This window comes from Haemaphysalis longicornis, unplaced genomic scaffold, assembly GCF_048455015.1.
Source record: "Haemaphysalis longicornis isolate Haplotype H1 unplaced genomic scaffold, Haemaphysalis longicornis Haplotype H1 scaffold_12, whole genome shotgun sequence".
In the NCBI taxonomy this organism is placed as follows: Eukaryota; Metazoa; Arthropoda; class Arachnida; order Ixodida; family Ixodidae; genus Haemaphysalis; species Haemaphysalis longicornis.
In genome coordinates this window covers 116,152,819-116,223,797 of record NW_027526225.1, presented here as the reverse complement: position 1 = coordinate 116,223,797, position 70,979 = coordinate 116,152,819, and the positions used below count along the sequence as shown (strand labels likewise).

The 70,979-nt window shown below is 46.6% G+C and overlaps 3 protein-coding genes and 1 long non-coding RNA gene across 5 annotated transcripts in view; 1 reads left to right on the top strand and 3 right to left on the bottom strand.

The window, feature by feature from the left end:
* Positions 1 to 3,870, bottom strand: part of LOC144163339 (uncharacterized) — a 7,922-nt gene extending 4,052 nt beyond the window's left edge. The window contains exon 1 of the mRNA XM_077694275.1: positions 3,777 to 3,870. The gene's annotated coding sequence lies outside the window, so the exon portion shown is untranslated. The remainder of the gene's footprint in view (positions 1 to 3,776) is intronic.
* Positions 3,871 to 23,487: 19,617 nt separating this feature from the next.
* On the top strand, positions 23,488 to 45,356 carry LOC144163334 (2-hydroxyacyl-CoA lyase 2-like). Of its 2 annotated transcripts, XM_077694268.1 has the most exons (17): positions 23,488 to 23,777; positions 23,924 to 23,977; positions 24,134 to 24,238; positions 24,878 to 24,988; positions 27,310 to 27,388; positions 29,222 to 29,313; positions 30,328 to 30,466; positions 35,241 to 35,352; positions 35,789 to 35,889; positions 37,189 to 37,298; positions 38,514 to 38,637; positions 39,216 to 39,310; positions 39,805 to 39,959; positions 40,997 to 41,134; positions 43,248 to 43,422; positions 43,970 to 44,068; positions 44,622 to 45,356. In XM_077694268.1, the coding sequence occupies exons 1-17, from the start codon at positions 23,643 to 23,645 to the stop codon at positions 44,805 to 44,807; spliced, it is 2,010 nt and encodes a 669-aa protein (XP_077550394.1). In that variant the 5' UTR covers positions 23,488 to 23,642; the 3' UTR covers positions 44,808 to 45,356. The 2 variants fall into 2 exon arrangements, with proteins under 2 accessions (XP_077550394.1, XP_077550395.1); XM_077694269.1 differs by lacking the exon at positions 24,878 to 24,988 and having other exon boundaries at positions 23,492 to 23,777.
* A 286-nt stretch (positions 45,357 to 45,642) lies between these two features.
* Positions 45,643 to 55,772, bottom strand: Mettl2 (methyltransferase-like protein). Its single transcript, XM_077694270.1, has 8 exons — positions 55,457 to 55,772; positions 54,293 to 54,384; positions 54,010 to 54,206; positions 52,629 to 52,678; positions 51,862 to 51,922; positions 51,416 to 51,552; positions 50,221 to 50,393; positions 45,643 to 46,020 (listed from the first exon to the last, which is right to left on the bottom strand). The coding sequence occupies exons 1-8, from the start codon at positions 55,534 to 55,536 to the stop codon at positions 45,869 to 45,871; spliced, it is 942 nt and encodes a 313-aa protein (XP_077550396.1). The 5' UTR covers positions 55,537 to 55,772; the 3' UTR covers positions 45,643 to 45,868.
* Positions 55,773 to 59,653: 3,881 nt separating this feature from the next.
* LOC144163333 (uncharacterized) lies at positions 59,654 to 64,428 on the bottom strand. Its single transcript, XR_013320888.1, has 2 exons — positions 64,129 to 64,428; positions 59,654 to 61,251 (listed from the first exon to the last, which is right to left on the bottom strand). It is a non-coding gene; the product is annotated as an uncharacterized LOC144163333 (long non-coding RNA).
* Between the last annotated feature and the right edge of the window lie 6,551 nt (positions 64,429 to 70,979).

Sequence of the window (70,979 nt, the reverse complement as noted above, 5' to 3'; positions counted from 1 at the left end):
ACGACCGCGTTCTCAGCAGCACAACGCCTTAGCCACTGAGCCACCATGGCGGGTAACACTCTTCAACGTCTCATGCTGTAGTTTGCACCTAAGCCATTTCACATCATTGTTCTATAAACAGAGCACGTTTCTGGCGTGCTGTTCGATGCTGTGCAAAGGTCAACGTTTGCATGAGCGCAAGTTATGGCATCGCCTCCTGTATTTTTACAAAGCCAAACGCATCAGCCCGTACCGGCGAACCAAGCCCTCTCCTTCTACTCCGGCCACTCTCCCCCAATCGCTAGCCTTCCCAGCGCTTTAGTCATGTGACCGGTTCACCTTGGGCGACGCGCGTGGTGGTAAGCGGAAACGTTGGCAAAACGTGCTCCGCCGCGCGTTTGAGTTTTCTAACGCTAGCGAGAGCGTCGTTACTCCGACAACCTCAAACATCGGTTGTCTTGGCAACCAGGCACTAGCCTCTCTCGAATTTAGTTACAGTCGGGTGATCCCGGTTCAGCTCGTAGCCCCACCTTGAGACATATGGACACTGCAGGCGCACCACTCACTCCCTTTGGAAAGTGGGCGATTCGTTTGGCATTGTAAAATGCAGGAGGCGATGGTTTTGGGGATATGACCGCGTGAACAGTCAGAAGCGGACCTCGCATGTTTTAGAATAGGATAAAAAAAGAACAACGGAATGAAAGATGTGATGGAGATGCGAAAACTATGAAAGCAAAAAAAAAAGGAGATCAGCAAAAGTAAAAGAAAAAAAGAAACGAAACTAGTCCAGGCTGACACCTGGGTATTAATTCCTTGAGGGCCCTGTGGCCATGTCACTGATCCAAGGAAGCCTGCCTGCGTGGTTGGATGTCTATCTGCACAAAAAACCACGTGCTGGAGTTTTTTTACGGACTTATTTGTCACCTTACGCAGAATCTTTACGAATTCCCGTACTGTATTGGGTAAGTATGCTAACTGCGCAGCTTCGCAAAAAAAAAATTAAGCTTTTCCATTTTTTGGAACAAAAATTACGGTATACCGGCAACCCGTTTCCAGACTACCAGGTGAGCGCAAAGATAATCGTCGTTGGCGCTAATTTCCACTAAAATAAATCCTGTCCGGAAGCTATGACGACAACGAAGATACGATTACCAGCTGGCGGCAGGCAACTCGTCAGTTGTTGTTTTCGCTGCAGCACGAGCGCGGTCTTTGTGGCTCCAATTTCTGCATTCCTTATTACGCCCCACTCGATTCCCACACTTATGTGCAGTAAACCATGTGCTGATAAGATTACGCCTGCAATCAACCCGGTCATGGTTTCACTCGAAATCTTAGTGCGCCGCTTGGGCTAGTTGACGTCAATACCATTTTCTCTACAGCTGCGGGCTGAACAGACTCACTTATCAACGCAGGATATGTCACTCACCTCCTGAAGGACGGATGTGCGGCAAATGACACGGCGTCTAGCACTTCCCCGCTATGTCGACAAAAAGGAAGTCGATACAGGATAGCGGAAGTACGTTATCACGCCTTGTTGCACGTGGTCTTCGAAACCATGGCTACTGCGCAATATAACCACGTTATAGCGTGCAGTGAAGCCGCCAGCGTTTGTTATAATTGCTGCTTGTGTCACGGCTGTATGTAGGTCTTTTGAGGGAAAAAAACACGAAATCTGCGAAGTAACGAATGAACGGAAACTATATTTGCGTCCATTGTATTAGTACCTGTGAATTGACGGAATAAAGTACGTGTTCGCGGCATGTACACAAGCGCGGAAGTTCTACTAGTAATTCAAAGGTCAAAAACTCATTTCAGTTAGGCTCGAAAGGACCCAGGCTGCAGGATTAAAATGGAACGGTTAGTGATGTAGCCTATTAATACCTGAAATGAGCAGCTACTTGGTACATCGTTTTGTAGCAGAACCGAAACGTGTACTTGAATGACAATCGTAGTCACGCAAAATCATTCAGAGAAGTGAGTTAGGTTGATGAAGTGAATTTCGCCAAAATAACGCATCAGCTTGGTTGGCATCCAAACATGGGCGGAACCATGAAAAGAAATAAAAGAACAAAAAAATGTTTACTCAGTGACGTTGCGTTGACAGGTTCTATAAGACGTGAGGTCAAATTAAGCAAATAAAGCCAGACATGTTTGAAGGCCATAGAACTTCTTTTTTTAAATTTCTCAAAGACGAATGTTGTACAAGTTGATAGCAAAAATTTAGTGTTCACGAACTTGACGTTCTTGCTCATGCCATTCACGGGGTACGATTTGGTTCAACATGAAACGTAAGGCAAATTACTTTCTGTCAACTTCTCAGACATTCAAATGATATGCATGCTTTTTCGTGCAAAACATTTCTTGCTTACTCAACCCGTTTTCAGGGACTATCTGGCTGTCTGGCCCCTCATCCCAAGAGAGACCTGCCTGTAAAGCGCGCACTGCAGCACCACGGGTATTGTTGCAGGGAAACAAACATAACTGTTAATGCGAAGCATACTCGCACTAGTTTCCCTCAAACTGGTCGAGCTATACGTATTGCAGCATTTGTTTCCTGTAACGACACGGGGATCCTTACCTGCGTTTGCATGTGTGGCAATACAGATAATTATCGCCATCGAGAAAGCTTGGCATTTAGGAAATTCGTTTAGGATGGCCAATAATGTTGTTTTGTTGTGTAGAACCTTCTCACTTCGCATTTATCTTAGTTTTCAAAAATTTGAAGCTGCGTTCTCAAATCTCTAATTGAGGGTTTAGTAGCTACATTTTGATATTGTAAGTGCTACATTTTATTTAAGCTTTCCTTAATTCTTTATTGCTTGCTGGTAATATTGCATGTATTATAGTAATCACCGATGATTGATTCTACGGAGATTTCACTACAAATAATCAAAACGTTTCCATCTGGAAAACTATAAGAAAAAACATGATAATTATCACTGCCGTTATCATTGGCTTTCGGCATTAGAATCGCGTTGTGGGGCTTTGCCGTTATGCACCAAAGTACTGCGGCAAAACCTTCACACCGAGCAAACAGTGAGGCTCAGCGGCGTTGTAGCAAACTACTGCGTGAAAGCGCTTTGAGCGAGCAATGAAAAGGGTTCTGAGATCTGCTGGGCTGAGATAAATGCAGTTCAATACGCTGGTGGATCTGGCGCCGCAAAACTGTTCTTCTCTCAATGGCAAGCGTGCAGGTACGTAGACACAAGTAGGATTTCATGTGATTAAGTGAGTTTGGTCCCACGTTCAATTCGTTTTTAGTTCAGGTTTATCACTTCAATATTCACATGTTCCGATTGTTGACTGGCCTTTTAGCTTAATTGCTATGGAGCTAAAACGTAATTTCTTCTGACATAAAACCTCTCCATCTTAATTAATAGCCCTATAAGACGACGGGATGTTCTATCTCTTATTTTGCTCGAATGGCACCAAGCTTGTCAACATTATTAGCGCCACTGGTCCGCAAGAAAAAAAAAGTGAGAGAAAAAGGCCGCAATATGACACCCGCCCTTCAACCGGTACGTGATTTCCTTGTGCGAATTACACACTAAACTGGGATTTCTCGTGGCGAATACAAAAGTGGAAACCGGAAAAGCTTACAGTGGTTTCATTCTATTGCAAAACTTACTTCCACCCTATGCTCGACATTCGAGCGCGAATGATCCAGCGTGCAGCTAGAAAATGTTTTTTTTTTTTTACATGAAACGAGAAGCCGGTAAACACCCGCCAACACAATAAAAATATAAAACAAACAAACATCCCTGGCGGCTTAGCAAGGAGACAAAATCGTGTCCTACTTGTCTGCTTGTCCCTCGGAGAGCTTGTCCGGGTGCCGCGTAGACCGGGATGTTGTGTTTGTGCTCCCCGCCGATTTGAACGCCGAGCCCGTGGTGGCGGCACGTGGCGCTGCGAGCGGTCTCCGATCGATCGTCCAATGGCGTTGCGGGTGGCGCCTCGTTCCCGATGTTACTGGCTGTCGCTTAGCCAACTGGAAACCCGCCTTCTCGCGTCGCCCGGCCAACCACGAGCCCCGATTCAACCTTTCGCAAAAACTGGATCGATACCTCCGCAGCGATTAGCCCGCCCTCGTGTTTGAAATAAAAACAACGGCGCAGACAGACAGCCGGCGGCAACAGAAACAGCAACTACCGTGAACCGACGCTCGTTTCGTGCCCTCGTGCAGTGCTTATTTAACGCGTCCCACTTATTCTTTGGAATACAATAGCATCTCTTGGGCTATCTGAACTTTTGGTCTGTCCGTCTGTCTGCCCCTCGATTTAGCCATCCGGCCAAAAATTAACACAATTTTTGAAGGAGAAGTTGATACAGTAAAGGCTCGTTAATTCGAACTCGGTTAATTCGAACTTCCGCTTAGTTCGAACTCACGCCCTTCTCCCGGCACATCACTGTATATTTTAATGGGGGAAAACTTCCGATAATTCGAACGCGTCGATATCTATAACGGTTAATTCGAACTATGATACCCCGGTTTGCATCCCTTCTCGCAGAAGAAGACGGCCCAGAGTGATTAAAATGCGTTGCGAATCCAAACCAAAGCAAATTTACTAGAGATGCAAAACAGCAAAGCAGAAAAAAAATTGGCCGCGTATCTGCTCCTTTCGTTGCAAATGTCGTCAAAAGACGATAGTCTTTATCGACTTTTATAAAGTAAATGGCTCCCTTCGCTTTCCCGCTCACCTCTCATGTTGTTCCTCTTGCGTCGCGCTCCTCCCAAGGTAAAGACGCCAAAGGTTTGCTTAAATCATTTTAAATTTCCCGCGTTCCACTGCACCAAACCGGGTGTCTCGATGCGAACGCTGCCGTACGGCAAAGACGCGCGTTAATTGAGGCGCCCTACTTCAACGTTTATAGAACCGCGTTTCCCTACTCCACTTGCGTTGCAAACAGAACGTGGAACCTACCTAGTGGAACCTTGCGTAACTGTTGCCGGTTGATTTCTTAAAATGGCGTCAGAGGCTATAGTGGCGCGGGGGACAGCAGGCGACGGCGGAGTGAATTCTTTTTCTGCAGTTGATGAAGTATTTGATTTCGCAAAAGTCAAGCATGTTTGATTTTTTTATAAAGGAACACTGCAAATATCACTTCTGTTTTGATTTGTTGTCTCATATTTGCGTAATGTCTTGTTCTTCTTCAACAATGTTGACAAGTATGAACATTACACCGGACATAGACGGGTAGATTTAGCTGTGGCTATATAAGACTATTGCGCAGGCATTGTTTTGCTTTGGCCGGGTGGCTGAATCGAGTCACAGACTGACAGACGGACAGACAGACATACAGACAGACCAAAATTTCTGGGTTTAAGTAGCCGAAGAAAGACTATCGTCTTTAAAAAGACTATCGTCTTTAAAACAGCGTGGCGCGTGCACTACGCTCCTTCAACAGCTTATTCGGCGTCTAAAGAGGGCGCAGCGCCACCGGCTCCACTGCTCCGGCGCATGCCATTAATATTTACGGAACATTATTTACAAAATCACCTGCCACAAACGTGTAGTAGCGCCTAATTCGCAATAACGAGTCCAGAGGTCGCTTCTTCGTGTTCTGCCCACGCACGCAGTGTGGCGCGATTTCCATTCATTCTAGCACCCACCCGCTAATTCGAACTCCGCGTAATTCAAACATTTTTATGGTCCCCTACGAGTTCGAATTAGCGAGCTTTTACTGCATAACCAAAAACCTTTCCGAACCACTCAATCTGGAAGCATATACTTCATACTTGACAACGTTGTTGAGCGAGAAAGAAACACTAGGCATGTTGTAGGCAAAACATCAACGCACAACTGGTATTCTAGTGTTGTTTTAATTAAAAATGAAGATGCGCTTGATACTTGCGATAGCAAAAAAAAAAAAAAGGAGTACGCATTCAAAACAATATTTTGACCGGAACAAATACAAAAAGACCTCGCGCGAGCCCGGACCTTGTGGCGGTGGTGTTCCAAGTCCAACAGTAACGAAAGGTTTTAGTTGATGGAACGCGGGAAAATTGAATTGACTTCAGCATACCTCTTCCGTGTTTATCGAAAGGGAGGGCACGTGGTGGGCGGAGGATAGAAGAGGGGCAGAGGAGGCAGAAGACTAACGTCCTTCATCGACATTTGCAGCAAAGTAAGGAGTTGCGCGGCCAATTCTTTAGAGCGAAGCTGTCTTGCGTCAACTATGAAAAAGGTTGTAAAAGACCTCCAACTGTGGAGGTATTTTATGCCCGTTTACGCAGGTGGGCTGAGCAATTCTTACAAGTGGAGGATTGTTTTGTAACTCACGATGTTTAAAACGATATGAATTGACATAATGTATAACCAGCGGCGCTGTTTAAGCTTGAGCTAGGTTCGGTGGCGTTAGCAAAAAAAAAAAGCCAAGGAAAAGAACTCCGATGGTTATAAATGGTGCACCACCGCAGATAGATTAATGTAACGCTGAAGCCGGCTTTCAAGCCTGTTCGAGTGTGAGCACAAGGGGTGCATGCGTATGCCCACCATAGAGTTTCATGCTAATATATACTAGAGGTACATCTGTCGCTGCAGTCGCGGGCCGCCGTGGGCGGCGCCATTGCCGCTAGCGACGTTCCTCGCCTACTTGGCTAAGCTAGCGATATGGCTTCTTTCTTGTCTCGAATCCATAATGAACAGTAAGGGGTAACATTTTTGGGTAAGTCTCGTGCCCCGCGCGGGGTACGAGATCTAGCCCCCTCGCGGTGGCTCCTGCCCCGCAGAAGTGACGTCAAACTAAACTAGTCACGTGACTTCCTGTGACGTCACTATTTTTTTTTTTTTTGCACATTTGAACACGGAGGAAGAAAAAGTTCGGAGACGACATGACGTCACGCAGCTAGCTTTCGCAAGCCCAGCTCCGTTGAAGCCGCTCCCTCCGCCGTTTCCCTTTCTCAAGCCGCCGCAGTCGGCCCAGCACGTGACCTCTATGGTCGGGTGGGCCGGCGGCGGCGGCGGTCTCCGACTCCGGCGCATCTCTCGTGTTTCGTTGGCGGTAGCTTTTCCCCGTCCTTCCTGCATTTGTCTGCTCGGCGATCTCATGCCCGCGTGCGGGCAGGAGTGCCGCGTACGTGCGGAAGACAAAAGCCGTGGAAAAAACACCAACATATAGCAGGTTTCGTGACAACGGGCCGCAGAGCAGTTTCGAGCAGACGAAATTGAAGACTGCGCGGCGGCCCATACAGCGGTGGCGCGGTAGGGTCACGTGGTGCAGTGACGCCTGGGCCGACTTCGATTTTACTTTTTATGTATAGGCTTCACGTTTCTCTGGCGGCGCCGTCTCCTAACTTTTTCTTCCTCCATGCATTTGAAGACGTTTTTGACGGCGTGTGTGCGCCATGTGGGATTCCGGCCTTGGCTCCAACCGCAAGCCTGCGCAACGTTACGTCCTTATCCTCCTTGTTCTGTGTTATCGCCTTGCACAGCGGCTGCCTCGCGGCGCTTTTTTCTTGTTCGGAGGGTTGTTTGAAATGATTTATTGAGTATTTTTCGTGAACTTGCTGCTGCTAGTCTTGGTAAGCCTAACGCATCCTATTTTGGCAAGCTGCTTCGCCCTGCTTTTTTCCGTGCTCCTTTTGTTGCCGTTAAATATGTTGCTAGCTTCATATTGTCTTGGAGTTCGCGTGCCATCGGCTTTATGCTCCTGCATTCGTTGTCTACTTGTTCCGATCGCTACTTGCATTCCAAGCCTTGTATTTTGATTCTGGCGTAAAACGTGCGGATCAGTTTTCCAGCGCTTTGCGCCGTGGCTAACGAGGTAGCTGACTTTGATGACGTGATAGCGCGAGCGACGCAGTGTCAGCGGCGTCAGTGTGCACGAATCAAGTATCGTCAGGTAACGCAGGGCATCGTCGAACGCAATCCGTCCTGGCATGTAGCCTGTTCTGCAATTTTTCTCGCGGGGTACTGCGAGAAACCTTACTACCCCGCGGAAACGATCCGTGCACGCTGCATGCAGGGAGCGCAGCTCCACTTTCGTGGGTGGCCTGGTGAATGGGAGAGCCCAGCAGCCGCCCGTCCATGGGCAGCATAGGTACTCAGCTATCGCTGAAACCAACCGCCCACTGGCTGGCTTCTTGTGCAAGGTGGCTCAAGCTCCAAATGTGCAAGTTCGGGAGAAGTCAAGCCGATAAGATAGCCGTTTGTGCCAAGCTTGACACTTGTGTTAAATAGTGCTTTCAAGTTTGGTGTGCTCAGGGTAAACAAGTGACTTGTTGTTCATCTATGTTTTTCGAATTTGTTCCTTCGAATAATACTATTGTGCTTTCATGATATGCAAGACTTCAAATGAGCTGCGAATTCTAAGCAATCTCTAGGCAGCTATTATTGAATGCACAGGAAACAATGTTTTGTCTACGTTGAAATTTTCTACATAGGGTTACCAGCTGATCGTCTGGCCGCGTCTCATAACTTCGTTCACAATTACCGCATGGATTTTATTTCCCTAACCTTTGCCCCAGTGCCTTCTGCCTTCTTCAACCCGGTTAGCCAACAAAACGTCATCCTGCATCTGTTCTGATTATGTATTTTGGTACGCTAGTTTTTTGTTTACTCGTGTTTGGCTTGGAAGTCAACATAACCAACAATGTTCTATACTTTCATGCCCACTCAGTTGGATGGCCAGTAAAAGGTGAGAGCTTCTCTCGAAGGCTTACAGTGGATTCACGAATTCTGATTGACTGTGACATCAATGTACCCATCCGGAGCACCCTGTGGAATTCAACTTGACGTAAATACTTGTGTTCACAGCTTTTAATTGTCTGCTCTGTGTTTTGGGGAGGGGGTGAACAGTAAAAGTTTCTAATTGCAAGGAGATATTTCATGTTCTTTTGCTTTTTGACTCCGTGTTGTGTAAAAAACTGTTTCGGCTAATTGCTTAAGTGACTATGCTTAGTCGTAAGGGCCATAATACAGTGTCCCATATTTTGTTTGCAACGATGCATACCCAGCAGAGCCCAACTGCTAGAAAGCACATTCTCTGGTGGTGGTAATTAGCTTGAAAAAAAAAGGGGGGGCACTGAAACTATTTTTTAAGCTAACAAGCCTAAAAAACAATTTATGGAACACATCTACGAGGGAATGGCTATTGTACAGCTTGAGATTACCCTCTCCCGAGAGTACTTAATACCTTGTGCAGGAACTGGAGCCAAGGACACCTATGTGGACGTGAATGTCTTTATTGTTGTTTGTGAATATTGCAGTACAGCTGAAAGCTGTAAGTATCCTGGAAGGCTTCAACAATAAAATGACTCCAATGAACGTACTTCTGCTTTGGTGTCAACGGGCAGCATGTGAGCATTGATAAGTGCTTCGCTGTTGACATTTTTGTTACACAAAAACAGGCTTGATCAGGCACTGTAGCAAGTCCATGAAAAAAAACGGGAAAGAAACTGGACAAAAAAGCTGCGAACACATGGACACTGTTCATCACAGCACCTTTCCTTGTACTTCAGTACTGTTATTGTCGCTGTATTTTTCCCCAAAATATAAATCAACTCTCCCAGATTCACACCTTTAGACAGAAAGCAAACGTGGTGTTTGTCAATGACAAGTGATTCTACCAAACTTCCGTGGCTGTGAAAAAAGTCAGTAGCTCTACTTTCTCTGCACGGTCTGTGGTGTGAAGTTCCTTTTCCAAATAAAACGCAAGGGTTTCTTGGCCCAATACACAGAAAAAGTGCCAAATAAGCAAGTGATGACTTCTAGCACTACGCTACAGTCCTGCAGGAAAGCCAAACAACCAAGTGATCTTTTTGCTTGAGTGCAAAGCTCTGCAGAGAAGCCAAGAAAGATTCCTTTTTTGTTGACACCAGTCTAGCTGGCCAGTATCTGGCTGGCAAGTGGGCATTTGTTTAGTGACCACTGCTTAGGGGCACAGTAGGCAGGCTGTTGCAGAGGCTACGAAGAAAAAATACAAGGTTCGTTCATGAAAAAGACTTCTTTGCCCAAAAAACAAATGACATCAATTTTATTGTAAACTTCAAACAAATAAGATAGTACAGAAAATGTGTAGAGCAGTGGAAGTTCTATACACATTTTCCAGCTATTTCTCTATGACATCACAGAATCTTGTTTGTGCAATTGACAGCCACCAACCGAACCCACCGTAAAAAAAGCATAACTGGGCAATTGCAGTGGGGCCTCCATTCCGTTTGATCGTATCACTTGAGTGGTAACGTACAGTTAACACAGATAACTGCATTTACAGTGCACGTCCATATGATGTCACTCGTGCCCATATTACACCAATGCAGTTTGAAATTGGGATGTTTTTCACCATTTCTTTTGGTTAAACTCCCACCATTACAGCCTTGACCTTTGCCTATCAATTACATTTGCAGTGTGTTCGCTGCATATACCCATGGACACAAACAATCCGCTGAGGCTTTCACGTTCCAGGCACATCTTAAGATTCTCTTTGACGTAGACTATTGAGCCTGCATAGAACCCATGGGTTTTCATATGATGGAGACATGATGGTTGGCCAAGTGTATACCCTTCCTGTTACCGTCTATACAGCTTCTCTGACCCTATCGGCTGGGTGTCCTGAATTAAGTCCTTTGCATGAGGGGACTCGGTAAAATATGGCAATTAAGTCCTTTGCATGAGGGGACTCGGTAAAATATGGCCAACATAGCATATACTGACACATATACAGAGACGTGGAGGTTATGCCAATGCAGCAGCTATGGCATGAAGCGCCTAGCTAGTGTACCTTTTGGAGGACCCAGTTCCTAATTTGTCGTAGCATCATGTGTGTGCCAATGTGAGGAGCTGAATGCATGATGGAAACTACCAAGCCACAATCTGGGCCACGGGATACGAGACTGCCAATGTTCTCACTCTTTCACATACTTTGTATCGCAGATGTATTTCTGCCACATTTTACTGTAGTGAAATGGCTCACCACTACAGCTGCAATAATTTCTTCTGAAAAATCTTTTCAAGCGCTGAATACCATGCATTTATGATGCAAGAAGCCCATGATCACCAGACTTTTCCGCGCACAAAACTTATTTCGGGTAAACAATTCTAAGCCACAATTCAGTCCACTCGAAAATACATACAAAAAACGCGACAAACTGCAGATTTTCGGGTCTTCTTTGCTAATCTCCTTAAAGGGGAAACTACTGTGCTGGGTTGTACGCGGTACATGTGTGGGAACACCAATGATTACCTTTTCTAGCTATCCGTGGTTTGCACTTCTAATGCGCACATGCGACCAGTAAAATATCAGTGGCCGCGTCCAGCCTACGTCCTGAGCACTGTAAGTTCCGCGCTGCTGTCATTTTGAAAACACACCGCGATTTCAGGCCACCCATTTAAGCATTCTGAACTTGCCGTGGTGCAAACTGTTGATAGCAGATGCCGCCGCGCGGACATGCCGCAGCAGGCTCACATAATCACGCTCGGACGGTGTCTTTTCTTGCGTGGGACGTGGGTTGTTCGAACGGGGCCACTCGGCTGCGCGATGTCGTAGATCTAACGCAGGTACCATCGGCATACAGCAGGCGGTCACAGGTCAGCATTACTCGAGAGGATTTCGCTACCGTGTGGAAAGGCTGGCTTGGTGCCCGCATACGGCAACGTTCTCGCACATTCTGATAGTGCTTCTAACTCTATCAACTCTGCTTCATCTACGTTTGTCGACCCAAGAAATTCAGGCATTCAGGGCTTTCGGCACTTTCGGATACGCCATACCGGTGCCATACCGCCAGCAGCGGCAGCATCGGCGGCTTCCGCAAGAACGAACAAAAGAATTCTTTTATAAAACTTCTAGCAAATGAGTGGCTTCCTAATTTTTTATTAAAATGTAAAAAAATGTGCTTTTTGTATTCTACTACGCAAACTAATAACAATTGCTGTTAATATGACGTCACTATGACGTATATATGACGTCACGCGGGGCAGAAGCCGTTGCGAGGGGGCTAAATCTCGTGCCCCGCGCGGGGTTCCAGACGCTGCCAACATTTTTTTCTTGTTCATCGTACACGAAGCTTCTAAATCTTTACTGACAAATTAATCTTTTTGTAGGTTCAATTTTATAATAACAAAACCAATTTCATGAACCATCTACAGTAATATTGTTGCTTTTTTGCAGCCAGAGCCAACTATTTAGCCTGCTCATGAGCCATGCCAAGGACAAGTGAACGTGCCTGCCCGGTACATGAGAACGCTCACTGAAGCGCGGCTCCCCTAGGCGGTGGCGCCAGATTTGCCTCTAATATATATTAGTATGAAACTCTATGATGCGCACCTCTTAATATACCATTTTAAAGGTACTAGTCTTTTTTGGGATACTGAAACGCAAAAATATGGCGGATATTGCACTAGTGGTGCAAGGCTGGAGAAACAGCTGGGGGTCGACCCAGCTTGTTTCCTCTTTGGATCCGCTATCAATGTGGGGGACACACTGGAACAGCCTTGCAAAATCCGGCTAAACTTGGCCCCCCCCCCCCCCCCCCCCCTCCCCAGCACTTAGCCTAGCCTAGAAGAAATTCGCAAAACCGAACAAAGCTTACCAAAGCATAACAAAACTAGCCAAGCTTAACAACACCGGAAGAAGCTAGGCCGGTCGCTGTAGTCCGCTGTTTTCTTTTCTTTTCGCAACTGAACAGCTATTTTACACCCTTGCAACGCCGAACAGAAAACCAAGGGTGTTGCAATCGGTCAACACCCTTTTTGCCGCACAAAAAGCGTGTAAATTTACAAATAAGTGTGTTGCAACCTAAGAAAGAGCTCATAATGCCTTTCCAGCACCCTTATTTCACTTATACTGCGGCTTTTTTAGGCAACAAGGGCGTAAAAAGTTAAGCGTGTATATATAGCCATATGATTTTAAACGTTCAAATTGGCGTTTCACGTGCCAAAACTAAACTTGGGCCATGAGGCTCACCGTAACGTAAATGGAAATGAGCGATCATTGCAGACGATTTCTTTTTTAAAGACGATAGTCTTTCTTGGGCTACTTAAAAGAGCCATGAAGAGAAAACAAAAGTTCGTTTTATTCGAAAGAATTCTAGCTGTGAACGATTAAAGGTTAGATACGCATGTTTGCGGACAAGGGCTGGTGCGCATCGTAAATTTCGTCGCAGATAACCGAGCGATTTAGAAGCCTTTGCGCAGATGGCGGAAATGTGGGTACTCCAAGAGAGATTAGGTGTTAGATGAACACCAAGATATTTATAGAAAGCGGCTTGCGAAACTGCACTGTGGTTGATGGAATAAAGAAAATCTGAATTATCGCGTTTCCGACTAAAATACATTACTTTGCATTTACTCAAATTAAGTGACATTTGCCATGTATTACACCAATTGTAGATTATGTTTAAGTCATTTTGTAAGGAAAGGTGGTCGTTAAGGCTAGTAATCATACGATATATAATACAATCGTCAGCAAAGAGTCGTATCCGTGATGAGATGTTGAGGGGCAGGTCAATCTTTTTCTGGAGTATAGTTAGTCCGTTGTAGTTTCTACAGGTCGTGGTACCCCATACTAGCGTGCAGTAAGTTAACTTAGAACAGCGTGTAATACAGAACTTTCTTTAGCCATAAAGGAATACGTCGCGACAATTTGTATAAGCAACCAATCGATTTGCTAAGTTGTACAGCTAGTTTATCGACACGAGTGTTCCAACTCAAGTTTTCCTGGAACCACACACCTAAGAATTTTTCCGTTTTTACACGCTCAAGCTTAGCTCCAAGAAAGACAATACCAATATTTTTATCCAGTGGTTCGTTAATAGGTGCAAAGATTATGTATTTGGTTTTTTGCGCGTTCAGCTGTAACTTATTTATGTGAAGCCATACGGATAATTGTTTGAGATAAGCATTCAATATGTTTTGGAGTTGGGTAAGCGAAGATGCTGTAAAAAATATATTGGTGTCATCGGCATGCATGATAAATTTGGGGGAGTCAGGAATATTGTCACGAAGACAAGGACGAAGCAGTTGTCTTGAATGAGAAACACGTTTATTGGAGCGAACTTGTGCTCCCCTAACAACTGAAAAGAATACAGAGGCGGCGAAGCAGCGGTCAACAAAGTGACTTGCACAGGCGAGTGTCGTCGAATCGAATGCCCCGGCGTCCGCACTGCAGGCTTTTTATCTTTTGGCGCGCGTGGTTCTCGAAACGTCGATTCGCATCGAGAACATAGTAGATCCAAGAAGATTATTCTGGGCTGTTCACGTTAGATCGGAATGCTCTCCCTATCACAACAGATAACACAAGCGGCACAGAAAGAAAGAATGGAACACGCGCTTCCCTTGGCGCAGAGATAACACAGACCGGCGCAGCCGGGCGGTAAAAGCAAAACACAAATAAACAAACCCAATGTATGGTTCGCGGCAATATGGCACAGATCATTTACGTATATGATGAACAGCAATGGCCCAGGTATGGATCCCTGGGGTACACCATTTTTTATGCCTAACATGACGACGCTTAGGGGTAGGCTCCTTTCCTCGTCGTCGGTTCATGCAGTCACGCTACTGAAACACCGGGACACTCGTTTTGCAACGCGTCGGGCTAGAACGTGACGCGTACTAAAATAACACACCGGGGCACCCCTTTTCCGACGCCTCGGGCTAGAGCTTTTATCTCCGTGGGCAAAAACGCGTACTAAAAGAACACACCGGGACACTCGTTTTCCAACGCCTCGCGCTAGAACGCTGCGTGCTTCAAAGACACGAGACTTTACAGCAAAGCTGTAAACCTTTACCCCCCAACGTTTTCATCTCCGTGGGCAAAAACGCGAAGGCGCCAAAAATACGCTTATATACACTGCATGCTTCGCCACTCCGCAGGTTTCACGTTAGGAAAGATGGCCCGGGATTTTTCACCACCATCCCCGCTCTTCTCTTTTCTCAATACATTCTCTACCACCACTAGAGACCCCCGAGTTTGTTGTTGTTGTTGTTTTTGCTTTAAGTCGTAGGCTTACCTCGCAGTTTATAGCTGGTGCAACAAACCGCTCGTGAAGGTAATTAAAATCGGTTAACTATAGTTAACCGATTTTAATTACCTCGTGGACTTGCGGGCTAGCTCCGTGCCAAAGTTATATAACTCGACATTCCGTACATTGTTCCATCGAGGCTAACAGTTAGCAACGGCTGTTCGTTGTTCTTGATAGTCACGGCTTCAGCGCGTTATTTTTTCTTTTATTTTTGGTAGCGATCTCGCAATGAAGGCTACTCGCCTTACACACTTTCCGCATAGTGGTCAAGCTTCATGCATCATTATGAGTTTTGAGCGACTTCAAGAGAGCGCTCCATACTCACCAGAACAATTAACACATAGCCTTTCCGCGGAATTACGAAGCAATATCTTCACACATTTTCTCGGGGCTCGATGTTCTGATGGACTAAGCAAAAATAAACTTGGCCCAAATTGTCCGTCGCGAACGCATGTAAATGCCCCTTTGAGACCGTAAACAGCTGTCACATGCACCGCATGCATGCCAGCTTCAGTGCAGGGCTCAATATTCAACCACCTTGCCTACCTGAGAAAAAAATTAAAGCCGTTCCACTCATCATGAAAGCTGTCGGAAGTGCAGGGCAGTGATTCGCCATAATAGGTGGTGGCGCCGATATCTGCTCACTGCTACCACCCATCACGCTCTTCGCCGCCCGGCCTCACTACTCTCTTGATGAATATGCAATTCAAGTTTCCCGACTTCGCAGTGCTCGCGCGCCCCTTGCCTGAAACTGCGCCAGCGGGAGTTCTGTTCTTTTAAATGCGAATGCATTTATTAGCCGGGGGTTGTCTTGCTCCGTTGGCGGGCGTGCGCCTGCATTCCTCCAGCGCGAGCGCACGTGAGCGCGCGCCTCGTAGTTCTGCCTTCGTCGTCGTCAGTGATTTCCCTACACCCCCCCTAGGGGGTGTGTAGACCCCCCCTAGTTTTTCTGGACACCCCCCCTTGAATCCCCAAATTTCACTCTTATCAGTCCTTGTATGGACCTTTTTCAGTATCGATCTGCGCATGCGCGGGCTGCCCGTCTGCTATTCTTGGCAGTAGCCTCGGGCAAAATAAACAAAAGTGCGCCCCCGAGCTTGCTGTTAGCGTTGCACGTATTTATTTCCTTTTTTTCGACAGCTCGTGGCAAGTTCGTATGTGCACACAAAAAAGGCCCTCAACAGGGTTTTGTCATCAGAAAGAAGTGGTCTTCTTTCCAACCATGTGAATGAGCTGATGAGCATAACTATCGAAGGTCCGGAGGTACCCGATGCTCGAGATGCTATTGACGTTGACCGACATGTTTTTAATAATTTCATCGCAAACGCGGTGCAGCGCTACAACAAGAAGCCTAGACGGTTGTAAATAAGGTGCGTCGTTATGAAGTTCTAGTCTTCAAAAATGCGTACTTCTCCAATTTTTATTTTGGAATTTATTGCTTGGTTCTTTCATTCGCAATAAAAACGCTTTGTGTTTCTGTAAATGTATCAATAAAATTTCACGCTTTCGATATTCGAAGATTTTTTTCAGCGTCTTTATTTGGCCTAGTACCATGTGCCCGGTCTTCAATTGCTTTTGTTTTTATGGACCCTGGATGATTAGCGCTGCTTTCACGCTTCGTCAAGTAAGACGTGTGCAAGTTTAATTATAAGAACTGCAGATAAATAACTGGTACAGAGCAAGAACAAGCCCGTCAGGAGGTACGAGCAAAACATATATCGACAAGCACTCACCCAAAATTACTTCGACTGAGGCCGCCTTTGACTTGAACTAAGTGCAGTAAACACACATATAATTTACTTTCTTCATTGATTCGATGCCGTTCTTTGTTTACAACCGTAATCTTTGCAGAAGCTCTTTCAGCATGTACATTTAAAATGGGCAATTCGGCGAGGCGAAGCGCTACGAAAGCTAATCCTGGCGTTTTAATAAATCGGGAGCGTACAATCGGTGCCTGATTTATAAGTGCTGCATAATTCGTGTACTACCTAAACATTGTTTCAAGAACTGAAATTTCGTCACTGGCCCTGGTAACGAGTTCGAAAATGTCCTTATACGTTGAAAAATGGCGAAAAATAAAAAAAAAACTGAATACGGACCTTTCATGGTAAAAAGTAAATTTCTCTAAATTTGTTTTTTTCTTGATTGAATAGAAAGCACCGCCTCTCAAGTGTATATATATATATATATATATATATATATATATATATATATATATATATATATATATATATATATATATATATATAAGGGAAAAAATGCCCGCCGGGTGGGATCCGAACCCACGACCTCCAGAATACCGGTCTGGTGCGATAACCACCACTTTTCTTTTCGACTCAAAAAATTCTTCATCTCTTTCTATGACCCACCACAACCTCCCCTTTGCTTTCCGAGGTTTTCTTGACTGCCAACCCTTATTTTCAGTCTTATTTCACGGAGCCCCTCATTTCCCATTTTCTGATTCGCTACATGCTTAGCGAGGGCCTCTGTTCTGGCAGTCTTGGTGCCAAAGGGAGCTTAAGAGGGTTCACCGCTGGTCGACCACTCTCGACATGTCGTAGACACTCGAGTCACGGCCCGGGGGTTAAAAAGAAGGTCCCCTTCACCCCGAGTAGTCCGAGTGGCGCTGGCTACCACCCCCAAGTGCAGGAAACAAAAATAGCCGAGAAAGTGCTGGGGAAACAGCCCCGCCGGTAGCGTAGTGGTTATCGCACCAGACCGGTATTCTGGAGGTCGTGGGTTCGGATCGGCGGGCATTTTTTCACCACTTTCTTTTCGACTCAAAAAATTCTTCATCTCTTTCTATGACCCACCACAACCTCCCCTTTGCTTTCCGAGGTTTTCTTGACTGCCAACCCTTATTTTCAGTCTTATTTCACGGAGCCCCTCATTTCCCATTTTCTGATTCGCTATATATATATATATATATATATATATATATATATATATATATATATATATATATATATATATATATATATATATATATATATATATATATATATATATATATATATATATATATATATATATATATATATATATATATATATATATATATATATATATGTATATATATATATATCTATATATATATATATATATATATATATATATATATATATATATAGAAAATGAAAAACGTACGTCACGGGGATGAGCGTTTGGTTAACAGACGTCTATTATTTAACTAGTGGGATAAAAAAAACAGCTTTTCTAGTTTATGACCCCCCCCCCCCCCCCAGAGCCATTGAGTTTCCCTTGATTCGATGCCTGGGGAAACCCCTGGTCGTCGTCGTCGTCGTAAATGCGAATGCATTTCTTAGTCGGGGGTTCACACAATGCAACGTGAGCATTACGCCTCTCCCTGACGGTGACGTCACTGCAGTTGCTTCCACGTCATCATCATCGGTTGGAGAAGAAGAAGAAGACAAGTCTGCGAAGCGAAGAGCGCGTAATGCCGAACGCGTTACGCGCTCGGGAACATCAAGAAGGAGTCTAGTCGTTTGAACGCGCTTCGGGTTCTTTGGAACGAGTTTGGAAGAGGAGGTGATGAGAACGGTGACGCCATGCAGACCAGGCACTCTATGCATTGTCTCTCTGCCGGCTTCGACACGTGCCCCACTACCATTCACGGGAGTTGCATTGATCTGGTCTTTACGCGAAACTGTGACGCGCGTATGCTTCTCAAAGACCCTTTGACCGTGCACTTTAGCGATCACAAGGCAGTGATTGTGGCCGTCAGGTACAACGATAACACAAACAGGTGCTGATGAATAAATGATTACGTTCACACTCTCGTCATTAATTACGCCATTACTCGCAACACACTCATCGGTGCACCCAATGCATTCGCATTTCTGCACGATTCCCTTCGGGGAGGTGCGGGGGATTTTTTTTTGTGCTTGCTTTAGTTTCGTCTGCTGAAGCTATCTTGCGTCATTTCGAACGAGTAATTTTTTTCTTGCGTGGCTGGAGCCTTTCTGCGTCATTTCGAACCCGGCATTTTCGGGGCAGCTTTTTTCGCTTACTATCGTAAAAACCAACCCGACGATCGTTCCTAACGTTATATACGCAGTTTTTGCCTGAAATGTACCTGCAGTTTTCTTTGCGCTAAACAACCAAGAGATGTATGACAAGCGCCGGCGGTTCGCGAGGTTCGAACGGTTGTGACTATTTAAGCCACGTGGTTTTCGAAGCCTCAGCGTAACCCCGTGACGACAGTACACCAGGCTCTACTTGGGTCCGTTATCTCGCTGCGCCGCCTGATTCCGGCCGTCGCTTGACATCGACCGTTAGCGAGCTACGACGACAAGGTGAGCCCATAAAGTGTTCTGTAGTTAAAAAACTGTTAGCAAAGACGCGATGATAAACATGCATGGTTAAACCAAAATGGCGCCATCTCGATGGTCGTTCAGCATGATGGCCAGCGCTGTTCATTCGTCGACTTCACTGAGCAGCAAACAGTGCCAGGACCTTCAGTCCTTCACTCGCGCTTTCTTGTTTGAGGTAGGCAGTGCGGACTAGGCATTGTGCTTGGCATCTCTCGTGCTACTCCCCGAAGTATGCACCACAACGTGAAACAGCGAACATAACACTTGTACGAGGAAACTGTTTAGAACTGGGCCACTTTCTTGTAGCGTGACAGTCTGAGCCACGCTTAGGCGGTGCTAGGGACGAAAGCTCTCGACTTTTTAAACCAAAGCTTTCTACCTCTACCAGCCACCTGTTCTTTCCTCCCAACGCGACGGAGGCGACGGCGGAACGATGGGAAAGGGGGGGGGGAGGGGGGGCGGTGAGAGTTTCACTCACGAAGCACACGGTAGATGGCGCGGTGAATTTACCCAGCGTTCCCTTTTGCGCACTGCTTGCCGCGAATGGGACTCCGTTTTCTAAATTTATGAATACCAATTCGGTTGTGTTTAAAGACGTACTATTACAAAAGCGGAAGGAGCAACCGGCCCTGACAAATAGCTATTATAAAAGTTTCCTCAGCTTTTTCGAATTCTACAACAATCACTAAGCTCACATGTCGAATTGTTTCCGTGTCTATGCTTGTGTCGCGCGGTGTTGTAGCCCCGATCTAGCCCATCAGGATGGTTAGGTTCCGCTGCCTCACCCTTCAAAAGACGCTCCTCTCCCTTTTCTTTCTGCCGACGCACGGCCGGGCTACGGCGGCGGCGTCCACCGCTCTGGCCCTGTCGTGACCGACGCTGCTGCGTTCGGGACGCCGCCCCCGCGAATTCCAAGTAACGGCTGGCAGAATCTCTCGTTTCACTCTTTGTAGAGCCACGTGTGTGTGTGAATTCAAGTGACGTTGCACGGGTAGTTGTTGTGGGTGTCGTTTAAAGCTTTGCTATCCAACCAGCCTCACAGCGTGGATTGGAGCCAATTTTTTTCAATTGAATCAGGATTGGCCGAGGTTCTATAACCTTGAGGCCCCCTACTGATACTGCACACTTTTTTCTACAGTGCTCATTTATTTCGTTTTATTCTCTCTGTTATTCATTGTTGCTGCGTGCTTCTTCCCCTTTTCTTTCCTTTTTTCGCCTCACTATGTTCTCCCCCACCTGAAGTAGTTATCCCCGTCATCTGTGTGGCTAACCTCTTCAGTATTCATTAAAGCTTCTCTCTCTCTGTATGTGCCAGGGCCAAGCGTACCAGTTTGCTGGGGCAAACCAATTTATGTATGAACAGGACTGAAATCCCGCCGACCTACCTAGACCCAACGGAAACCACGTCAACCGTGTCGTCTGTTACTATCAACCACCAAAGCAGACGGCCGCGTAATTTCTGCGGTACCGCCATGCGGCCAAGCTTTTGAATGTGGGGGCTCTGTACTGCCATGGAAGCGCGCGTTTGAAAAGCGCATTTCCGTACGCGCTTGCAAGGGTCCGACTGTGACTTTATCGCCTTGCGGGCTACTGCAACCGTTCGCAGTTTTGATTACGCAAAATACTATATCAAGCTACCCAGTAGGCCATACGTATCCTTGTGATGTTTTTTATCCAAACCTTTGGCAACTGAACACCTGCACGTACACCACTGTAGTTCATTCCACAAGTTGCTTGCAGCGCAGTGGACGCTGTAGATTCTTATCAACAATCCACCCACATCAGACAACTCACTGTGACCTTCTACGGTGGTAGGTAGAAGAAAAGCGAAAACAGGCGTTGGAGCCTTTGGATGGTCCTCTCCGCGTCCACCCGCAGACAGCTTGGCAGGTGGAACCGAAAGGCCCGATTCACTGTGCTGCTCGCAGCTGCTCTAAACCAAGGCCTTACTACTTGCCGTAACGACAAATTTATATAAGCAAGTGCAACCAACTAGACTACGGGGAAATTTCTTCTGCACTGGACATAAATTCTGGGGCTTCTGTTGCCTAGAGGCCTGTACAAAAGGACCACCAGGAAGCCAAAGACGCATCCAGTGAGCACCATGCATATAAAATGGCAGGAACCCGAAAGGTCATCTGCAAGCGAGTACAGCAAACGTAAGATTTCTAATGCACTTACGCAAACTTGAACAACTCTAAAATCTCAAGCAGCCATTTTCCTCGAAGGTGCACGTGTATTTTGAGCCTCCTGCCTTGCTTGTGACGAGGGTAGAACTCTAGATTTTGAGCCGCTTTGTGTCACCCTTGATTTCGTGACAGAGTCAGGATTTGTGTCTATGATAATATTTTTATGGTATAATCTAGAACAGTGAATATTGTGCTCCGTACAAAACTAGTGAAGCAATTAAACAAATTCCAAACTGTCCCGACATGAGCCATATCTTTAGGTAAACACGGAAGATAATCGCAGCTTTACAGCACGTCGCATTTCTGTGCTAGGTTTTTCTTTCGCAAGCAACGCGCAAGCATTTGTAGATAGAAAAAATTGCTCATTATGTCTCGGTAAAACTTCATATTTCGCCACTTGAGCTATTTCGGATGCGCCTAAGAAATTTAACTTACTGTACGCCAAACAGGGATCTTTTTTGTATTGAAACCCAACTCTCCCGAAAGTGACGGACGTAAAGAGCGTTGCTGCAGTCATTAAATAAAAAAATCCTTGGCCATAATAATTAAGCCCACTTACGTGCTTTGGTTGCGAAATCATTAACATAATGTCATTAATGTGAATGGGTAAATTGACCGCGAGCTTCTGACGACAGCTACAATCCTCTTGAGTGGGCAAGTAAGAATGTTGATGCCGCAGCCAAATGAGAATTGGTGAACTGTTCGGGAGCTTCTGTTGGCAGCTCTCAACAGAAGCGTACACTACACACATTCTCAATGGGGACGTCAAATCACTGCATCGTATCGCTACATTGTGTGTGCGTCTTCCTTCCTTACCGAGTGCCACGAAACCCTTAACGCCACTCCGCTAAAGGGGGTTCAGTTCAGTGGAGAAGGTAGATATGATACGTGCTACTGTTCCACGGCGTTAGAATTCCGCTTCGCACGTGAATTCCAACGACGTGTTTTCACCAATCACTTCGAAGTAGGCCCCCGCAAGCGAAAATGGCAGTGTTTCATTCAATTTCGAAATGCATAGCCAGTTGTAATAATACCAATGTTAGACAAATTAGACACAATATTCAGACCACCTTCGTGCAAAATTTAAGCTCAAACCTTAATTTCAAGGGGTCTCACGTTATGTTGCAATAATTCGATCAGTTTGACCTACGATTTAAAAGTAGTACCTGCTAAAAAGTGAACACGCACTGTTATATCGCGTCATATGCCTTTCCGATGCGATCGTAGCAAGGCTAATGAGAAGCTCCCGTAGCGCCATCAGCCTGTAGCGCCATCATTGGGGCATGCGCCCAATCATGAAAGAGTGCCATGTGATAATTTCCAATCTACACACGAGGGAATGCGCGCACGCTGGTCGCAGCGAAAAAAGAAGCATGGAAGAAGGTGCTCGGCGCGTGAGATCGGCCTTCGTCTGTACGAAGCTTGTACCTACGCTGGCCTCGCGTCTGGTCCTGAAAATAAACATCTTTCAGGCTTCTATCAGCCTACTACCTTCCGCTGCGACTCAGGAGTTTATCTAGAATGTCGATTTTGGGGGGTCTTGAAATCCTCTTAAAAGGGGTGGGGGGTAATAGATCTCTGGGCGGGGTGCTCTTGGTTGTGGACTCTCTTTTGGGTGGGTGTCGATATCCTTCTGGGGTGGGGTGGGGGAATAAATCCATGCGCTGCGTGCAAGCAGCGACGGTACAAAAGTAAGATTTCACGCAATTCAAAAAAGGCGCCGGCGCGCACGCGCGCTACCATCGCAAACGATCCTGTCTACGCTCCCTGTAGCGGTGTTCATACGTGCGATACGTAGTGCTTGTGAAAACAAGTGGGCGCTAACAAATTTTTAACTCAAGTGCGGTTTGTTTACAGTAGGATTTAGAAACTGTACGCACCTTTCCTAAATAAAGTGCGTTAATGGCGCCGTCCTGATTGGCTGTAGTCACTCCAGGCGTGGATAGTATGATACCTCTAGTACGCCTGTAGCTTCGCTCGCGCTGATTGGATATCCGTGTGCACGTGCGTTGCTGACCGTTTGCCCACTCGCAGCCCGTGTCTGTGCAGGCCGTCTTTCCAAAAGTTTGGGTTTGGGTGGTTGAGCGGCGACTGTGACAGACGAAACCACGCGTCCTGAGTCAGCTGCTACGGTTTTCAATCACCGTTGCTCATGAGCGCGCACCTGGGTTTGACAGAATGACGCCGATGGGCGGGACTTTGGCGTCCTCGGCACTTGCAGACCTGTGGATACCTGCCGCCGTCATGGTCTTGGGTGGTTTGATCGCTGGCATTAGCAGGAAGTTGTCGCTGATCGCGAACTTGCGTTTCAAGGTGAGCTCTCTATTTTCCTAGTGGCGAAGTACGTGATGGCTTGCGTGGACAGTGCGTGTGCGAGAACAAAGAAATAGGGCGATCAAGGTTGGGCGAAGCGATCGCTACGTTGTACAAATGGCTGTTGTTTTGATACTTCTTTATAGGTTGACAAATCATCTCTGCGGAATGGTGGCGACCTGGTTGCCGATGTGCTCAAGGTATTAACGCTTCTTTGTTACTTCCTTGCTTGTATTTTTTTTGTGTGGCGCTTTATTTTATACGTCGTGAATTACCGTGGCGTTCGGGGCTTGTTCACGTACGCATTCCTTGCGATCGACCTATCGCAAAATGCTCGTTGTTTCATATGTTCGCAGGCGCACGACGTCAAGTTCCTGTTTTGCCTGAGCGGCGGTCACATTTCCCCTATCCTAGTGGCCGCAGAACGCGAGGGCATTCGCGTGGTGGACACGAGACATGAGGTTTGGAATTCGGCTGCAAATATGTATCCTACGCCTCGAGATCCTAGTCACGCACCGGACAAGATGTGTTTGCGATATTTGTACAGCGCACCAAACGCCAGAATAACCACTAGGACAATAACGCCTACATTTCATGTGTTTTATCAAGTCAGGCTTATGTGATGCATGCCACAGAATGGTTTATTCAAGCAACCGTATTCTGTTGGTTGTCGTAGTTGTTGGGTTCAAGCTGGGCCGAGGGGCGCCTAGCTGGAGCATCCTCATGCCCTTAGTCCAAGCTTTTAGCCTTGGAGCTTGCAACTGTTAATTGCCTAGCCTTACTCTGGCCTGGTTGCTGTGTGAAGTAGTTCTGCAAGCACAACACACTGAATCAGAACGGTGTCCACAGCACATTGTCTGCCATCGTGCATTTGGTTGGAAAAACTTGGTAGGGGTCGACTTACACACGTATCATACAGGTTATTGAAGTCCACTAAGTTGATCGGCACTGAACTTTTCTGTAGTTGCTTGCAGCTAGAAAGTTGTTTAATTATTTACTTGATATTTATTAAAAAAGCTTGTGCTTTTTGTTATAGCACGCATATTCGGTTTCACGTGTTGCATTGCCGCCCCCATCTTTTTCTTGCAAGCGGCTTCCAGGCACGCAAAAGAGACGTACCTGTAAACAGAGCCCGAGGAAAAGAGCATGTGTCCACTTGGCCAAAAAAAAGCATCATTATGTGGTTTACATTCAGGACGGCTTTGTACAGTGTGGGTATTGTACTGCATGAATGTTTTTAATCCTGAATCAATGTGTGTAACTTTTCGTGTTATGGTGAAACTATTAGCCACCCGTACAAATTCATCATTCTGCTGTTTATGGCCAATTGTGACAGCTCGAAGATTAATACAGCTGTAAGAATAGGAGTGCACAGCATGTATAGTACCTGTGCTACACGGCCGTTATGAAGGCCTCCTGAAGGCCTTCGAACACGTCTATTGAGTGTTGCGTTATCAATCTATGGCACACTTGTGAGTGCAGTTAACTGTCAACTGAAAGTTACTGTGTAGCACAGGTATTAGACACTCTGACATTAATTGAAATGCTTGCCAGTGCACTCGTGATGACATGTGCAAGGGACTACAGTCGAGCTGTAACAGAAAAAGAAAAAGTGCCCAGTTATAGCTGCTGAAGCGCGCTTCTTTCGAAGAAAAAAAATGTGGGCAAATCCAGTTTTTAGTCAATTCACCACTTGCGTTCGCAGCGAAGTGTTTGGAGCTTGTCGATGCTAACTAACTAGGCTTCACGTTGTAAGCCATCCAGGAAGTGTCCTAGTAAAGTCTTCATAGTAAAAGCATTCCTAAATTCCTTACAACCTCTTGAGCCACACTCTCAGGTTGTATTTACCATATTTTCTGGTGCATGAGTAAGAAACACCCCATTACATAAATAGATTGCGCATCCATTCTTTTGAAAAACTGTGCAGCTAACTCGCACCTGCGTACAAGCTCTCCCTCTTCCCCACAGCAGCCGTTTTGTCAAAAATTTTGTTACACAGGTTGCACTGACTGCAGTGCAACCTGTGTACAAAAGCTTTTCGAAAATCGCAGCTTTTTTCGAAAAAAAGCTGCGATTAATACGCAAGTACAGTAGCAGTACCTCTTCCTCCATGCTACATTCAGCTTAATGAGGTACGACTGTACGCTGGTTGCAGCAAGTCATACAGTAATGCCTACTCAGGTGTCTGGCTATGCATTTACTTAAATTTGAAAAGGCCACACTGGCATTATGCAGCAACAGCTTGCCTAGTTGTCATGCTTCATTGCACTTCATTCTATGCTCGCACTTCAGGGATGCTTTTTTTACATCACTCCCCAGCAGTTTTTGACAATAGTTGCGCACTGCTTCAATAGTGGAAAGCAGCTCTGCATCGGGCTAGTTGAAGTGTCGCCATCTGAACAGTGAATTCAAAACCTCGTTACTGCAGTGGCTTTAAAGGAGCCATGAGGACAAAGCACAAGTTCGGTTCATTCGAAAGATCGCCTCGATAGAATCATACTGACACCACTGTTAACGCACACTTCGCTCAAATAACCTACATAACTAAGAAAAAACGGAATGGCCATGCGACCCACTAGCTCATTTATCGCAACAGAACCTATGATGTCACATGAGCTCAGCTGTGCGATTGGCTGAGGACGGAAAAAGTAAACGCAAATTAGGCACAGCTTATAGGCTTTCCGAACGAACTATTTGCGCTAAAGTGTAATGCATATTCATTTTACAGCAGTAAGAATGGTGCGGTAAACAATGAAAGTTACAAAAACGCACGTAAGCATAGAAGTACCGATGCACACTGCTGTTGGTACTGGGCGCACTATGCTTGTTTTAGCTGCACAGCACTCCGCCGCTTTGAAGTTGTTTTACAGGACACTGGCCGATTGGCGTAAGCGGCGTTGTCTTACGTGACCCTGTTTGTCGAGGATACCCCAGGTTTCACGAGACGATCACTTTTTACAGTAACAAAAAAAAGCCAGGTGCAAATACGCTCAAAAACAAAGCAAAGGCGGACAACGGTTCGTGGATGACTATAGCAGCGCCATCTGGGAGGGCTGACAGACAGCAAGGCCGCAAACCCGAATGACGCAGTGGAAGTTCGCTTAAATACACAATCTTCTGACACCATTTCTGACTACGAAAACCTACGGTTTGGCGGGAGAATCAAAATTTTAACCTAAATTGATCAATTTCTCAGTGAATACGGCATCATTTGCTGGCGGACAAGTGCTGGTGGCGCTATAAAACGGGAAATCTTTCGAATAAAACAAACTTGTATGCTGTCTTCATGGCTCCTTTAACAGACCAAGCTGATCAGTGGCGTTGGCACTCATGTCTTTCGTGCACTTTGCGTAGCCGCTCAAAAGATGGCGGGTCTAACATGCATTACACGAAAGGATCTAACGGGTCTAACATGCATAACACAAATTTGTGTACAAGATAGACTAAAAAAGCCATCCCAAAGTGAACTTCATGTATGTTGTTTTGCATTTCTCTTCCCTGTTCGTAATCTGTATTGTTTCATTTGTCATAGGTTAATGCAGTGTTTGCGGCGGACGCCGTGGCAAGGCTGTCTGGGAAGATTGGAGTGGCAGCAGTCACTGCTGGACCAGGTATTCAACTTTGTTCGATCATGCGTTGATGTTTGTTAGATCTTGGTCTGAGTACTTAGTGGGTGGTGGACTAAAAGTCGACCAGCTCGTGTTTGATGCCTTTGTGCCTGTAATGAACACATTTTATTGCAAAAGCGAATAATGCGCTGTATGATCACATAGCTTGTTTAATGTTAAATGAGCAGTGTTTTATTTACGAGATGAAAGGGCCGATCTAATCAGTGGGGATAGTAAAATTTGCTGAGTTCAAGTCTGTGTTTATGTGGAATGGAAATATCAAAAATTGTAAAATTTCAGTAGCCTAGAGAGTTAATTAATGCCTTATCTTGTGAACCGTGGCTACTTCAAAACTATCCCAACCTTTGTCTAAGAAGACAATTTCAAGCAGACCAAGGAGATGCATCATATTGTATGTCACATTTGATGATTTTGAGCTGTACAGAGGAGTGCATGAAATGGATGGGAGTGTGAATTAGACTGTTGTGCTCAAACAACCATGTAATTCCCTTTCCCCTTGCTTTTCTGAAAGCAGCCACTTTCTCCTAGTGCAGTAAACACTCGAGTTAGCTCGGGTTTCTCTCCGAATTGACTGCATTGACGCAGTTTTAAGTGGGGATGGTTCAGATCTCTGGGTGTCAAATTAACAAGCCTTTACTGTACATCCTAGATGCGCTAATGTTCTATATTTTATTTTTTATGGGCCCACTTTCCCAATATGTCACTGCGTATAATAAGTCTCAAACCGAAAATGATGTACATCATTTTTGTATTGAGATATTGTTTCAGAGAAAAGCTAACTAGAATTCCTCTAAACCAGGGGTTCTCAAGCATGTTGGTCCCAGGGAACCCTGCTAAGTTCCGTTAAGTGCCAAGGAACTCTCCCCCCCCCCCCCCCCCCCTCCCCTTTTTTTCATTCCGTTCATGTTACATTAACGTGCAATAAATTCAAAAGGAAGCAAGGGTATCGTTTTTTTTCCAGTCGACTTTACGCGAATGCGTACGCTAGCGGCACCTATCTCCAAACAGGAGAAATGCGCATGGGGGTAATATAAGGCCAAGATTCAAGTGCAATAGTTTAACCATGTGGCCCGTTTTCGGAGTCTGGCTGGCTACAAGCTGCTGGCGAGATTTATTGCGCAGCTCGCGCGTTTCTGTTATGCGCCGAGATGTGCTTACTGACACTCGGGCGTGAGTAATGGAGGTTCCTTAGATCGATCGCACCTAAAGTTCACCATATAAGACTTTGCGACTGCGGAACCAGGGAAAATTTATCAGTGGCTCGCGGAACCGTGAGGACGGGCCTGCGGAACCCCTAGGTTCCGCGGAACCCACTTTGAGAAACCATGCTCTAAACAATTGAAAAAGAAAGGGGGGTGGAGGTGGTATAACTTATTGAAACTACGAGGTGCGCTGTAGTGGAGGGCACCGGATTAATTTTTACCACCTGGGGACATTTAACGGGGGCTGAAATCTCAACACGAGGGCTCTTCCACTTTTTGCCTCCATCAAAAAAGCGGCCACCGTGGCCAGGATAGAACTGGCATCCTTAGGTTCAGCAGCCAAACGCCTTAGCCACTGAGCCCCCACGGCGGGTATTCTAAGCAAGCAAAGAATGTGACATGGAACAAATGTTGAAAAAGCTATGGAGGATCTGATCTTTCAACTAAGGCAGGAAGTTATCCTGGCCTTTGTGTTACCTTAAACGAACACTTAATTCTAAAAACAATTTGGTATTTATTGGTGGATTACTGCTATACATGTATTCCACTTGCCACTGCCGTAGCAGGCACTTATTGATGTAGAAAATGCCGAACTACCGGCACTGTTTTGCAGGGCTGACAAACACTGTGACTGCTGTCAAGAATGCCCAGATGGCCGAGTCTCCTGTGTTACTCCTGGGGGGTGCGGCTGCCACCGCTGTGAAGGTGAGACAGGCTTCACTTTCTTGTTGGACCGCTTATGCCTTCACAGGGGAATTGATTGTATTGTTTTCAGTTAAATGCTGGCCAGAATACTGCACATATGTTGACCTTAAATGCAATAAGCAGTCTTTATGACGACCTAAATTTCAGAAACCTTTCAAATCACCACAACTCATGAAAGCAATGGGAGGGGGGGGGGGTAGGGGGGGGGTTGTCCTTGTGAAAAATTTTGGCTGTGTGGGTAGAGATTGTGGCCTGTTTTTTCGGGAGGATAGAGGCATGCCGGACACGCCATGACCCACACCACTGCATTAATGGGGTGAACGTTTCTCCACGTGTTCCCTCTCCCTTGCTTGGCAGTTGGGGGCACATGATATATTTAAGGCTACATTCAAGGGTGTGCAAACAAATCATGGTAGGCATCAACCCTCACTAACAAAATCCAAGTTTAACTTCTGCAGTAAATACAGCTGCTAGAATGTCGGATTTTACATTGTGCCTTTACGGTTCCCTAATGATCATATATTGCTTAATACAGCCATGCCAACTGTCAAGCATACGTTTCGTGTAGTTTTGTGTCGATTCGTTTACATCTGCAGCCGTATTAGCCTGCAGAGCCTAGCCTGAAAAAGCTGGCAACATAGCACTATGTATACTGAATGCATGTGCTAGAACACAGCAGAGTGTCGAGCCTTGCTGGATTCTTTTGGTTGTTTGTGTCTTCTTTCTAGGGGAAGTTAGCACCTGCTAAGTATTCACAAGCATCAGCTTCACAAAAATACGAGCAGCATTAATCCAGAAAAAAAAAATGGTTGTTTGCAATACTTGCTCCTGCACTGCGTTCACATTAAGTAACGCTTTTTCAAAAAAGGATGAACTTCTTGGACTCAAATTTTATTGTTAAATCCATTTTCCAAAAAAAAAAAAAAAAAAAAAGGAGTACTCACTCACTCGTGTTGTCGCAAAGCGACGCCGCCGTGTTGCGACTGGCGCAACTCTTATTTCTATTGCTATCAGGGACGGGGAGCGCTGCAAGACATTGACCAGATGTCGTTGTTCAAGTCGCTGTGCAAGTTCACTGCCATTGTGACGACCGTCAGAGACATAGTTCCCACGCTGCGGACAGCACTGCAGCAAGCACAATCTGGGACTCCAGGTACTGTACACCCCCAAATAAAGCACTTAGGGACACCTGGGTACTTCAGGCACATTTCTAGAGCATGCTCGTTGGCTCTTTACGAAGTCTAGGTACACCTTGCCCCTGGTCATTTTACTGCGCCTGCTACCACGTTTGAGATCGCCGCAATCAGAATGTGCGGTGTTTTGCATACTTCATGTTTACCTGTGTTCCAGTTTGGTGTGCCCCAGTGTTCAGCCTTGGATAGATGAACTACAGACATAAAGAACCATAAAATTCCGAACAAGTGCCCCCCCCACCCCCCTCCCTTCCTAAATCCACTGCTAATTTCACATTTCTGCGCCGTTCTGGGGAAGCCCCTTCCCTTCTCCTTTACTCCACTGTGTGCGCACCCCAAAATACACCGCAACACTGGCGTGCCACAGCCAGTCTATAATCTAATCCAATCCAATCATGGTTAGCAGCCTGATAGTTCGATCTCTACATGCCATTTCTCGTTTTTCCATTGGTGGTGTCGGTTTCTTTTGGCGGCAGCATGTCCTCAGTTTTGTTGCCGAGGCATTGGCCGCTGTGCTCGAGGATAGTGTGGTACAGTCCGTCTGGGGCTGTGGCCTAAGCAACGCACTGGATGGCCCGGTGGAAGGTGACCTGCATGGTGGACTGCAGACATTGGAATCAGGGCAGACTTCAAGTGGAATTCTGTTAATTCAGTGCAGTCATTTGATGGTTTTGAAAGCAATGATTAACATTCTTTGGCAAAATGTTAGGTTCATCTGCATTCCGCGTGTTGTTCCTGTTGGGGGATCATTGTTGCCGCCACCTTGAACTTTGGCGTCGTTCCAGGATAGCGCCCCATCCCCCGCTTTGCTGGTGACCCAGACTTGCCTGTAGGGGGGCACTTGCTTGGAATTTTACGGTACATGAATATGAAGCCAGATGATTGATTTGGGTGCACCTGGAAACGGCCAAACTGCCTTTCATTATGGTTGCTCAGCCATGGCATAAGTTGTCTCACTAAATACTGCAATTTGAGGGACGTGGGTGATATCTTTGTGTTCACATTTAAAGGGCTGCTGAAGTGCTTTCAAAAAAATTTTGTTGGGGCATCGCCTATATTTTTCTCTGTGTTGACTTCAAAAAACATGTTTACTTCATGTGTAAATACACACAAACCACCGTTTTTTTCCCGAAACAAGGCACCCTTGTTTGACCGCATGAGCAAAGTGCATGACCTTTTGCTATTGGCTGGCAGTCGACGATGTCCTATTTGAAAGTACTGGCACTGTCCTGACTGCGTGGCCTGAAGAGCTCATTTCATTCACGTTCAGATATGGGCCACAATGTCTTCTGGAGAGTGGAAGACACACTCAACCTTTCCTTAGAATAGGGAAGCCTGAGGGAGACACAAACACAGCACGCTCACCGGCGATGAGCTTTAGAAAGTGCTTTTGCCCCAACAACTTGCAGCCGACTTAGCTTTCTTGCATCTGAGGATATTCAGCAGATATTGGATTGCCACTTTTACTGCCAGCGCCAATTCGCGATTCCTAGCACAACTTTTCTACACACCATCATCCCTTTTCTCGCGTGTCAATTCATGTGCGCAGGCCGCCGCAATGCAGTTGTCTGTCTGTGGCCGGTCAGCATAGGGAGCATTGGCTTAGCATTGCAACAGATATTTCATCGCCGCTTTTCCTAGCAGAGCGAATGGCAATCCCTGGCAAAATTTTTCTCCTTAGTATCATCCTTTTTTTCACCAGTGAAACATTGTTTTTTAGCAACGGAGCTGCAGCTTCAGTTCCACCTGTGGCTGGCGTTGCTGAAAACTTGGCGTGGCAAAGTTGAGAGGAGGAAAATGCTGGGCCAAGAAGCGTGAGGGGAAGTTTTGAGGAGTCAAGGAGCTGATGAGGAGGTGTGGGGAGTGTGCGTTGCGGCGCAGATGTTCGGGTAACGAGGAAAGCGTCGAGGGGCTGGCTGCGCCTAGTGAAGGCGTAAGCTCTGACATGCAGGTGGTCTCCTAGTTGATGGAAGACAGCGTGCGCTCAGCGGCATCAGTGTCCGATCTACCGATAAGATACGTAAGATAAGCCAAGTTACAGCTAGTGAAGACTACCAGCTTCGCTGTTTCCGCAGTCTTCGCATCTGAATTGTGAAGGTGGCCAAATTTTTTTGGTGTGAATATTATTCGAGCGAGTGGTAATAAGTTATAGCTTGCACAGCCTGCATACATCGAGCGAGAGGGAACAAACTTTGTTAAATGAAAGTAACCACGTGGTCGGTCTCCTAAGATGGCTGGACCCTGTTGGAGGGTCCAGTCGTCTCAGCCCGGTGGATCAGCCGAAGTGGATCTTCGATGATCCAGCTGGCCAGTTCTCCCTCCCACTGCTCAACCGAGGGGTTAGAAATCTTGGGAAAGTGAGGGGTTGAGCTGGCACTCCCACACCATGTGATACAGAGTGCAGGGTGCTCTGCAGAATCGACACTGTGAGTCGTATTGCAAGGCCAGATGAAGTGCCGCTTGGTCGGATGGGAAGACATGTTAGCTTGTAGCAGACGCCAGTAGAGGGGTGTCCCAGGGGTATTGGGTCGCCTCCTGGAACGATGTTAAGGGGATTGCCGTCTCTAGCCACCTCTCTCACAGTGCTTGTCGATTCGTGTAGCCTTAAGCTCCACGCAGGCAGGCACGGTGGGCATGCATCGTTTCTGCGTGCGGAGCCGATGCATGCTTTGCAGCTTAATGTAATTTCTTGCTAACTGCACACGAAATCTAAATAGTACTTAGCTGGGCTATCATCATAGCCCACAATGTTCATTGGGAAAATGAGCAACACGTTTGGGGAACCGAGAGCATTGTGGTCGCCTAAATTTTCTAAACCTCCCTAATCATGGACCAGGAACTTGGGGCACCTCCGCACTTGCTTGAGCCCATCACTTCGTATAAGCAGCACACAGCCCTCGAAGACATAGCCAGCGCGGATTACTGGTGAAGGCAGTGCAGTAGCCATGAGTGCTCCGGTAGGAAATCTCTATTAGTATCCAGAAGTCATTTTAGAAAATCATTTAAAAACACAGTAACATTATGGCTAGACAAATCCACGTGGAAGCAACGCAAAACAATAAAGATTAACAATAACAACAAAACAATAACACTTACGTTACATGTCTGCTTAATTCGGAATGCCACTGAGAAAACTGAGGCAGCAAAGCGGGGACACACATTGCTGGCCGTCTTCCGAATATGACATTACTTCCGGTTGTTGCCTCTTGGTTTCTCGCTCTGCCGGCAGTGCGGGTGTGAGCAGTGGGCGGGGCATTGCGACAACTTTATCAGTGAACACCGCAGTTCCCGAGCCAGAAATGCCAAAAACGAATTTATTGTAAAGAAGAGATTCTTATCCGATTTTAAAAGCACTTTAGTAGCCCTCTAATGTGCCCATGGCTGTGCATGCATACGTGCAGTAGGGCACATTCATAGAGGTTGTTTGAGCAGGGTTTCTAATTAGTGGAACAACATCGGTCAATAAATCTCAGTCATTCAGTAATGGCCCCACCTTAGAACACACCTTGCAAAGATTTGCCCTCGGGGTCTTGTGTTTGAGCTGTTTAGTTCTGTTGGCTAATTTAATCAAATGTGTTCCCACAAACAGCTTCATGGCATGGCAGAACACTCTGAAGAGAAAAAGGAGGAATGAGGAAATGAATGATGAATGGTACCCATAGTTGTTGGAAAAGAAAAGGAGAAATATGTTATTAACCCTTTCAGACGCCGCTCGCTATATCCCCCTACAAAATTTTTGTTGTTGTTTCTATGCTGAGTATCTCGCCAAGTAAGATGAATTGACAGGTTACTGACCTCAACACGATCCTAGTTGGTTTTTTTGTTTTTTTACAGTTATGTACAGAATTGTGTACTTGGCGTCAAATGAAACGCAAACATGAAAATATGAACCTGAACACACAAATAGCGCGATTTCTTTCCATGCGAGCCAAAATGACGCGTGGCTTAGTTACAAAAACAAAGTTTGGAAAAGTATATTTCCAAACATACCAATAGCATGCCATTATATGAACACTATGAACAGTATTTTTCAATTTTGCACGTCCTGGTTCATATTTTCGTGTTCGCGTTTCATTTGACGCCGATAGCATATAGCGTCACAGAGGTCAGGAGCGTCAAGTAGCTCTGAATATTTCCACATACGTATATATTTGTGTGATATGCATTGTTTTGTTATTTTTTAGGGCTGCAAGTCTTTTGAAAAAAACGAGGAGAAAGAGTTGAAAAAGCTCAGCTGCTGAAGCCGCCGCATGCGTTGCCATTTTGTTTGTTTACAGTCTAGGTAATCTTACTAGCCACCAGAAGGCCCTAAAATCTTCATTGTTAGACGAAGGATACAAAATTATGCTATACTAGCGAAACCATTCAGTTTTGGCATTTCTTTTCGCAAAAAAACGCAGGATTGAGATGTGCACAGTGGTGTACGTAGCGTCTGAAAGGGTTAAGCATACCTGCAGTACATGCTTGCATGTCACAGGGCATATACCTGCGCCATGACTGCAGACTAAACCTTTCGCACAATCAGACAGCACCACCAATGTTGCGCGAATCTTGGTCCGTTTTTGTGTGATCTCAAGCATATTTGCCACTGTTAACCTGCCATTTGCTAGGGCACACCAGCATGTTAAATTTATACGATTATGCGGGATGTTAAGCAGCTCCTGCGTACTTGTGCTCTGAGCTGTAAACACGTGTTGGTGATAATGTGTTTTCATATCTCGAACTGCGTTCCAGGCCCTGTGTTTGTGGAGCTTCCCATCGACGTCCTCTACCCATACCCAACAGTGCAGGCCGAAGTGGGCTTCAAGGGCAGGCCAGGGAGCCTGGGCCAGAAGTTGGTCAAACTGTACGCCACTCGATTTTTCTTTTTTGTTATATTCCAAGGAAGCTGTGCTTCACGAGTGTGCACTCGTGTTTGCATGCTGCTGTTGTCTCAGTTGCACAGTCTCTCGGAAGCAGTCAGTGCTTGGTATTGCGAACTTAAACTTGATTTCGTTTTTCTCTTTCTATGAATGAACTTGCAGTCGTGTTTTTCAATGCTAGGATTCAAATTCTCGTATAACACTTGTCCTGTAAAATTTGTGAGCATAATTCAAGGCATGCACTATTCCGTGGAAAAGGATGTGCAATTTATTTCATCCTTTTTAACTAATAAAAGCAATCTTGTTGGTATTTGGTTCTGCCCGAAGAGTGCAAATAGTAATCGTCTTCGGGTGTGTCCCTGTATAGTGCACGTTTCCTTCCCCATCTGGTCGTTTTGCATGGGCCTGTGTTGTGTGCAGGTACCTGGACTATTACATGCACAACCTCTTTGCTGGGGCGTTTCTGCCGCGGGATGTCTCGCCTCTGCCTTTCACCGTTCCCTTGGCAAAGCAGTCGGAAGGCAAGTTGGCTGATGGTGCCCTCAAAGAGTCTTTCTGCCGCAGTTCTGTTGCTTTGTTAGCTAGGTCTCGCATCAGCCAACAAGGTGAAAGCGGTGTAATGTATGGATAGTTCTGTTTGTGACTGTTGTCCTTAACCCCTTTTCACTGTCGGGTGTTTCTGGCCGTGGCACACCCCCAGTGTCGGCTTGGTTTCCGGAATATCGGGGAAGGAACATAGTGATTTATTTAACTATGATAGCGTCCGTAATGTAATGCGTCGAAAGGAAAGAGCATGGGTTTGTTTGCCGTGCATGCTTACAGGACGACGACCCCTCCGATTCAGCATCAGAATCTGCTGCTGTGGAATTCGCACCCCTTCCTCGGATGAGAAATTCTCAGAATGCGAATCCGAGCCCAGCTCGTATTCAGATCGGCATTGGAAGAACCATCGCTCCTGTCCGCAGTCGAAGGCCCCGCATGGTCAGCCATCCGAAAGTAACCACGTGCATGGAGGGAGCACTTTCAGCAGCCCCCACAACGCACAGAAATGAGCGAGCAAAAGCCGCGATTGAGTAACGTTTTGGTCTATTTGAGCAGCAATGCCGTGCTGGGCTAGCCTGGCGCACTGTAGCAGATGCAAGAACAGAATAAGAAAAACTTAGAAGCCCTTTCCCGATGCTACAACAACCCTTGAACACGTGCTGCATGGTTACTCAGCCCGACAGAGTACAGCACGCGGAGCAACCAAGCTTCCCAACAACGAAAGGTGGGCGCAGTCACTCCGTACTCTTCAGTATACCATTGAGAGAACAAGTGAAAATACAAGCTACTAGAAAGATTTGATAGATGGTGCGAACAGTCCAGGCATGCCCACTTTGCGCTATGGCGCGAATTTTTGAATGCACAATGGAGAACGTACTGGTACGTCAGTGACACTGCAGAGGGGAATTGTGAAAACATACCGGTACGTTAGTAACAGCGAAAGGCTTAAAGGGAAGCGGCAATAGATTAAAGGAACGTGAAGCACACCATAGAGAGCAGGCAGCACAAAATGAAAGCGAAGGAATGTAAACAAATTTTACAAACCCACGGCGATGATGATGCTTACGATGGATTTTTTATCGTTATGGTGAACCAGTGTATTGGCAATGCATTGTAGTGTGTGCGCATGCATCCAAACCTGTCATCATCATTGCCAGCATTTCTTATCAGTGCTGATGTGATGCCTGGTCGTACACTTGCATAGCATTCGTATTAAGTTTGTGAGGCCCTGGCTTAATCAAAGAGGATAACTCCCTATTCCACTTCGCCCTGTGCAGTTCAACAGTGTGCAGAGATCGTCTCCCGTGCAAAGCGCCCAGTCTGCATTGTGGGAAGCCAGTCGACACTGCCGCCTGTACCCGTGGAGCAACTGAGGGCCTCACTAGAGGTAGGCAGCAAGTTAAACATTGACAGAGGTGTTAGGCCTCTTGCGTTCTGTCATGCATCTGTGTGTTGGAGCTTCAGTGGAAAGGAGCTGAGATGTGGTCTACAAAGAACTTGTTACGTTGTGCTCACTCTTGTTGTGGAATGCATTTACTGTATTCACTCGAATCTAACACGCCCTCGATTGTAATGCGCACCCGTTTTTCGTGGTCCGAAGAAGAAAAAACGCCATGTCCTCGATTGTAACGCGCACTAGACTTTCATTATTTAATACCAAAATGCAACCTTTTCTCACTTGGAACAAGCAAGGTTTATTCCAAAGGTGGCACGAAATGAAATGTGCTGGTCATTGCCGGCAAGACAGTCACCACGACGACAGTCCGGGGCAGCGCCGCCGCTGCCCCGGTAGCTCTGTTGTTACGGGTCTCTGAGCCGCTCGCTGCTGCTGCAGCAGCGTACTCCACCAGCAAATCTTCTATTTGGGGATATCTCCCCCTCTTTGGTCTGCTGAAGCGTTTCCGTGTCGCTTTGCTTGCAAAAACTTTCTCTTTCTGTTTGCTCCAGTCCCGCGCACAAGTGTCTGAAACACTGAACGCACGCAACGCGGCCCGATTTCCATCGCTTTTTGAGCACAAGATTACTTTCTTCTTGAACGCAGCATCGTGGTGAACCCGCTGTGTCTTCGCAATGGGAAATTCCATGGCAGACAGAACAGAGAAACACAAAAAAAAGGCTACACAGACAACAAAGGCAAACATGCACCGACTACGAAGCGCTGGCTACGTGTTCAGTAGTCACGCAGCCATCATGAAACGTCGATGGCGATACGGGGCCACAGTTTTGAGTCGCACTCAATTGTAACGCGCATGTGATTTTGGAACCTATTTTTCCGGAAAAAAGGTGCGCATTGGATTCGAGTAAATACGGTATAACTACCCACCCACTCATCTATAGTCTGCTTCAATCCTACTTCTCTTGGCTAAATTGCACCGGAGGCTTTCCTGCATGTTCTCTGCCTTCAAAAATTTTCATGAAGTTTAACGGCAATTTAATGCAAAAGGGAGCTTAAAGGCTGCCTCAAAACAGGCACACACTCTTGCAACCAGGACGTAGGTTTGCGTCCGAGTACTTCTTGGATGGACTTTGCCGAGTGTGATGCTTCAAAACTCGCCTATTCTAGCCTCGTGCTGCAGCGTTGCTCAACCGCCCTCTGTTGCAGAAACTGGGGATCCCCTGCTTCCTGGGGGGCATGGCGCGTGGTCTGCTGGGCCGCCATAGTCCACTGCAGATGCGCCACTGTCGGAGGGATGCACTGGCTCAAGCCGACGTGGTCATTCTAGCCGGTATGTAGCCATCTTCCTGCTTCTGCGCAGAGTGACTCAATATGCACCACTTGCAAAACTCCCCATAGCCCTGATGTAACGAAAGCAGGTCCGCGGTTGGCCTCCCTGCGCTGGGGGGCAAACAGGGGCAAGTTGACTAGCCTGCCATCTGTCAGCAGAAAGTCGTAGTAGTACTGCTGCTGCTGCAAGTCTTGAAAAAAAAAAAAAAAAAACTCATGAAACCATAAGTAAACATTACCTAATTTAATGCTTCTGAATTTGTAAAGTAAGCTTCATTTAGTAAGTTTTTTGTGCTAAAAATAAATGTTTAGCAAAGTTCACTTTTTGTGCCCTGGTGCCACACTTGCGCTCGTTTTTATTGCACTATCGATCTGCTTTTACTGTTGAATATTGTGATTTCACTGAATGCTTTTTACTTATGTTTGGAGAGTTTGGGTAGGTTTGGGTCTACTGACATCACTGAAACCTTGTAATAATAAAATCAAGTTGCTTTGCAAGGAGGTGGAGGGCGTTTATTGTATCCGAATTGACACTAGCCAATTCTCTGCTCTCAGTCCGTTTCTATTGACGTCTTGCAGGTTCAGTGTGCGATTTCCGCTTATCGTATGGCCGTGTTTTGAGCCGCAAGTCCAAGATCATTGCTGTCAACCGCAACAAGTCTCAGCTTTACAAGGTGAGGAGAAATGCGATCAGGAAGTACCGTGTGTGTCGGTGTAGAGGCCCGACTCTCTTATCTAAGTAGAGCCCTCAACCTGAGGTGAAAATTCTGACAATCAATTTTCTGCGCAAAATCTCACCAGAAACGTCATTTGATTTATTTCTGGTCTTCAGCAGTCATCGGCACTCCTGTCTGCTTAAGTCCCTCTTCAGAGCTGTCGGAAGTTTCTTGATTTATACCGTGGCACACCCAAGACGTAGAACCTTGTAAATTCGTCGCCCAGTCCTCAATCGCTTTGTAGCAGATGGCCTTCAATGTGACCAGTAGGAATGTCATACTAAACGTGTGGATGAAGTCTGCCACCTTTTCCTCTAACTTAAAAAGATTGTAGCTTTGAGCTTTCAGTTTGAAGCAAAAGTTGTTCAGCTTCTAGTGTCCCTTTAATCTTTCGCACCTTGCCTTTTCTCTGCGTGTTTTTATTATTATAAACTGTGGTTAATTTGTTACAGAATTCCGATGCCTTCTGGAAGCCGACAGTGGCCGTGGAAGCCGACGTTGGATCTTTTCTGGCTTCTTTAGCCGAAGCCCTGCCCGACTTCAAGTGTGACCAGTCTTGGATTCAGACCTTGCGAGACTTGGACAATGCCAAGGAGGAGAATAACAAGTGAGCCTCAAAGCTGGTGTTGTCGTGCCATGGCTTCAGGTGTGTGTACCTCAAAATGACCATGAAGACGACATATTTGTGTTGCATTTAACAGAACTAGCTTTTGATAACTCACTCAAGTTCATTCCAGCCTGGTGTGCTGTCTAAATTGTAAGAAATATAAGAAACTTGGGGCATTGCATTCTAGCCACATATAAACCTGAGCTTGTGGTTTGTCTCTGAAGCATGTGTGGACCTGTATTCACGCTATTACAGAGACGAAAAAATGCACTAGGGTGGTAGCCCATTTTCACTTCCTGCTGTACTGCATCCGTTTATACATAGCAAACGTACTGACGGCTCATTTTTTAGTTTTGGTCCTCCAAGTCAATCGTCAGTACTCTTGATACGTCATAAGACTGTTAGAAAAATGGGTAGTGGGAAATGTGTCTCTTTAAATTCAACTGTAATGAGAACATCGTCCACGCCAGAACAGAATTGTAGTGGGCTATCAATGCCACAGTCTTTTGAGTAACGCAAACTTGCATGGTTACTTCGTGGATCTTTCAAATTTTGTCTTCCTAGTCAAAAATGCTAGCATACCGCTATATTTGGGCCAGCTTATGCCTCTGTCACACTTCAGAGTTAAATGTCACTTTAATTAGATGAATAGCTTGGCTTATAACAAAAATTTGAGGTTTAAGTATAAAGTACTTGCCACAAAGGTCCATAAAGAAGCAAATTTGAAGATGTTACATGCCAACACTGGCTTAAGCATTTTAATCCAGATAGAGCGTCTGTACCTGAAGCTAGCATGTTTGTTTGGCTGTTTGTTGTTTGGTTTGTAGGTACTGTTGTCCGTTTCGGCTGTTACAGGTGTGGGGTACAAATCTGACGCAAAACCATTGTGACTAGCTTGAAATAGCAATATGTAGCTCACACAGAAAATTATAAATCATGGTGTGCCATTATACGCGATCTTGTTGACCTTGCTTTGACCTTTGTTGTTCTTTGACCCCGATGGGGCAGCGGTGACTACTGTCGCACACCTATTGCAGGACCATGTGCGAGCTACCGGCGGACAAGCACCTGAACCCCCTCAAGGTTCTCAGTGAGCTGGAGGCGACACTCCCGGACAACACCATCCTGGTCGCAGATGGCGGAGACTTCGTGGGCACCGCGGCATACATTCTCAGGTGAGGAGTTGGGCACAGGGCTTTGTTTGGTCTGCAAGGGGTCAGGCAACGAAAACAGGTGCTGTGCAGCACATCCAAGCGTTGTGCGCATGATTCATGTAGCAAGCAGCCTGCTGGGAGCACCAGTTTGAAACTCAGCGTTGTCGAACCCGCTAACCAATCCACAAGAGCTGACAGATTATTGGAAAATTAAGGGTGCAACTTCACTACTGAGTAAATATAACAAACAAAAAAATGATATACTACCTACGTTGTGCTGTGACGGTGCCATTCCTGTCGTAATTTTTTATGAAACTGGTATTCGATTTTTCTGCGCGTTTTTCATTTAACCGCTGCGCCAGCGTCGCCAAATTTTCGTGGCGTTGCACTGTTAAGTAGGTCTGTGGCTTTTTAAAATTTTGTTCCTACTACTTGTCCTTTGGCGCTTGCATTTTGTGGAATCTTAGGCAAGATCACTTCCACGATCAATTAAAAATTCTTCTGGGCACTTAAATCTGTTTATGTGTTTCAAAGGCAAAAGGCTTACGATACTTATTAATAACTTGGTTACTGCTACAGTAAAACCTCGTTACAAGAGACACTGTTACAAGAGACACTTGGTTATAAGAGACATTTGAATGAAAGCGGTTTGGTTGGTTATCCTATGTTTGCCACACTAGCAACATTGCATACAAGAGACCTTGGTTACAAGAGACACATTTTTTGGTTCCCTTGAGTGTCTCTTGTAACGAGGTTGTACTGTACATGGTATTTGCATCTCCGTCTTCACTTTCATCCTTTGTCTTTTGGTACAGATTAGTTCAACCGGCTCCTTTTCTGCTATACCATTGTTTGCGTCTCTTTCTTCCGTTTCATTTCTTTGTCTTAAAGCACGAATTACTTTACAGCACGAGTCATGACTCTACGGCAGCGTCCATTTTTTTTACCTGACAACAGCAGTTTTTCCTTGGAAGGGGCACTTCAAAAAAATGTGGCTGATGCCTCTTTCATAGGAATCGGTAAAACACGAAAGTGAAATGTTCACGGGAGCATTTAAATGTTTATTTGTGCATCCATAAGAACTTTCACATCGCTATTTATGTAACTTTGGTATGGTACCGTTAGACGCATGAACGTTAGACACTGGATTGCACACGCCGAAACATTGCGCGAATTCGACTGAAATTACAGCCCCTTGAAAACAGTGCGAACGAAACTGAACCAAAACTGAAACCGAAAGCAGTAGGTGGCGGAGGGTGCCTTAATTCACCCACGTCCCGCGTATGCGAAGGCTCTGGCATCGAGGCGCCAATTGTCGGCGCTCATTAGCGTCATGATGAACTACTTTGCTTCGCCTCTCCTAGACGACAGCACCATCTGAATGAATGATGCAGTGGGGAAGATATAAGGCGCGTTCGTAGGCCTACTTACGCTTGAATTCATAGCGCAGTGGGCGTAGCGCTGTGTACCTCCCATTGCAGAGAGAGAGTTCGTGGCTTGAATCTGGCCGAAGCCGCGTCAGTGGAACTTTTTCTGGTGATGTCATTTCCGTGACGGATATGACGCCGGTGAGATCTTGGTGTACCCGGGCACAAAACACTTTCGTGTTAAAAAAAACGTTAAAAGAAGTTTTTGTCTATCAGGGCAGCTTTGGTGTAACTATGCAAATGGATGCCGCTCTGTCAACAAAGAAATGACAAACATGCACACCCAGTGCATTTAATCTTTGCCCCAACAAACATGCACACCCAGTGCATTTAATCTTTGCCCCAATAGGAGGCGTTTCTAGTGACGTTGCAGCACCCAGTGAAGAAGGTGTCACAAGATCTCTGTCCACAACAAAGATCTCAAACATGCTCAGCGAATACAGGCCTTCCGAATACAGGGCTGGAGCTTTATCTGTGCGTAAAGTGAAAAGTGTAGCTTGAGTGAGGGCACGTACTTGCTTCCCGTCTTGATCTGGTTACAGCGTTGTCATCCATGACCACCAGGCGACCTGCGGTCGGACCTTGAAGCGTGTTTGTTACGTCTCTCGAAGTGCTGCTGAAGGCAGCATGCTGTAGAATGTACCGAAAGAGCTATGTGTATGTGGCCTCTGCTGATGCAATTGTCTGGCCTCTTGTGTCCCACCTAGGCCAGCGGGACCGCTGAAGTGGCTGGATCCTGGTGCCTTTGGGACGTTGGGTGTTGGCGGAGGCTTTGCCCTCGGTGCAAAGCTGTGTCACCCCGACGCCCTGGTGGTGATCATCTACGGCGACGGGTCCCTCGGTTACTCCATGCTCGAGTTTGACACCTTCGTCCGACACAAGGCGAGTCGATTTGGAGCTGCCTCAGTGCGCGACCCTGCAGGTCAACTTTGTGGCATAGAATTCCTAAAGTTAGTGCAACCTAAGGTTAGTGCAAAACGGTGTGCCCACAGATACCCAATTGCACAATCCAAGTGCAATCATAACGCTGTGTTTACCTGAACAAAATATTATCAAAACCGTGCATCAAACTCTAGTGTAAGCCCTAAAAATAAGTTTTTTTATGGCAGCGTACCTTAGCACAATTTGTGGATGTTCGAGAAAAGCAGCTTTCTTAATCCCATAGCTGGAATGGGCTCTTGTAGGCAATATTGTTTACTGTTGGACTCCTTTTGTCAGTGGCTAAACACGAGCTTCCCTATTCTTCTGCTGTTTAAGCAAGTTGTGTGCTGTCAACACTGTTTTTTTGTGTGTGTGTGTGTGTGTGTGTGCATACACTAGTTCACAAAAGAAAGGGCGGCTTTACAGTATAACGGGCTTTACAGTATAACGCAGTGTTGCATTTTCTTCAGTGCCACCTGATGCCTTTTATTGATGTGCCCAATTGCAGATTCCAGTCGTTGCTGTAGTTGGCAACGACGCGTGCTGGATGCAGATTTCGCGGGAGCAGGTCAAAATGTTCAAGAGCAACGTCGCCTGCCAGCTCAGTGTGAGTGCAGCAAGCACAAGCGCAATTGCCGAAGGGTCACACCCTGTGTGAAAATCTTTTTTCATAGTTCATGCAAGTCTACTACTTCACCGGCACAGTCTTGTGTTTGCCCCACAGTTCTCTCGCAGTTAAAGTGGCCATCAAAAATTAAACTTTTTTTTATGCACCGCTTGGAACCAATTTTACAGCCGCCAAAGTTTAATGAGCTGTAAAATTATTTCCAAGCGGAGCATCAAACGACCGATCCTCTTATTGCACTCACCAGGATTCGTAGTATTGGGAAAAAAAAAAAATATAAAGATTACAGTTTTATGGCTAACACTGTTTTGTCTATTGTTCCTCCAAAAATGACTACTTATCTCTAATTATCTTGGTAACTAATTGACTTACTCAAGAAACAATGCCATATTTGAAATCAGTGGAAAAAAAGCAACAAGAACGACAAATTTCACAGAGTGTACTTAACAGCTAAAGGAAACTGTTTTAAGAGCAGTGCCCCCCTCAATGACTGGAGTTCACCCTAACAGATTTGATTTGTGCTGTTTTGGTGCAGTATGTGGACTACCACAAGGCTGTCGAAGGCCTCGGAGCCAAGGGCATGGTGGCAGGCCTTCCGGACAAAGACAAGCTCGGGGACATCTTCAGGGAAGCACTGAAGCTCAACGCAGAGGGACAGAGCGTCCTCATCAACTGCCTCATCGGGAAGACCTCCTTTAGGGAAGGCAGCATTTCCGTGTGACGGCTCCACTCCCACAAGAACACCCGCTCGGCCTAAATACGAAGCGGTATGCTCGCAAATGGCACAGGGTAACGGCACACTTTTTGAAGTGGTGGCATGATATCTTGCAGTGGAAGTCGCAGAGATGTGAACTTCAGAAGGGCGCAAACTTTTGTTCCTCAGACTTGTTGCACGAGTCACTGTGGGCTTTTAGTTGAGGCTTACAGTGTCCCAAGGCATCCTACCCCTCTACTTCAGTTTGTGTGTTCACCTGGCCAACCAGCAGCTTTAACTGTGAGAGATTGTGTTGATGTTCTCTTTACCTTAGGGGTATTTGCCTCCGGGCATTGCTATCCTCAGAGAGGACAACTTGTGCGACCTGAACACATCACCTTCACCTCAAATGGTAAAGGTACTGTTAAAAATTAAGTTCGATTCACATCGCACTGATATCCTTGAAGAGCACACAGCTAGCCTGCAGCTTTACTGCTAAAAATGACAAAGTTCAAATGTTTTGCTACTTAGGGACCATAGGGCAAAGGCCAAATAAATATATATTTTTTTATCAAAGTTTCATGCACTACGAATGTGTGTTGCTTCTTCATACACTTATAACACAATCACCAAGACATGGCAAGAAGTTCACATACATGGCAGGTCTTTGGGTTAGGATACGGGTTCGATTCCTTGCCGCTTTTCAGACGGAGGTGAAAAGCAAAAACGCCCGAGTACGAGATTTCGGTGCACACTAAAGATCCCCAGGTGGTCAAAATTAATCCAGAGCGCTCCACTTCAGCACACCTCACCACCTGCGTTGCGTCGGCTTGTTGCATCGGCTCTACAATCAATCAATCAGGTCTTCGGGTGGTGAACGTCACTTTTTTTCTTTGTTACATGAGCGCCTTACCAAAGCTGTTACCCCAATAGTCGTATCGTCTGTCAAATGCACATTCACCAGATTGAGGCCTGCCACATCATACTCCATTCACTCCAAATGCCCGCTGGGTGCAACTGAAAGTACGGAATCCACGCAGACTCGGCGCGGAGCACGGTAGCCACAATCCACTCTGTGCGTGGGCGCATCATCTGCAGGCCACTGGCTCTTTTCTGAAGCGGGCCTGAATCCACACCCTGTACATGCGCAGCAGCCGGCCACGATTCACCTGCAGCCTTCTGTCCAAGTGGTTCTGCTCTTCGGCAAAGCCAGCCTTGGCAAACATCTGGGTCAGCTCGTCTGGAACAGTGGGGGCAGTACTGACAGTTTCACAAGGGAACTACACACAACAAAACACGTATCTGTTGAAGCCACTGTTTTCCCACAGTTTGCGAATGTACGAATCTTTATACAGCAGTCTTTATCATGCCGTGTGGCTCATTTGTAAGCAAACGTTTATATGCATTTGAAAGTGCTGACACACTACGACATGCTTCTCTGCCCTGGTCATTACCACATAAAAAAACACAGCTTTAAGAAAGATTTAGTCTAAATGTTAGCACTACCCATCTAAAATGCAGCCAGAAAGAGGTTAAGCCAGTGTTGATTTTTCCCTCTGCTCCATCTTGGGGAAGCTTCCCCTCTGACCTGTTCCCCGCTTCGAGTTGCCAACTGATCCACTCTTGTACTACTCACTGTTAGTTTTCCTGTTATCTCATTTGATGGCCCTAGAATGCCGGTGGTCTTGAGTTTGAACCAGGAGAATTTTTCTTCAATGCAATGTTTTTAAAAGATGCTGCGTAGCTTTTTTTGTAGCTGCATAGCTATGTTTGGTATTGATGAATGGGCCTGTTTGAATGGCACTAACAGGACGCTGGTCCAACACAAGCAAGTCTACTGAAGCATCACTATCAGCCCCGGGACCCTCGAGGAAACTCAACAACTGCACAAAGTTGTTGCCCCTCTTGACCTGGCAAGGGGCGGCTGGGACTCGCCAATTGCGCTCCCTCAGAGCTATCGCAACTTGACCCTGCCCCAGTGGAATGCCGTTTAGGTGTTGGCAATCTACAATGCACAGGCATCCCAAGGTCCCAATCCAAGGTTTGCCATCAGGCTGTTTCTCGCACTCTCGGCTCCAAACTCCCTGATGAACGAGAGCCGCATTGCGCTGGCTTGGTGACGCCCAGATTTACCAAGTTTAGATGGCACTTGCCCTTGCAACGTCCACTACTTCTATAATGGGCGCTGATATACATGCCATCCTCTCAGCTCTCGACCACTTGTCCTTCAAGACATCTGTCCCACCACCACCCTGCATTCGGTTCCTGACTGAAACGCGAGCTACGGAAGCCATTTTCTGACCACCCTATGGTTCATCAGATTCACCACATGATTAGCCTGCCTGCTTGCAATGGTACCTCTGTACGGGTTGCATGGATACCAAGACACTTGTTTCAGGGTTCCAGCAACCAGGCTGTTCATGAGGCAGTGCAGGAGAGTCCTCAAGTAACTCCTCCACTGGTTGATGGCCCTGCTGCCCCGCTCTCTCTTAGGCAACAGCTGGAGCACGCTCACCAGGCTAGAAGTGGCTAGGCCTGCCACTCCTTTAGGTTTCCTACATAACGCCCCCTCACTAACTCGTCCCGCTAAAGTTTTTATGAACAAAGTTTGCGTGAACGCTGCATTGACCCCCACATCGCACGCAAATGGCATCACCCAACGGGCAATCTTCTGCGGCACTGACCATACTGCAACGCTGCTACACTAGCAAATCTGACCCACCTTATTTGGCACTGCTTTGCTTGCCAATCCTTCCGCCCAATCCTGCTGAACGCCCTACCAAATCCAAATGAGATAACCACCCCAATCCTCAGATTTCCTCGCTGCCCTAGGCACTTTGCACTCGAGAGTGGCTTTGCAAAGGTTGTTTATCCGCAGTCTACCACCCCTTTCTGTGCATTGAGGAACCGGTTATTCCTCTCCAAGCTCTTCAAGTGAACATTACCTCCCGGCCACCTCTCCCTTCCTCTGTTACCCACCACGGTGGCTCAGTGGCTACGGCGTTGTGCTGCTAGCACGAGGTCGCGGGTTTGATTCCCAGCCGCGGCAGCCGCTTTTCTGATGGAAGCGAAAAGCACAAACACCCGTGTGTACGAGATTTTGACGCACATTAAAGATCCCCAGGTGGTCAAAATTAAACCGGAGCCCTCCACTACGGCGCACCTCATTGCCTGCGTTGTGTTGGCGCGTTAAACCCTACAATCAATCAATCAATCCCTTCCTCTGTTCCACCTTCTGGCCCTGGGGGCCCTCGTCAGGTTAATAAAAGACTCACTTCTACATTTTAGGTGTGAATTACATCACAATAACTAAGACTTTTTTAGAAACACCACTCATGAGAGGATGGCACTTAAGTTCTGTTCCTGCAAGCATGGCAAAACCTGATGGCAACTTGATAATAGTGTCTCCTAGCACTAAAGTTGGCATCTCACTACAACCAGAGTCCTTCAATGCTTTTCTGGTCACGAAACTTCTCCATAACGCTATGGGAGAGCTTCATATGGGGACCAACGCTCCCGCGCGGTGGCGCTACGAGTCTGGTGAAGGCGGCTTGGATGGCGGCGGCCGTATTTGCAGTGCGTTGGAGCGCAACTTGCTGGTGTTTGTTGTGTGATATAGCTTTCTAAACTCATCACGAAGGGCAAATTATGTGAACTATCATGCCTCTGACGTGCTGTGTACCTGGTTGCCGCTCTGGCTATCGGAATACAACGGAAAAGGCTTCGTTGTTCTGCCTCCCAAGCGACCGCGAACAACGCGACAGGTGGAAGGGAGCCATTCCACGACAGGAGATGGACGCTTTCAGCTTCAAGTTGAAGGTCGTTCGTGTGTTCAGGAAATATTTCGACCCCACGGACATTATTCAAGCCAATGAGTTCAAAATAAGTGGATAACCTGTGCTTCTGCAGCACGAGAAGCTCAAGCTCCGCGTCGCCCCGGATATTTGAAAACCTGCCGGCGTATCTTACGAAGCCCAAGCCACGATCGCGCTCACAACGAGAAAATCCGTCTGCTAAACGTCGTCGCGTTTCGTCGCCGCACAAATATCGGACTGCAGCTACTGTGATTTTGGTTATCCAACCAGATATTTTGAATTTGGAAAGCGGAGCATGGCTATCTTTGCCTGCATATATATTTTTTTTACTTGCCCGCCGAGCTTCCCCAGGGGCCGAGGCATTGTGCTGATAAGCCCAAGGACGCGGGTTCCCAGCCGCTTTTCTGATGGAGGGGAAAAGAGAAAACGCTTGTGTGTTCGAGATTTCGGCGCAAGTTAAAGATACCTGAGTGGCTAAAATTAATCCGGAGCGCTACACTATGGTGCGCGCCCCATTGCCTGTGTAGCGTCGGCACGTTAAACATCATAATCAATCAACCAATGTTTTTTAACTTGCCGTTTGGGTGGGAGGGGTGTGACAGGCACTGAGCGGGCGAGTTTTTATCTGTTGACACTCTATGCCTATGAGAACAGCAGAGAAAGTAGCTCAAAACTGTAGCATTTACTCCTACCCTGGCCCCTCCGCGCGCCCATTATTCTGCTTCCATTTCGTGAGCGTTTTTTCCCTGCTGTCCACGCTAACTTTACGAATCTCGATTATTGTTTTACATTATTAGCGCGCTATAAAATAGCGCAAACACAGCGCTAACCCAACGTGCTGTACGTTTGCACACCTATTTGCTCAGCGCAACATGTCGCGCCCAGGGCTGAATACAGATTTAATTCTGGCGCTAGTTCACTCAAATCATGCAGGCGGCTGCAAAGGCTAGTCAAAAATTGAAAACGCCAGATGTACGCCTTTTCGAAATGAGAACATAGCGGTGCTTGCCGGAACGAACGAACACTGCAACATATGCGCCTCAGTAACACCCGTGGTCTTGCCTCAGTTTCACAGCTCAGCTACGGGACAACTGACTCAAAAACAACAACTGACTGACTCAAAAACTGACTCAAAAACTTCGCTCGCATTTTCACTGGTGGAAATGAAGAGCAGATGAAAGTAGGCGCATGCCGACGGAGAAACAGCCGGCCAGCAAGCGTCGTCGACCGCCGGCGAAGCCTTCACGTTAACAGGGGCGATCCTAGCGGCAGCTTTTGTCCCTGAATGAAACTTCGGCCGGAGTTTCGTGACCAGAAAAGCATTGAAGGACTCTGCTACAACGCTTCTGCAGACCTGTTCCGATTCTGATGGAGACTGAATTCAACAAGTGCTCATGCACACTGCTGCCTTTCCACTACGCCAAGCGTCGCAGGCCTGAGCTTTAGCACTGTAACCGATACGATCAGAATTTGTGCCAAACAGTTGCTCTTGGTGTCCTCCTCAAACTGTCCCGTCACACGATAAGCAGCGTACTGCAATAATTTTGGAACCACGATGAGTTACGCAGAGCACCAAATGTAAGTCTGCTGTAAAAGTGGGCGAAAAGGAAGGAAGGGAGGTGCACCCTGAGTGAAGAAGTAGACCCTGGTTCCGTCTCCCCGGGCGTAGAAGTTGTCCTCGATGCAGCGGCCGTTCTTGAAGCGGAGTTGTGCCATGTCGTAGCGGCCGTAATCCCTGAAGATCACCTTGCCGCCGGGCTTAAGGTAGCGCGCTGCAGAGTCCACCACGTGCTGCATCCTGGTAGTACGTGAAGAGGGGGGAAAGGAACTTGATCACTGTGGCAGGCTTTTTTTCTCAGAACAGCAGCGGTGTAGAGTCGAAAAACGCAAGTCTCATCTCTTTGAATTTGCACAGTTTTTAATGAAACATTGCGCTTTTTCAGGTCTTTGTTTCAAAGACCCAAACTCAAAGTGCAACTGCAATGCAGTGTCTGCAATGAAGCTTAATTATATAGAGAGATCTGGCGGAGGGGTAAACATACTGCACTAAGTCAACCCTTCCCGTTCAGCAGTGCGTGTACGCGGCCATACGACATGTCATAGTTCTACGCATTGTCTTATTAAAATTTCCTATTTAGGCGAATGCCTGCTGCAACGATTCTGTTCATTCAAAATTACTCCACTGCACTTTGATGACAGCAGTGATGTAGTTGTTTGTAGTAACTGAGTACCAAAAAAGCACCAGGATACCCTAAACCCTACGGTACTAATACGGATGCCAGGTCATGCAGGGCTCGAAGGAAAGGAGCGAGCACACGCTACAGCCCGAGCATGCGCCCTCTGGGCACCGCACCAGTCGCTCGGTGACTCAGAGCATATCCTGCAGCAGTGCCGTGCGCTCCTGCAACACCACCGCATTGCCAGATGTGCCTATCCACCATTACACCAAAAGCTCACCCGAGACGAGGCCTGGCGGCAACTGCAGACAAACACATACTGTAGCTTCCTGCATATCATACACCCCACAATATATCCACCAACATGCCCACACTTGTACCACGCAACGTGGGCTTGCCAAAACACACCAGCAGCCCCCATTATTCGCACCCCCACCCTCGAGCAGTGGGAGGAAGCGCTGTGCAGTTGGGACCCTGAGGACCAGTGACAGTTGGTGGTCCGGGCACGCAGCCGCCGCGGACTGAGGGCTTCTCCCACTTTCAAGCGCAAACCTCTTTTATTTGAAATAAATCTTTTCCAACTTGAGCATTTGTAACAATAATACCCGGACAAGTGTTCAAGCACAAAAATATGGTTCCTTACCGGTCAGGGCTGATGGCACTGAGGACGAAGATGAGCATGATGATGTCCAGGCTTTCCTTGGGGAATGGTGCCTCCCATTCCTTTGTCACATCACAGACAAAAGCGTGACACCTTTTCTCGTCGTAGTCTTTGTGTTCCTGCACATAGCACAACCTCTGCTGACCGTAACGAGTGGATGAAGACTGCGGTAAGTTCCTCTCCAGCACTGAGCAGCTTCGCCACCCACGACAGTACCTCCACACTTTGCCCTTCACATTTATAGTCTTCTTACTGGAAACCTTGATCGTGAACTTTACCCCTAGATGTCTGAATTGTTTTAGCCGCAATCGATGCAATTCACAACAGTTGAATCTGTAAAAATATCTCTCTTGGGTCTATCAACCTGTGCAATTAAACTGGGACCAGGGTCGACACAGAAGCCTGCAGAGCAGGCAACAGAGACGCACCTTTAGGACTGCGACAGCAGTTGGTGAAAAATCGCAGCCGTACACGAACAGCTTGGGGTCCCTGCGCAAAGAAAAGTTTGCAGCTACTGTGCTCAAAGCAAGCACGATTATCACTGCACGAATTTTTCCACACCAACTACAACAGCATTGCAGCAGGCACTGCTCCTTTTTACAGCGAAACTCATTTTTCTGTTATCTTGCACTGTTGCTGCATCCTTTTCGTGTAACACCAAGTTTGGCAACACTGCATGCTTGCTCTGTTTGGAAAACGAGCTGATAACAAGTCCGCAGGTGGCAGTGTTTGGTGCAATGGGGTAAAAAGTACCACTGTAGCAATGCTGTTCATTTTTAATGAGCTAGCACGTATTCTGGCTGCAAGTAATAATGGATTGATTGATTGCAAAATGTTTTTTCACTATAAAAGAGGGTGGCTTTCATAGTCCAGATAGCTGTAAGCCAGCGCAGCAAAGAAAAAAAAAGGTCCGTTTGAAATGCGCAAGTTCTAAGTTCAGCGAGCAACAAAAGGTTCAGGAGAGTTATATTATTTTTAAGTTCAACTAAAACGACACCACATGCACTACACATTGCGTCCCTGCTATTTTAAGCAACAAACAGAACAGAACTGGGATGCAAGAGCTGCAGTAATCAGTGACTAAACAGACTTTTTGCCTTTTCTATTTCTAACTTTCTTTCTTTGTGCTACGAAAGTGTATTTAACTACAGACACTGCTGAAGCTGGCTAACAAGGTAGTAAAATAGCAACTGACCTGTTTACTTCAAGTATGGGAAACACTGTATTTCCTACGCCACAGCCAACCTGCGAGATAAAATCAGGCGCAAAAGCTGTAATCTGAAATGAATCATGCTTTACTCGAGGCTGAGCCAAAAATCTGCTAAGCAGGTGTTATATGCACTACTGAGCTATATGCACTAGAGTTGCCTTACAAGGAGTGGTGAGCACTTAGGCATTTTTATACACATGAGCAAATCCAACATTACTGTTATGGCACAACTGGCTGCCCTTGCACGTCGGCTAACATCAATCGACGTTTTTGTCGTCGCACGATACATTGCGCAAATTACAGCACAGGGATTTGAACGAAATTAACTGCAAATGTTGGAAGGCGCTAGGCATTCCAACTATATTGAAACGCGCAAGTGATACCAAGTCCTTTACATAGCAACTACCATTAGGAGAAGCATAACTCGCAACAACTTCATTGTGACTGTGTGACCTTGGTTGCCTGCGGCCACACTTGAATTAAGAGTAAGAGCAGCAAAAGGTTGCATTTCGAGCAAATACAGCTTACGACACTACTTTCGCATTTGTATTATCACTTCTATGCACTTCACTGGTGAATCCATCTTTGTTGCAGATGTTTTAAGTGCGAATGCACTTCTTAAGCGAGCCTGAAGCGTCCGCCGCCGTCCGCATAGCAACAGCTGCCGGTGCGCGCGCTCCTCGTCTTCCTTGGCAACGGGGGAAGATGGGCGCGCGCTGCCTGGCCGCTGACATGGCACATACCCACGTGGGGGATTGGCCAGGAATCGGGCGTGAGAAGGGCTAATGCACCCACTTAAAGGAGTACTGACACGAAATTTCAAAGCTGAGATCCGCTCTAGCAATCAAGTACAACGACAACACAAATAGGTGTCTGTGAATAAATGCATCTTTCTTTCTTTGTAGTTGTGTGTGTGTGTGTGATCTCTCTTTCGCGAACATTACCGAACCGCGCAAATTCAACTCGTGCATTCGCACTTTCACATTCTTCCCCTCGGGGAAATGCGGGGAATTTTTTTTATTATTTTTATTTTGACGAAGTGGTTTTTAAACAGTCGTCATGATAAACACAGCTGACACGTGACGTGTGTGGGCATCACGGTTGCAAAGTTGCAGTGGTCACCTTAAAACGTCAGACAGACTCTAAACGGAAAAACTGCTATCCTGCAACGTTGCTATACCTTGATAAATAAACGGTACCAGAAAGCTAATGAAGCCTCATCCTCTGTTTGATTACCATTTCATTAAATGGACACGACGTTCCCTGCGCGTCATAGCTGCTACTTAGAAATGAGAATGAATCCAGTCATGCTGGACAATTATCGAAATGCATTGCGAAGCAAAAGGCAGCTATTGTGACGGCCAACCTCCAAAATCCGCAGTGATGCTGCCTCCCCAGGGTACGCCTCTGTGCCATCCTTTTCTGGAAGGTCCTTTGCGGGAATGTTGCCGGGAAGGAGCTCAGGAAATTCGACAAACAACCAGTGCCTGTCCTTGAAGAAGCGGTTGCTGTGGATGCCGTAAAACTTGTCCCAGTACTGAGCCGCTTCCTCTTCGTACTGGTCTGTTGGGGGAAGAACACTAAAAACGTGAACCAACAAAGTAGCATTGGCACCAGTTAGACGAACATTCAAAGGCAGGTTGCGGCACCTTTGAGGGCAGCGTCAACTTTGACGACAGAGTTCTCGTTCACTTTTTGCTTGGCTGCTTCGAGCTGATCTTCGGTCCAACTGACATCGTCCCTGCACAAATGGGATTTTTTAACGCTGAGGGCAAGACGGCAAAGCAAGTGGCTGCGGCTTTGCACATAACCATCTAGTAAAAAACAGAAGAAGTGTGTTACACCTTTTCTGCATGCAAGTTTCGAATCTGGTTGCACTTTTGCTTTATGCATAAATATTAAGTTTCTATGGCCGACAGAGGATAAATGATCGCGGCGCAACAAGCAGCGTTTACCAGTCTAGTTACAACCAGTTTCAACGCGCGATGGGCGCTACCTGAACTGAAAGCAGCGGTTCCATACTCTGGCCCTCTGAGCAAAGGAAGTTCAACGACCATAGATCCAATCGTCATAGCGAGCAAGTACAGGAAGAGTAAGTGTTTCGTAAATAATTATGGCATTGCCAGCGTGACAGATGTCTGACAAACACAATGACGTGATCAAAATCACTATTGCATAGCTTGTCAGAGAAACATTATAAAGCAGGGGTGGGAAACCTTCTGGGGCGGAGGACCGAGTTGGATGAAGCCCAGACGGCGGGGGCAGGCCCCGAGAAAACAATTAGGCGACTTCACAATGCTCACAATTGACAATAACCTGTCTGGAAGCGACATTTATTTGCTCCTGTCTAGGACCATTTGAGGTCAAAACTTTTATGCCGGCCTTCAGATGGAAAGTGACAAGTGAGGCAAGTAAGGGAGGAGGGGCTGACGCTGTGCCAAGGGCTGCGCGCAGCCTGCAGGTTGCCGACCTCTGTTTTAGAGTATTCAGCTATTATTCTTACTTCCAGAATGTAATTGTCCGACACATACGCTGCCTAGGACAATTATATGGGACAAGCCAATCGAAGATCAATTTCTAAGGCTCGCTCGTTATGCATGGTTGCAATAACAGCCAGTAAATGTCTCAAGTCTCGAAGAAAGCCGCTTGGTGCGTGCGTGCAAATGGACTCAAACGCGACAAAACTGATTCTTGAAAAAAGCCGAAATCAACACGATCTCGTACAATTTGAACACAGTCGGCAAAACAGGAAGCAAGACAACCTGTACACTGGGTAAGCTGGTATTGAAAATGAATTAAAACACTGAATTTACCACGCATTGTGTTCGAAGACTCTGTTTTCGTCATCCAGATAACGTTGTCCGAACTGCGGCCTTTTGTCGGCATCTTCCATGACGCTGGCGTGCACAAGATGTTTCACGGGGGAATTGTAAGACAGGTGGCAGGTTAAAAACAACTAAACACGGCCGATCTTCTATCGGACAAGGGGCCTTGCACAAATTTTGATTCTACACATCATTCATATCGTCATAAAAACGAAAACTTATCACTTAAATCGGCGTCTGCTACTTCTACTACACGCGATTTGCACGCGACGAAATGGGTTCGGATACAAACGGCCTGACGAACGGATACGGCTTTGGCTGCAATAGTATTTGTTCAAAACCAGAACTGCCAGAACGACGAAGAATAACGAAGTGAAAATTTCATTTGAGTTGCAAAAGTTTTACGCGCTGTTTCTTTTTTTGTATGTGTGTGTAGCTGCACTCTGACGGTATATTTAGCAGAAATAATCGTACTAAGCGCTACGACGCTTCTTGTTCCGACTAAACGTGCAAGAGCTGTCGGGTGTAGAAACCAACCCAACACGTTGGGTAGAAAAAGTGATAAAATTAAGCAACGTGAACTAAATGGCGCAGAAAGGCGAGGTAAAGGCAATTACAAAAATCTAGCTATAACGAGCGAAAGCAAAGAATATATGCACTTTCGTGAAAGAATTGCCTCTTCTTGAGATTTCGCAGCCTGTATATCTATATGTACGTACGTACTGGGTTATTGGATCCGTCCTTTTTTCTAATTTCTCTTAAAGGCATGCACAGACAGCCTAGCCAGGGACTCAACGTCACGTGATTCGCTTGCGCTTTACCGGACGCACAGGCGGCGCCCAGCCAGTTATGAGCGATCAAGCGCAGGCAAAGCAGCCGTTTCACCCTTGCCTAGCCACGTGGTACCACAGCAGCGAGGCTTCGAGCAAGTGAAGCGATAAAAGAAATTTGGGTGCGCCGGTTGTTGAAGATCATTCCGCGCCCTTGAAAAATGTAGTGTAGTGAAGCTTTCACTCTAAAAGGATGGAGCTCGTGCTTTTCCAGCTCGACTGTTCCAGACAGAACAAGGAAAAGATGCGCGCTGTCCCAATAGATAGTGCAAGCAGGGCAAAGGCGGGGCGGGAGCAAAAACAGAGTTACATGGCAGGTGCGGTAGAAGACGACCGTCTTTCAACGAAATTTGCAGTGAAGCAACCAGACACAGAATTTTTTTTAACATGTTGTCAGCTGTAGGAGTAAGCCAAACAAGTTCGTCAGCCATGCCAAGAGTAGGAAAACCTCCTTATACTGCAACAGTGCTTGAAGCGACTTGGTGTTGTACCACCATTTTTTACCCAAAGGACAAACAGTTGCATGAGCAGTGGCTAAGTGCCGTCAACATCCACACTCCTCCCAGTGCTGCTGTTACGCCCAGAATCTGTTCCGGCCACTTTAAGCCGGACGATTTCGAGTTCAACACCACGCTTACCTTTTATTTTGGAATTGCGTGTAAACACCAAAGGTGGGGAAAAGGCAAATGCACCAACCAAGGACCTTATCGGATGTAGGCTTCAAAATGTAGGGACCGTTTTTAATAAAAAGCCCTTGTTGGTGTGTTTCCCTTCCCTCAAGTTTCACCCAACCAGACGGACTTTTGTCGAAGATGTTCTTTGAAACACCAAAGGTGCAGCACCCTGCAAATTGGCAACACCGTAATAGGCAGATGGATAATCAGGTCGAGCATCCCACTCTCCCCTTTTTCGGCGTCATCGATTTGCTAGGAGCTTTAGAGTGTGCTACGTTGCAACCACTTTGACTTGCCGTTATAACATCAAAGAAGCTTGCTTTGCCGCTGAGACGTAGCAGATGTTCATACCCCACACCTCCAATTCAATTGGGACTGATTGGGCACACAGTGACTAAGGTTGGGCCCATGTCATCAAAACGTGCATGTTAGCCTAAGTCCAGGCGCTTAGTTTTCATGCTGTGTGGAAATAGTTTACATTTTCAGCTTTGCTGTGTGAGAACCGCACGTTGTTTTTAAAATAACTCGAATTCAGTGTAATTTCTGCTTGCGTAAGTTCATTTTATAGGTTGCTGATGTCATAGACAAGTTTTCGAGGTTACCTATGCATCAGCAAGCGCAGCTTCGAACACAAACCAAGGAAAAGTGGCTACACTGAAAACCTCGCAAAGATATTGCTATCACCTACGTACAATGAAACCACTTTAAAACTATATATATCATTTTGAACGGAAGACCTTTGAGTAAACCCTTTATAGCAGCTGATGCTTCAGCAATCTGATGAGGGTGGAGGGGGGTATTGAGCTATTCGTTTTCATCTCATCTGTTCTTCCTGGACTGGCATCACCACATTTACGCTGCAGCAGCATTGAAAGTTTGTCAAGCTCATTCAGGATGTTTGGACATAGCTCATAAAAGCTACAAAGGCATCTTTGCTGCAGTTATATGTGTTGTAACACACAAACAACTCCCAGACTATATTACCTCATATTTTGTAAATGCAAGAGCACTTCACAAGTTCTAGTGGATGGCCAGGGTGATGCACCAGAATGGTGGCATTTTTTGTTAGTTAATTTTTTCTCGCTGTGTGTGCCATTGGAGACACTGTAGATTAAAGGGCAGCCCGTTGCACTTACATCAAAGACAGCCACACCTTTTCTTAAATGTGAAACCATTCAGAGGTGTTAGGGCCCCAAGGCTGCTTCAAGTTGGGCTAGAGCAAGACAGCCCTGACACCACTTTTATGGCCCATAATTTAAAATGCAGCAGAAACAATTGGAGAATTTTTATGGACGTATGCCGCAAGTATGCTGCCTACTGGCACTGTTGATTTCTCGTTATCGACTCACAGTAAAATATCATGGATAGATTCGTGCTTAATAAACTGTGTACGAAGAGGTGTACACCTGGCGTGTGTACTTCAATATGTTTACAGGTTATTGACTGCAATAGGTAATTGCAGTAATTATTGAAAGCAATCAACTGGAAGCAGCAAACATACAATGATTATACATTTTGTGGAACCACGACACAATAGTGTGCCAAGTCTGTGAGTATTGCTACATTTGAACAATGCCATGACTTGTTACTGTGACTTCAATGTGTGTAAAATGCGGTAACAGCTGGCATACGGCCTGGAATCAGTGAAGACAACTGTCACTTTCTCAATCCATAGGAGCAAGCGCAGCAACATTGTTCTTGTGATTTGACACCAGCTGAAACAGGTGTCATGGAAATGCAGAAAAGAATAGACAAACGTTTCACCTGCAATGTTGCAATGCAACAATGTAAAGATCTGTAAGCACGTACAACTCCAATGAGTTCACACGCTCACATTTTACAGCAGAGAAAACGAGATTGGTGAGAAGCAGATGATGGACTGGAATGCAGATAGTACTGGATAATGTTCTGCAGAATCCATTGGCAAAGTTATTCGTTTTCCAATTGCTGAAGAAAGCAATACGGTGTGTTTGGTACTCAAATGTACACTGTATGCAACTTCCATTTTTTTGTCTGTTCTAGTTTTTTTACGGCAGTCAGAAGAATGCCCTATCTCAAGCACTTTTTGAGTACCGTACGTGCAGGGAAAGGTTCATTATGCAACAAACCTTTTTTAAATACCCCACTTTTTTTCACATCCAGAAATTACTTTTTTAAGTGTTTCTCCCTTGAATTGCCTTTACCAGCTACCCAGAGGAACATTCACATAAAAGAGCTTCGGCCTCAGGCAATGCAAGTTGGTACAAAAGATCTGGGGATGCATTCAGCGCCTGCGAAGCGCAGTCACCTACCGTAAAAAGGTTCCGACATATTATCTGAACACTCAGTCTATGTCATCTTTCCAAAAGGCACTGCCAAGCACTAACCTGACATGGAGGACAGCTGCCCTCACCCAGCAAGTCTATATAACTTTTTACGTAGAATAAAGTTCAGCTCCTTGGCTTTGAGGACACAACTGTGGCAAAACTGGAGCTCGTTGCACTACTTAAGGGACTGCATATTTCATTGATCACGTACGTGCCATGACCCTTGGTTGAGTTAACATGTTGGATGAAGAATGCATTGGTTGAGGCTTAAAAACTTCTTTCCAGCAGTTTATGCACGGTGCTTAATGACGTACACAGTGCTGACAGAAGCATTCAGTAGTTCACTGTTGAAGTGTGACAGTTCTTTACCACTCGTCTAGTACCATTTGCAAAAACGTGCTCTTCTGTCGTAAGCATCAGGTGCCCCTCAACTTTGTTTTTGTGCAATCATAGAACTGTGGACGCAAGAGTAAAGACATGGATTTGGCGCTATTACCAATGCCAGCGTTTAGGCACCCCTAAATACATACTATTGTTCGAGAGATAAACGCGCAAGAGTACAGAATACACCAAACCAACTAGCAGAAACTTAATATAAACATGAGAGCTGTAACACTGATCACTTTTTCATGTCCACAATGCTTAGAATGAAAAAAAAAAAAAAAGTAAAGCGAGCATTACATCTAGGCTCATAGGAAATGAGAAAGATGTTTGGGGGGCGCTTCTCTCTTGGCGGTGCAACATTTAAGCCAGCCAAACATACACCACCACTTACACGTGAGCGAGCAAGAGCAACTCACGTGGGTTCCTCAATGTTTGCCTGACCATAACGATGTGGAACTGCGTTGGATCACATTTTGTGCAACACTTGCTCTGCAACCTCCTTGCCTTGTTCTTTCCTGCAGAAAAGCTTGGAAGCGGGATAGTTGGTGTTTGATGATGATTTAGGGGATAAAATGGAGCAGCTGTTGTCTTCACAAAAATTTTGTATCTGTATAAAGCTTGCGCATACCACAGTAACGGACTACACCATAATTTGGAGTTTAATTGCACCACCTTAAGGTGTCCTTTCCTGATGGCACAATGAGGCGAGATAAAATAAAACATCTTTAGCCACGAGCTTATGATGTGTGAAGGCAGGTGCAATGATACAAGATGAACACTCACCACCTCGGCTATACAACCATTACAACTAGAGTTGTGTTTCGTAGAAAGTGAAAGAGAAAAAATAAAAAAACTGGGGGAGATGGCAGGGGACTTTTTTGCCGTGAACTGACTGGTGGATGAACAAAGTTATTCCTCCTGGGAATATTTAAGATAAGCAGAACAAAGTTTACAGAAGCAGTTAGTAAGGTAGTGTCAGTACAGTTTTCAAAGTGAAGCTTGAGGAGCTCCACAATTGCTTTTTCAACAAACAAGCTTCTCAGCACACAGTTTCCAGAACACAAGCAGCACATTCTAATGGCATCGACTACATTTCTGCTCCCACGCGGTGACATCAGAAATTGTATTTCCGTGCTGTACTGGTATCATCATCGTCACGAAACCTCTGCTGATAAGACATCGGTGAACCAACTTGTGCTAGTCCCATCTTGGTCTCAACAAACGGTCCCTTAGCTGCCAGCAGGGTAGCGACAAAACAGTTGTCGTGCCCAAGCCCCATCAGAGCTCTGCCGAACTTGTGCGTGCGATCTAGTTGACGTTGTTCCTCTTCCTTTCTGCGCCGCGCGTAAAGGGTCTCGGTGCATGAGATCTCCGACGGCGCCTCTTTGAGGCCCTCCCTCTTCAGCAAGCTGATCAGCTCTGCCGTGCCCAGAATGTGGCGACATGCCCTGCTTGCACCCTCGGAACAGTCACATGACGCATCAGCGATTTCACCGGTGGCAAGCTCGAATGCCAGGAACACCTTGTACGTCACGCCCGCCATCACTCGGCTCTGAAAGCAGCCTGCCTGCGCATAGACGATGCCGCGTCTGCAAAGGTAACAGGACGAACCCAAATTTCGCGACTGACTCGATGTATGGTAAGATGGCTGTGGCTATTTTGCTGGCAGCCGGCAGATTAGCATGGGAGAAAAGTTGCCGGCAGTTCCTTCCGATGTCACGTGAGCGCAGCCAGACAATGGCAAGGATTCATGGTAAACAGCGCAGGGAACGAGACAAGGAGCAGAAAGACACGGGACGAGCGCTCACTGTCAACTGAATGTTTATTAGGACAGAAAAACAGAAAATACACAGAGATGCACATGCATCGTAAGCGCATTGCGAAAAAGAAAAATGGAAAGAGGGCATGATCATGTTGTCTCCAAAAAATTGACCTCACAATCAAGCAGCACAAGTGACGGCGCACTTACGCATGCGTCAAGATGCTTACGAATTATAAAAGCTTCAGCAATTTCTCTTGTGCGAGAATCACTGTGCACAAAATGGACACTGGCGCGACCAAATTCCAGACTGCAGCCAACGTGGAGGAATGGGCCGGCAAATGTGTACAAGGCACTTCTTTTAACGAGGTTTTATGCTCGCGCAGGCAGCACCCCGTCTGCCCCACATACACTTTGCCGCACGACAGCGGAATGGAGTACCGTAAAAACCCGCGTATAATACGGACCCGCGTATAATACGAGGTGTAATTCGGGGACATCAAAATCAGAAAAAAAGTTTTCATCCGCATATAATGCGAGGTAAAGAGCACATGAAACATTTATTTGCACTGCAGTTACCGTTCAGTCTTTGTCAGTTTTCGCTGGCACCGTCTCCCGACGTCCGTTCTGTCATCGTCAGGTTCGCTGCCGCTGTCTGCTGAAGTCGCCTTGTCGGAAATGTCTTCCCACAGAAAGTGGTCCTCAGTGCTATCAAGGGCGTTCGAGATGCAGCCTTTCTTAAAAGAGCGACTAACGAGCTCCTCTGGAATGCTGGCCCACGCATCCGCGATCCAGCCACAAAGCACCGCTGGAGAAACCCGCGTCAGCCATTCGGTAGCTGTCACTTACGGGTATCCTGTCCTCATCCACTCTTGGTAGCAGGACCTGATGCAGTCTTTGAAAGGCTTGTTGATGGAAACATCTAGTGGTTGCAGCTGGGATGTCATTCCTCCTGGCATGACAATGAGTTCGGTGCGGGGTTCGCGCAACAACTTTTTCACGGAATCGGCCAGGTGGCAGCGAAATGCGTCCAACACGAGCACTGACGGGAATCCCCAACAGTGCTCCAGGCCGCCGACACCACACAGACTTTATCCAGTCAAGCACCAGTTGCTTTCTCCACCCACGAATGCTGCCTTCGGTAACGCCGAGCTGCCGTCCTGCAGCGCAATTTCTGATGGTCTTGGCACATAAAATAACTTTTCTTTTAATTGCAGCCGAATACCGTTTTAGTGCACCCGACATCGTGATAGACTTGCGGTGAACGTGCCGAGATCCTTAGCGTAGTCAAAACAATCAAAATGGCGCCGGCTGAGAGATGCAGCAGCCAGCTAACGCCACAGCAAGATGGCGCTCCCTCCGCCGAAACCGAAAGTGCAAATTTTCGGCTGTAAACTTTGGGATCCACATATAATACGAGGCACAAATTTTACAGAGTAAAATTAGGAAAAAAATCTCGTATTATACGCGGGTTATTACGGTACACCACATTGCTTTTACACGGAACAAACTGGTAGTGGTGTTTTACAGTACACACATTGCTCATGCACAAACACGACCCACTTGACTTGTTGTCAATTCTAGCACAAAGGTTTTGCAGCTTATTGCTCGCCCTCAGAGAAAATGATGGGAAGTGTAAGAGGCTGGTGGTCATACCGTACCTCCATGGCATCTCCCATCGCATTAAGAAGATTGGAAATAAATATAACGTTGTTGTCGTTTTCTTGGCCACGAATAAGCCGCAAAACCTTTGTGCTAGAATTGACAACAGGTCAGGAGGGTCGGGTTTGCGCATGAGCAATGTGTGTACTGTAAAACGCCACAACCAGTTTGTTCCGTGTAAAAGCAATGTGCTGTACTCCATTCCGCTGTCGTGCGGCAAAGTGTATGTGGGGCAGAAGGGGCGCTGCCTCAATGTTCGTTTGCGCGAGCATAAAAGGTCGTCAAAAGGAGTGCCTTGTACACATTTGTCGGCCCATTGCTTCACGTGTGGCTGCAGTCCGGAATTTGGCCGCACCACCGTCAATTTTGTGCACAGTGATTCTCGCACAAGAGAAATTGCTGAAGCTTTTGCAATCCGTAAGCATCTTGACGCATGCGCAAGTGCGCCGTCACTTGCGCTGCTTGATTGTGAGGTCAATTTTTTGGATACATGATAATGCCCATTTTCCACTTTCTTTCCATTTTTATTTTTCGCAATGTGCTTACGATGCGCGCGCATCTCTGTATTTTCTGTTTTTCTGTCCTAATAAGCATTCACTTGTCAATCAGCGCTTGTCCCGTGTCTTTCTGCTCCTTGTCTCGTTCCCTGCGCTGTTTACCATGATTCCAAACCAACTAGCCCAAATTTCCCTTTTGCTGCAATGGCAAGGAACTGCCGGCCACTTTTCTCTCGGGCTAATCTGCCGGCTGTCGGCGTATCTGCCGACAATATAGCCACTGCCTTGTAAGATAACCGCAAACAGGCACTAAAGCTTTTAAAGCTGGTTTCCACATCACAGTTAAGACAAAATGTGAGAAACGGACAAGCTGAGCAGCGTAGCTAGTTCATGGAGGAGCAAACATGCGCGCCTGAAGCGTGCGCCAAGTAAAACGAAGGAAAAAAAGTTTTCGTCACAAACAGCGTCTGCATTAAGGTTGCAGAAAAACAGCGAGTAGTTTTACGCCAGGAACAAAATGATTCAGAAGCCGAACGATCCGTACATACCCCAAGTCGCACACGTTCGATGATACGGGTGAAGAGAAGTACGCCTTTTTCTTTTGATACGACAGTGGAGTCTCTAACAAGCTTTCCAACCTCTCAAGCACGTCGTTAGACACTTGGGGCAGAACCTCCAAGTTATTCTTCCACATTTCATGGTCGGGAAACGGAAAGCGCTGTCCTTGAGCCATTACAAGCTGGCGAGAAGTAATGGCTAATGGCCTGCTTTACGGAATCGACGGAATCACTGTCCGTCCGAAATTCTCCGAATCATAAAGCCGGTCGTGGCTGGTCGTGGTCCGAATATGCGCGCCAAACGCACCTTGCACCCGCCATGCGCCGCCACCATCGCGCTTGCGAACAAGTGACCTCATTATTTACCTGTCCAGAGCAGTTCTCGACCAACTCTGTTCTGAGAGGTTAAAACGCTGGGAAATTCTATGAAAAAAAAAAAAAAACTAGGAGCCACTGTGCAGCAAACTGAGCCGTTCAAAATCACAAATCGAACTTTGAAGAGACCAAACATCTGGCTCCCTCCTATGGAGAGCCGGCGTCCCTAGAGTTTCATACACAGTACGTAAACTACCTAGAGTTTCTACTCTACCCAAACGTCGTACGTCTGACCTGTCACGGCAACTTCCATCAGGAAAACAGCCGCCGCGGCCGAGAATCGAACCCGCGCCCTTGGAATCAGCAGCGCAACGCCTTATCCGTCCGCAAAAGGGAGGGCAGTCATGGTCTGACAACCATGGGGACGAAGCGAAAAAAAAAAAAAAAACCCGGGCTCGAGCCCGAGCCCGCGGCGCGAGCGCGCAGGGGTTTGTATACCCAGAGCGGGCTGGCAGATCTGCGGCCTTTACGGATGATGCGAGCTAATCAACAGAGGGCAGTCCTGGTCTGGCAACCATGGTAGCCCCGCGGAAAAATGGCGGGAATATTTGCGGGTACGCCAGCCGAAATGCTACCAGACATGAGAACTCCAAGACGGAACAATATCTCGATCTAACTGGAAATTATAGATTTAGATGGAAATTGTGTTTCTAGCTGCCTTACGTCTGGAAGGGTGGAAAAACAATAAAGAGCTGCTTGGAAATATTCATCGATTTCAATTCTTCTAATGCACGTATACTATTTATTGCGTTTCGTCGCGAGCATATCAAGCCTTCAACACCGTAATCATGTCATAATTCTTTGGGTTGAGAGTCAGTTCATTATGATGATGATGGTTACGATAGAAATCCAAAGCACAAAAGCCGCCTTCGAATATTCTGGGCAACGTTGTCTGGGGCGCAATCTCGGTGACGTAACACAAACCTTCTGTATTTGCATGTGAATAAACAACGCACGCTGCGGATTTGCACCTTCTTGCACGCAGCCGTAACGAAAGCCAATTTGTGAAGTGAATGTATACGCCATACAGCCTAAAGAAAATACCCACACGATCTTTGTGAGCCTCCCAAACATCGCCAAACCTGCTAATAAGACGTTTTTGATGCTGCAGAAAAATTAATGCGTTGGGCACAGAAAAAAAAGACATTATCTGATAGAAGACAACAACCACGAAAGAAATAGAGCACAGCCGCTTTATTTCCTGCGGTGCGATGCGCGTGCATAGGAGTAGGGGCCCCATGCTTGGCACGAAGCATTAGACTGTTGAGTCTTCATAAGGGCATCTCAACAATACTTTAAGGAAGCCTACGCATTTTGAACACTTATCGAGGAGCTCTGAGCGCTGAACCTCGCGAATATGCTAGAAAGGACGATTTACACACGATATTCTGACCGATTCTCCGAAGAACGTTGTTCGCTCTCTCCTCGTGTGTGGCAATCTTGGGGGGGATACAGCTTGAAATTGTTCAGATATGTCAGAAGCTGGCAAAAAAAAAACTGAATTTCTAGATGTACGCTTTTTAATGCGCGAAAGCATCAAAGCGGGCGATTTCTATCACATACACCGCTTCCCCTCACAAGCGGAGTGTAGCAGACGACAGCGGTGCGAGCCCCTGAGCCGACGTCAGAGCCAGGAGGCGACACTCAAACGTCTCACCGCCAATAAGGGACTGGGCAGCTGGACGCGTGGCACCACCACTCGGCGCTACCCTCGTTAGTGGAATGAGCTGGTGCATTAAAATGGACAGCCTTCTGTTGTTTTTGCGGTGTTTGCTTCGGTGCTTTGAATGTTTCGGTGGTGTTGTGAGCGGATATGGGCGGTGAAACGAAGTCTAGACAGATGTGTTGGGTTCTTAGAAGCACTACGTAAACTGGTCGGACGTCCCTAAGGTTGGGTATCGGTTACAATGATATGAAAGCTTTTTGCAGCGATCTACGCTTGGCTATACCCGTTAAGAGTACGAATAAAAATATCATTATTAGTATTCATTTTTTTTAAATACACTAACGGCTACGTAAACTTATTGGACGCTTCTGAGGTTAGGCACGGCCGCTCGATGGAAACTAGGTCCGGCCTGCCCATTCACGCGCCGCCAATGGGCAGGCGCGTGACAGCGGAGTTGTCAGTTGCCGCCGCTACTTTCGGCGGGGGCGCCACACATCGGTGACGGCTCCCGCGGCCCTCGCTTCGGAGCGCCTACGGAATATCGACGATCATCGCCCCTTTAAATGTCGTTTACTCGCGTTCTAACACACGTATCTGGAAAATAATGACACCACAATTTACGGCAAAGATATATCTTCAATGCCTAAGAATTTCATCTGTTTGATGACGGTAATTCTTGTTCGCGGTTTAAAAAGACGAGTGCGATGCGGCCGCTCCCGCAACCCAGTTCCCGCGATGTTCAGGAATATGACTGTGCACCATGTTACAATGCTAATTCGCTTTAAACACAGCAGCGCGTTTGTGTTGGAATACAAAACTCCATTACTGCTCCCATGCACCATGCTAACTGAAGGACAATTCTAAAACGGCCGTGTTTTAACCTAGCCAAACACAGGCTCAGCAGCCCCAGGGCAGTCTCATGTTTGAATTCAGGCACGGTAATTTTAATCCCAGCCAAATGTCCCCAAATGCTGAGAAATTGCAGAAGGTCACATTTATTAGTAAACCGGATATTTACTCGTTAAACAGGAACATAAAATGCTTAGATGCGCTGTGTACGATGCGCGGCGTACGTAGATGCGCTGCTTTGCCTGAGGGAAACACCTGTGTACTATCGGTAATGTGTTTGTAGTTTGCTTTCTTCTTTCCGTATTTCGTTTGAATCGTGGTTTGATTTAGCATGTGCGGTCGAGTTTCCCGTATGTGTGAAATCTTACCTGTGAAGTCTGATAGGCCGCTTGCGTGGATATTAATAGATTTAATAAGAACTTCTTGGCAGTGATAACTTGTGTATTTTTGCGTGATTCTATGTTGTATAGCATTTACGCTGCTTGTCATTTTTCATTATGAACGGAACCGAATTAGCTCAGCTTCCAGTTTTAATAATCTGTACATGTTAACTTCGGGAGGGTGGAATCGGAATTAACGCGGGCAAGCAACACGGTTGGAAGGATGAATGCGGCTTGCAGCATCGCGCGTCGGCGACGGGCGAGGGCATGGAAGCGAAGTTTACGGTTGCCGCTTGTACTCGCGGTGGGGTGCCACGTATCGGCGCAGACTCCGGCTTGGGCGCGAAGAGTAGCAGCGGCGGGAATGTTGAAGCACGCGTGAGCGCTTTGAGCTATTCGTTTCGCCGAATTCCGCGCACTGCTCGTGCAATATATCGTACGAGTGTGCTCCTCGTTATGAAATGCCCAAAACTGCTGCGTGCCGCGCTGCAAGTCGAATTCCTCGAAAACCCCGGGCGTCTGCTGCCACGAGTTCCCTCCAAAGAACGACTCCGAGACGCCTGGCTGCACAACATCTCCCGTCAAGGGATCAACAAGGGCAGCCAACGGAAGCCAAGCTCCAGATCGGTCGTTTGCTCGCTGCACTTCAAAGAGGATGACTACACGGTGGGATTGTAGGGCAAGTTGCTCCCAACAGCTGTGTCGACAAGATTTCCGCCGTACCCAACGTACGTGCTGCCGGAAAGCCCGAAAAGGAGGAGGGCGCTTGTTCGGCCGCTGCTCGAGGCGTGTTCGTCGGCATCTCAAGTACGCAATCAAGGGCAAGTGAGCACAATGGTTGCAGAACATGGAACGATTGAGCGTTCAATTCTGGGCCTAACGGATAATGAAGAAAGAGGTCAACCGCACTCACCGAAAGAGGTTAGACCCAATCCTGTACTCTCTCACGGACATGCAATCATGCGGCCAACGTAATTTTGAGACTCGAGAATGCCAGACTTCGTTCGATCTGACAGGCTTTTTCGATAACACCAAGAGAAATGCCCGCCGCCTTAATATGAAAGAAAACAGACTAAACGAAAAACTACAAAAACTGCAAAAACGCTGCGACGAATTTCGCGAACAAGTGGAGAAGTTCGAGGAGGATCGCGCTGTACAGGCAGTTCGACACAGCGGACAAATTTGTAAGCTCCTTTCAAACACCGTATTCCCACACCTCGCAGACTCCGCTGATGTGGTGCGCCAGCAACAGCGACCCGTACCCTGTCATGAGCTTTGCGAAATGTTCTTAAAAAAGCTATTGAGGCTGCTTCTTTCCACCTGGGCTGGCGACGTTAATAGCTCTTTAGAGAATCTACTGAAGCTTTCAGGAAAACATTTCTCGCCAAAAGTTTTCCGCTTGTAAAGCTGATTGCTGGTGAACCATAGGCGAAGATGAATTGCATATTTTCTCACAAACCCAGTAAATCCCTCTTTAAATGTTGTATTAAATTTACCTTTGATGTCACATGGATTTAATACAGTTTAATTTATTTTCCAACTGTATATTACGTTGTGCAACTAGTGTAAATCAAAGAACGACTGCCGACGTTTTACAGCATTCTGCTGCATCCTGTACTCATTTCCGTGTTTTGGTTCCCATGTAAATAGTGTTCTGGTTGCAATAAATCAGTTCATAGTTGCGTTCGATCTGTCCATTTTATTTGTGTGTCTTCCATAATTTTGTGTACCCGGTAACCTAACGCGCCGTCGAACAATATTTCCAAAGCAAATGGACCAATGGATCCTAAAAGGTATTAGATTATCCAGTTCTCTTTGAAAACACAGTTAAAGCAAGGTGTGAAAATATCCAGTCACATTTGTCAAACGCGCATTCAGAAATGGGCGTGTACGACACAGCACGAAACGTTCATGTAATTTTTACGTACGCTCAAGTTGTAAGCTGTTTTGTAATAAACAAATGCGGTTGCTCAGACTAGCTTGCCATGCTAAATATTATTCCTGAAAGCCTTGGGAAAGTCTTTAGAAAGAAATCCGCCTATTGCGCTCGACGTTAGCAATACGCCACCTGCTAACGTCGCATGCGGCGCGCTAAAAGGAAAACAAATGTAGCGCTGTGCCTACTTCTGAAATACTAGTTAGTCCGTGACGCCTATATTGTGAGTTTCCGCCTCACTTATCACCGCGTAATATTATAAATTATAAGGATGCTGACTTCGGCCGTCGGGGCAGTCATGAACAACTTACACCGTATTGAAACCGTGACCGCAGCCGGCAGCTGCCGCTCATCTTTCACCGATGATTAGCGCCACGACTGACGCTGCGGCGGAAAGGGAAACTAACGCCGTCACCGGCGGAGAGGCGCGTTCGGCAGGCCGGACCTAGTTTCCATCGAGCGGCCGTGGGTTAGGAATGGGCTACACTGACATGATCGCTTTTTGCCTGGCTCCACGCGATCTGAGTAGGAATAAAACTATTGTTATTATTGTTATTCATTTCTACCACTTCAAATTATCTTTACTGGTTTCAATGACTACAGTTTCCACGCCAGCCTTAACGGTGGGATACCTCGATACGTGTGCTTTGAAGGAAATGCACGTACGAGATTGATTACCATGTGGCTGTGGAAACGTCGCGGCAGTTTACACTTTCTTTCCGTAAAGCGCTAATCACATGGAGCGACTTTTCCAGCGACGCGACGAGCGACGCGACTAGGATCCGCAGTCGCTGATCCGAAGCCACTCGCCGAGGCAAGAATACGTCGTAAACATGACAGCGACGGCTCGAGCGACTGAGGACGGCGATTTCAATGTTGCCGCACTGCGCATAGTTAACGCGCTTGGTACGCTGGTTGTTTACAAATATTTTTTTCTGTTCATTTGTCATAAAAAGCATGACTGAAAAGTATTACGCTTTTATACCTTGCTTTTTGCACTTCTTTGCATCTCTAAAACTGGTTCGGGTTAGCGATAGCGCGCGCTTTTCCTTCTGCGCCTCGTCTCTCGGCTCCAACAGAACGCCGTGAAGAATTCGCTTTCTTGACGTCGTTTTTGCCACACGGGTCTCACCCAGTGTGTGCGGGAGCCTTCTTGCTTCTACTTCAGCATGTACACAAGCTTTGCCATGCAAAGCTTTCTTTGCCGCTGCATCGCAAACGCAGTCTGCGCGGATTTTGCGCGCGCGACAAATCTCCCTCCCGCTCTCTTCCAAAACCGGAGGTTGCGTGCTTACCTAGGGGCTCTGCTATTGGCTAGTCGCTGAGGCCACTGCCGGGAGGCGAGCGACTGTTTCTGTTGACCCAGAACCGAGCGATTCGATAAGCGACTTGGTCCGCGGCGAAAATTAGTTCGTCTCTAGTCGCGTCGTCCCCAAGTCGCTTGCAAAATCGCTCCATGTGGTTAGCGCTTAACCGTGAGCTTTGTGCCTTCGGTTTTCGTGAGTGACAGTATGGGAGTCTGAGAGACGAAGCCGACGAAGCGGAACTGCCGCGTACGTACTGGTCATTTTATCACGAGCCAAAGTTATTGAACCACCCAACAGCCCTAGTTACAAACCTACCCCCTTCCCCTCCC

Excerpts from the sequence above, each read along its gene's own strand:
- LOC144163334 (XM_077694268.1), top strand. The coding sequence starts at position 23,643 with ATGACGCCGATGGGCGGGACTTTGGCGTCCTCGGCACTTGCAGACCTG. Across the intron at positions 27,389-29,221 it reads AGCAGTCACTGCTGGACCAG|GGCTGACAAACACTGTGACT; the intron begins GTATTCAACTTT and ends ACTGTTTTGCAG. Across the intron at positions 44,069-44,621 it reads ACGTCGCCTGCCAGCTCAGT|TATGTGGACTACCACAAGGC; the intron begins GTGAGTGCAGCA and ends GTTTTGGTGCAG.
- Mettl2 (XM_077694270.1), bottom strand. The coding sequence starts at position 55,536 with ATGGAAGATGCCGACAAAAGGCCGCAGTTCGGACAACGTTATCTGGAT. Across the intron at positions 51,553-51,861 it reads CTGCTGTCGCAGTCCTAAAG|GAACACAAAGACTACGACGA; the intron begins GTGCGTCTCTGT and ends TGCTATGTGCAG. Across the intron at positions 46,021-50,220 it reads GGTCTACTTCTTCACTCAGG|ACGAGCTGACCCAGATGTTT; the intron begins GTGCACCTCCCT and ends CCACTGTTCCAG.